Source organism: Loxodonta africana, chromosome 3 (genome assembly GCF_030014295.1).
Source record: "Loxodonta africana isolate mLoxAfr1 chromosome 3, mLoxAfr1.hap2, whole genome shotgun sequence".
Classification (NCBI taxonomy): domain Eukaryota; kingdom Metazoa; phylum Chordata; class Mammalia; order Proboscidea; family Elephantidae; genus Loxodonta; species Loxodonta africana.
Window position 1 is genome coordinate 152,138,129 of NC_087344.1, and position 72,089 is coordinate 152,210,217.

Here is a 72,089-nt window from a genome sequence, read left to right on the forward strand (position 1 = left end):
TAAAAACAAAATTGTGCTCCCAAATATATAGTGTATTGGACCTGCTTTCCAATAACACTTGCTCTCTTCCTTCGGCCCCCTCCCCCACCATGGTTTAGGGGAGAAAATGGTTTTGGACTGGGAAGAAGGAGCTTGGGCTGCAGCTCCAAGGTCCAGGACCAAGAGTTTCCGCTCCCTTCCTGCTCCTCCTGGTTGTTTGCAGCATTCATTCCCCTCCCCTCGTGCTCTATCGGTGTCTGAGTCCTCAAAACCGGGTTCTCAGAGTGTCCGGGTCCAGAAGGAATTTTCAAGAAATACTGGGGTTTCAGGACTCTCGATTCCCACGTCCGGTGAGTCCACTCGACCCTGCGTAAACTCTGTCTTTGAGCCTCAAGTTTTTCAGTGGTAACAGGTAGAGATTGCGTCCATGAAAATCTACACCGAGGGGTTACTTTCACACTGAGGAATAATTTAGACCATTGACTCAAGCCCTCTAAAGACAATGATATTTATGTAGAAAAGGAATGACTTCAGTGCCCGACTAGCTCAGTCGGTAGAGCATGAGACTCTTAATCTCAGGGTCGTGGGTTCGAGCCCCACGTTGGGCGGGTGCTTTTGCCCTCCAGCCCATTGTTAAAAAATCTTCTCTAGTCGCTGACCTACAGGATATTTAAAAAAAGAAAAACCCGTTGCCATCGAGTGAGTTACAACTTATAGTGGCGCTGCGGAACATAGTAGAACTGCCCCATAGGGTTTCCAAGAACCGCTGGTGGATTTGAACTGCGGACCTTTTGATTAGACGCGGAGGTCGTAACCACTTAACGACCTCAGCTCCACCAACGGAATTAAAAAAAAAATTTTTTTTTTTACGGAATTAGGAGCTTCTAAATTGCTCGTTGCTGCCACTGAGACTTCCTCTCACTTATTTTGGAAATGTTATTAGGGGTGACCACTCCCTGGAGACGGACATCATGCTGGTTGTGGGTCTGTGAAGAAGAAAAAGATCCTCAACGATGTGGACTGATCTAGTGGCTACAAGAATGGACTCAAACATAGCAACGATTGTGAGCATGCTGCAGGACCTGGCAGTGTTTCATTCCGTTGTACATTCTGTGACCAAGAGTCGGAACCCACTCGAGGGCACCTAACAACAGCAACAGTATATTTTCAACACATCAGGAAAAAAAAAAATAGAGAGAGAGAGAAGAAAAATGTATTTTAGTGCGTGTGGTGAAAACACACATAACAAAACCTATGCCTATTCAAGGATTTTTACAACTCGGTGACATTGATTACAATCTTCAAGCTGTGCAACCATTCTCACCATCCTTTTCCCAATCATTTTGCTGGGAAATGATTTATCCTTAAACATAAAAAGTGATTCTCCCAGAACAAGAGATCTTGGAGGCATGTAAAGAAGAGCCCTGAGGCTTGTGAAGAACTACCCTGAGACCATCTCTCCACTTGCCTCCCTATCTTCCCAGGGAGGCAGTCATGGGACAGTTTCTCATTGCGTTCCAGGTTCTGATGAGATTCGAGGTTTTATGTTCTGTTCACCCTCAGGCTATAGCTGCAAACTATAAAACTGCTTAGCTGCTGTCTAAAATTGGCATATCACCAACAGGTATCCCACAGCTCTTGTTGGAGTCATCAGGCCCCTTTTGTTCCCAAGTCTTCCTTTTTGGTGTGTGGGATTAGAACCAAGGCACCTTTGGCTACATCTCCTTTTGTTGTTTATATAAGTAATAAATTGTCTGAATCTAAACCACCCAGGCCTTGGCCTTGTTTGGTGTGATGGATCACTTTTGTGTGGCCTTTCTAGACATGATCTTTTAACTCCCAGCCAAGTGACTGGGCGGGACTGGGTAATAAGGTAATTGTGGCCAACCAAGGGGATTGGTTTGTTTTGCCATCTTGGGGGACTGAAATGAGCCACCCCAGAGATAGGAAAGAGAGAATACCACTACCGATAAGGGAGAACAGCCAGGAGCCCGCATGACTTTTGGACCTGGCATCCTTGCTCTTAGTAGCTCCTGGAAGCAGGAATCTAATCTGTTACTTCCCTAATAAACCTCATAATCATGAGTATGGTCTATGAGTTCTGTGTGGCCACTGCAATGAATTATTGACCCAACAAAGAAGTAGAGAGCACCATAGGAGGGACTGTTTGTGACAAAATTGGTAAAGATGCAAAGAGAGGAGATGTCAGATCTCTGTCTCATAGGAATCAACCTTGGGCTGTTAATCTTGATTCTCCTTTCCCCTTGTGAAGTTAGAGGAGGTCAGACACCACCCCCACACCATTCTTACACTTTGCTGCTGTGGGCTTGACAAATTTGTTTATGATTTTTTTTATTGCCATATGAATTTTTAAAATTTTTGTGTACTTAAATGTATCAATCTTCCCCTTAAGAATTCTGAGTTTTCTGTCAGGCTTAGAAAGGCTTTTCAAGTATTTTACCAGTTTCTTGTCTTTTGACTTCTGTATGGGAATGGCTTTGCCTATGAGACTATGAAATTTTCACTGGAGGTAGTTTTGAAGGAAGAAGGGTGTACTTATTCTTCTGCTAATGAGTTGACTAGAGGCACAATTAGCTCCCAGATAATTCTGTGGCACATTCCCTGAGGTTCTCTGAAAGCCTTACCTGCTGAGAGTTGAGGGAATTTCCTGGGACCTCCAGCTCAAGATGACTGGACTCTGTCTAAGAGGGGAATGCAGTCACCAAAAGATGGTGCAACATCCCAGGACTAACAACAGTGAAGAGTCATTACAATCCCTAGACCTGGTGGGGCAAGGAAAGAGAGATACTTCTGGAACCTGGAAGAAGTTGTAGTTGTAGCTGAGTCTGCAGCTGTCATAGAGTGTCCCTGGACAAAAGCTGTGGACTTCATGGAGGGAACACAACCTCTGCCAGCCTGCAGGGAATAAGTACTCCCTACATCATATTCTTGCCACCCTTCTATCTCCAATTAATGCATCCCATTGGCTGCATCCATGAAGAATGAAATGGGCAAGGGAAACTTCTTATGCAGGGGTCAGCCTCCTGGGACATAAAATGGAGTGGATAATGGTGAGAATGGATCTAGAAGGACAGATGCAGAATACCCAGCACACACCACTTTTTCATTCTTAAGACTTTGTTGTGATTAATTCTGTCATTGGCTGAATCTGGCTGTCAAATAAGCTTTTTTTTTTTTCTTGAAAGTCTTTATTTCCACAATGGGTTTGCTGTCTTTGGGCCCGTATCACATCGTGACTGGAAAGCTATCTATCTGTATGTACTCATTTGATTCACTCTTTCTTTCACTCAGATCATTATAAGCACTGAGATAAATTTTCCACCAATCTAAACCAGAGACTGCACCAGCCGGAGACCAGGAGCACTAGACGGTGCCCAGCTACCACTAATGACTGCCCTATCAGGGAGCACAACAGAGAGTTTCCTGGACACAGCAGGAGAAAATATAGACCAGAATGCTAATTTACATAAAAAGACCAGACTTAATGGTCTGACAGAGACTGGAGGAACCCCTGAAACTACTGCCCCTGGACACTCTGTTAACCCAGAACTAAAACCATTCCTGAAGCCCACTCCTCAGAGAAAGATTAGACACGAGTATAAAACAAAAGGTAATACATGTGAGGAGCATGTTTCCTAGTTCAATCAGATACACGAGACCAAAGGGGCGGCTCCTGTCTAGAGGAAGGATGAGAAGGCAGGAAGAGACAGAAACTGGTCCAGTGGACACAGCGAACCCAGGGGCAGAAAGGGGGAGTGTGTGGTCACATTGTGGGGATTGCAACAAATGTCACAAAACAATACATGTATAAATTTTTGAATGAGAAATTAACTTGAGCTGTAAACTTCACCTAAAGCACAGTAAAAATAAATGAATAAATAAGTAAATAAAGGGAAACAGCTAAACAACAACAAAAATTTCCACAGATCATTGTCAGAACCTTTATATTTTTGTCAGAGTCTTCCTCTTTCATTAAAATAAAGTTCTGTAGCCAATGTATGTTTCGAATAGCATAACTGGATTCTCTTTTTCACAAAAAAACTAATGGTAGTGCTTCTAGAAATGCGAATGCTGGATTTTTTTTTAAATTAGCATCTCTGGGCCTCTAGCTCAGAGAAGACTGGAAAAACCTAGGGAAGAGGAAACGAAAGAAAATCCTGTGGAACTTCTCTGCATTATGAGGTGTTAAGAAGTCCTTAAAGAATGTGGCTTCCCCAGGCTCTCAGAGGACAGGCTATGATTGTGGGTCAATGGCCTGCCTTGTGGCTCCAGCATCCTGTGGTCAGCTTTGAGTCACAGCAGGTCAGTATGGTCTGGTTTGTCTGAGGATTCTAATATATACTTTTAAGTCAGTCATTTATTTTTTAATAAAAGTAATAAAATCATGCTTGCAGTAAAACAAACAACTCCGTAATATGTAAAGAAGGAATGAAATTTCCCGTTTCTCAATACCAATCTTAAGAGGTAATTCTCGTTACTATTTTGCTACATGGCCTTTATCAATTATATGGTTGAAGCGGTGATTGAGCGAGGTGCTAGTAGATGCTGTTGAGCCAAGAGACCGCAGGAAACCCTCAGTCTTACCGTGACAATAATCTGTCCGCCCTGATCGACGGAATAAGGAATGGTAACATTTTTATGGGGTTTTCATCCCACTCAGAGAATTCTTATAAACTGAGGGAGAGCACGTGGCTTAGGCTAAAGTCCTAATGTGTTCTTTCTTTCTTTCTTTCTTTCTCCTAAGCCTTAACTGGATATTATCTTGTTATTTCAGAAATACTTGGATGATAGGAGTCAAACAAAAAGAGGTGGGAGGGAGAAAGCAAGACAGGCGTGAGGGACTCCTCCTCTTCATGAGTCAGCCTCACCAGTGATGTATCATTTGTGAAACAGAGATTAGAGAGAGCCTCACTCCTGTGCTTTTGCTCCACTCTCCTAAACACTTTTTGGACTTCATCACATAGTCTGTATTTCAGACAATGAGGTTACTATTTGTTCAGTCCCTGGGAACTAGCAGCTTAAGTAGAGACACTGAAAATGTTCTCACCACATGTGCCTTTCTATATACTCCCTGGATTTTCTACTGTCAACCATATGACAATCCCTCTGGGAGGAAAAGATCACAGAAGTACAAAAAAAAAAAAAAAAAAGTCCTACACCCACCTCTGTGACTCTTCCTAAGAACTTGCAACCTGGTCACTATGTAAGCATTTTAGACATTCGAGGGATGTCTCTTTAATATTATCACCCAATCTTCTAAATGTATCAAAGTAGGAATTAGCTCTAGGTAAAATTGTATGAGAATCTACCTTCATATTTCCTATGACAATTATTGTTAGCTACTTGTCCACCCTAGCTCACCAGACAAGATTTTATAGCAAGCACCACATACCAGCACGGACCAAACAAGTCCCCAGGCACAGTAGAACACCCTCTAGCATTAAGTTCCCCCAAATAAAGTCTCAAGGATGCAATTGCTCCTCTACTTGCCACAGAAAATAAGAAAAAAATCTATTATTCGAAGTCCTGATCTGATGAAAAATTAAACTTAAAAGTCTTCCGTTTCCTATTTGTATTTGCCTCTGTTCCAAACGCGAAGGTCCCACTCACTATAGAGGCTGGATGTGTTCTGGGTTCCTCAGCATCTGCAGCCTGGGCTCTCTGTCACGGGATCGATGGGAACAGGGTTACCTCTGTCCACACCTCTGCAGTCAGGCCAATGCAAGCTCAAACCCCTCCTGGGAACCACTTTTCCAGAATCCCAGGGGTCAGGAGAATACAGAAGAACAACACAGAGCCAGCCTGTCATCCACAAAATTCCTAATGTGTGAAACCAGCAAGCAATAGCATTCTCCAAGCAAAAGTGATGGGTTTCCGCTGCTATTAAAATGCCAGATACTGTGTTGCCCAGAAAAGAGCTTTCTCTCAGAATGTGGGGATATGACTAGGTACAGCCCCTTTGGAGGGCAATTTGACACGAACTAGCAAAATCAGAAATGCACAAATACCTTGATCAGGCAACACCACATCTGGGAATCCATTTGAGAGAAATTCTTGCACACCTGATTAAAAATATCCCTATAAGCTGTCCTCTGAACAATTATTTATGACAATAAACATTAGAACCAATGGCATGTCCATCAATTAAGAAATACTTAAATATACAATGGTCTATCTGTACTATGAAAGGATATGCAGTTGTGAAAAGGGCGGGGTGGATAACAATGGTCATGATCATGTCACTGAGAACAATTATAATAGCTGACGTCACTGACCATTTATTAAGCGCTCAAATGCTTTATGGGCCTCTCATCAAAATCTAGGTTTGCCCCTTTTTATATGTGAAGAAATAGACACCCCCAAAACATTCGATAACTTTTTCAAGGCCCCACCGTGGCAGAACCAAGCATTTCCTCACAGAGCTTGCAACTGCACCACAGATGTGGGGTTTTCTTATTCTCCATTATCGGGATTTTTCAGGTTTCGGGATGCGTAGTATAAAACCTCAGCGTCAGGAAGTGAGAGAATCCGTGCAGTGGCTCTGGAATAAGTAAACTCCAAAGCTGACTTCGCGGGCTTTGTGGAAATATATTTTTTTGCAGAAAAATTCCTCCTTTAGTCAGTTTTATGGGACTTGAATCTTGGCGCAGAAAATTTTGGCGTCTGATTCAAAGTTGATAAAGGTCCAGGGCACTTTGAGAATAAAAGTTGCGAAAAGCCTAAGGCTGCTAATAAGCAACTAAGAAGAGTGTAAAGTAAAGCACAGCCTCACTGAGTGGGCTCGAACCACCAGCCTTTCGGTTAACAGCTGAACGCGCTGACCCACTGCGCCACAGAGACCCAGGGGGCCCGTTTTTCAAACTTACTATCTGATGTCAGGAATTGCCCTTTAACCTCAGGCTGGGGACATCTTAACATTGTTCTGGCCTGTCCAACCGCGCGCGCTCCAGAACTTGTAGCATCCTAAGAGACACTTAGGCCGAGTCTTGCCATTGGACAAGTTTGGGAGACTCGGACACCTGTGGCCTAGAGCAGCGGGAGACGCACACTGGCTGCTCACCTCCAGTAGGGGAGGAAGTGCGATAAACCACTGCCCAGCAGGACTCTGCGTTTTGAGGCCACGGAGATCAGCCCCAGCCTCCTCGCCCCGGGTCCACACCCCACCGCACCCCGCCTTGCGCCCTGGACTTTGGGAGGAATGCTGAGAAAGTAACCAAGTGCAATGTGAAGTGTATTATTGTCAGGGGCAACCTTAGGGGTACTGATAAGGAATTAGGAAGAACGGAGCGTCAGAGTAAGCTTCATACCAGTTTAAATTGAGTAAAGCTCATTGTTTACTAAGAGCGGGGCAATGTACAGCTGTAACTTTAATTCCATGTGGAATTGCAAAACCAGTATAGCTTTGTAGCCCTTTGTTTGCTACTTCCACACTTGCATTCTCTCTCTCTTTTTTTTTTGGCTCGATAATAAACTTCAGTTATGTTTATTAATAAGCGTATTCCTTTTACTTTTGGTTTCGTATTTCCCCCAGAGCCTTCGGAGAGGAAGTGAAGAACTCGCAGCTCCAGACCACGCAGTGAAGAAGGGGAGGCAGAGAAACAGTAGGTGCACTTGGAGTCGCGGGAGATTTCTCCTGTGCCTAAAGAACTGGGAGAAAAGGACCCACGATCGTCTTGCAAAGCTCGCAAACTCCAGTAGCAGCACTAAGAGGGTGCATCCGTGGTAAGTCTAGGTATCACTTCATGGGGTGGGTTGAAAGAGACCCTTAGATCCTGGTCGTCCTTTCTTTCCAGGGACGCCTGGAGGAAAAGGACACAGGTGAAGGCCATTCTCAGAGGCCAAGGGAGGGTGGAGTGGCTACCACAGTCAGATGCCTGCTCCCTGCAGCAGTTTCTATCTACTGCCCAGCTCCCCTCTTGTGCTCTGAAGCAAGACGTTCAGGGGCCTGGACAGTGACTTAGTCCCTGCCAACCCAGGAACCGAGGAAATCCACTAAACTCCCGGCAAACCTCACTTTGCTCATCAGCAACGCTCCAAGGTTGACTGTGGTCTTTGCCCAGGTATCTTACATTTCGGCAACTGATCTCAGGCTGCTAGCTAGGGAGAAGAGAAGCTCGCAGCTTTTCATCATCCTGCTTGTTGGGTCTGCATCACTCAGGCCTTCTAATTTCCAACTCTTTAGTACCGCCCAGCTTCCAGCCAGTGTCTTTTATTTGGATAGGGGTATGGCTGCTCCTGGGGCCATGTGAATCCCTGTGGTGGCCATGAGGAGTCCTGAGGTCCTTCCTTTTGGAACTCTGCTCCTGGGAACTACTGCTTTTTTTTTTTTGGCCAGTGAAGAAAAATGATGTCTGAAACTTGCAATTTCCCTGAGACCGACTGAACTTAAGATTTCTTATTTTGGACTACCCCAATTCTGGGGTCTTGGGTCTATGGTGCTTCCTATGCTCGGGGGGTTGGTGCTATCTCAGTCTCCTATCGGACTTGGAAGACTCACAAAGATAACTAGATTTGAAAGTCGCTTCTTTTGGTCATTCTAAATATTCTATTCTATGCATTAAAAGCCATTATTCCAAGAAAGTTGTACAGGCTTCAACAGGCCCCTAAAACGGGTCCCCACGGAAGAAAGTTTACCTTGTATGGGAGAGAAGATGCAGTGGGGCCAGGCCTCGGCTCCGCCCTGCCTAGACAGCGATGGAGAAGATTATCCAGAGGGAGGTTCAGAGGGAAGAGGGACAGGATTGTGAGAATGAAAAGAAAGATGATAAAGATCCCACCTATTCACTGTGCCTATTCACTGGCCCAAGTAAAGACAGCTTGTCTGTCTGGGCCTCTCCTCCCCACCTTGGCCCCTCATTCCTCCACCTATCTCTCCATTCTGGGAATGCCATCATTTTCTACTGCACCTGCCCAGCCTAGGCCCAGACCTCTCTAACAGGACCAGTGTTGGTTCCTTACAGGTCTCCTTTTGCCAGTCATCTCTTTTGTGGTCCTAGCAGAGTCAGAAGTATTGAATTGTCCCCAGAGAATGGGATATTCAGCCTGGGTATTGTGAGACCATCGTGCTGAAAGTAAACCCAGCAGTCCCAGGTCATTTTTTATTGTACTCATTAAGAAAACAAAAACCCTTGGTCCAGTTCATTTGTAAATGTGGAAAATGATCTTCAAGTTATTTTGAAATCAGTAACACATGTGATTAAACCCTCCTTTGAAAAGGCACTGACAAGAATCAGTAGTTGGTGTGGAAAAGCCCCGTTTTAAAGGTGGTCTGCTATAGCCTTCTGTTCACCTGCAGCTATGACATGGTAACTGCTCCCAGATTAGTCTTCTTCCTTTAAACCACCATAACAGTGACAAAATATGTGAGGCACCAGTTTACAGACGTTGGACAGAAGCAGTGCAAGACTGTGATCCCTGAGAGATGGTTCAGAAGAACTCCTGATGGTCATACAGCAAGCTGAAATCCCAGCAGAGCATGCTGTTCACATGGGGAGGAAGAGATCAGAGTTAGGACAGATTAGAGCACCAGAAGGGAGAAAACTATTTAGAGGTCAATTTTCAGAATTCCATACGGGGGCCCTCTGCAGGTTATTTGCTGAGTGCTGGGCTGCTCATGTGCAAGAAGGTACTACCCAAGGCTTGCCAGAGGACAGATGCTACAGGATGGAGAACAGAACAGAGGTCCTAGAGGTCATACCAGGCAATGTTGGAATTCAAGCTTTGTTAACAACTCTTTACCACTCTGAGCATCCAGCTGAGACTCTCTCCAGAAAGACTGTACTTTACGAGCACAACCCATACCCTAATGTAAGGTCTACTGTTGACAGGCCCTAACAAAGCTGCAAACCAAGCCCTGATAAGAGCTGCATGAGGGACAGTGTTTGGAGGCTGAGTTCCAACAAGTTAGAGGGTTTTGGTAAACACCTTGAGCTTTCCACAGATTGGCCTTAAAGCCTAAATCCAGTCCTACACAAGTTCAAGGTAATCAGCCAGTAATCAAAATTGCCGCCAAATCAATTCCAATGCATAGCGACCCTATATGACAGAGTAGAACTGCCCCACAAGGTCTCCTAGAACAAAAACTGATACTCTGGAGAAAGATATCATAATACATATCAGAATACACTACAGTGTATCATTCAAAGTGTCTAGTAATTAAAAAATACTAAACATTCAAAGAAACATGTGACCCATATTCAAAGGGAAAAATAAGTCAATAGAAACCAACTCTTAACTCAAAGATGTTCCAGATGCTAGATTTAGCAGACTTGGAAATAGCTATTGCACACACACACAGAAAACGTGATGTCAATGAGTGATCTGATAGACAATCTCAACGGAGCTGTGAAAACAATCAAAAGAAACCAAATGGAAATTCTAGGACTGCCCAAAGGGCTCATAAACAAAGTGGCCTTGCAGCAGGGATAGAAATTATGCATGGGCTCAGTGACATGGGCTTCCACTCACCAAGGCTAGTCTAGCTACAGCCACTACTGAGTGCCCAAAACCAACAGTGGAAAACAATTCTGAGTCCCTGATACGACATCTGTCTCCAGTGGAGGAGGGGGGGCGCTATGAGCCAGCCACATGATGGCGCGTTGAGCACACAGGATCCATGATGGATAATGTTTTGTATCAACTTGGTTAGGTTATGATTCTCAGTGGTTTGGCAGACTTTGGACATACTGCTTTTTCATAATGTAATATAGTGTAATCACTTCCATGATGTGATCTCATGTGATCAGCCAATCAGTTGTAAGAGGACTTTTCTCAGAGGTGTGGCCTGTATCCACTATATATGGATTTTCCCTCACAAAACTTATCCAACTCCCCCCAGATTGCCTGATAATAGGAGGTGGTCTTTCTAGCCTGGCCAGGGCCCATCTGAGTCACTTTATTAGCATAAACCTTCAGGTGTGGTCTGGAGACCTATAGTAAACAAATCCATTGTCCATTCCAACTCATAGTGACCCCAGAGGGCAGAGTAGAACTGCCCCATAGAGTTTCCAAGGAGAGCCTGGTGGATTCAAACTGCCACAAGGCCACCAGGGTTAACTAGTAAACAAAGGAATCTCAATTACTTAGCAAATTCCCAGGGTTTAGAGTTATCTCAAGGACCTCTGGTGGGGCAGGGGTTAAGTGCTGGGTTGCTAACCCAAAGGTCAGTAGTCAATCCACCAGCCACTCCAATGGAGAAAGTTGTGTCAATCTGCTTCCACAAGGATTTACAACCTTGGAAACTCTATTGGGCCGGTCTACCCTGTACTACATAAATGTATTTATGAGTTGGAATCGACTTGACAGCAATGGTTTGTTTTTTGTTTTTGTTTTGGTGTTGGTTTTTCATTTAGAGTTCTCTCTCAGAAAACAAGGACAAAGATCAAATTCCTTGAATGAAGTTAAATTCTTTACCCTACAGTATACTATAGAAAACACCTGCAAATCAGTGAATGATATATTGAGAAATTGGAATGTAATGCAGGTGGTCAAGCTCTTAGAAAACAGACTGTGGCTGTATAAGTATCGGACCTCTGTCTTGTAGCTTCAAGAGCGTGTGGTCAATTTTGAGTTACAACAGATGAAGTTAGTCCGATTTGTCTAGGTGTGTAAATGTTAAACATGGTTAATTGTTTTACTGTAAATCTGACAAATATTTGCTTGTTGTAAGAAAAGCTTACAAAAAAAAAAAAGGGTATTAGAAGAAAATGAAAGTGATCCTGCCTCCTGAACCCACTCCCCACATAAACCACTGCTGACATACCTTTATATATTACACATAGGAAGCTGTGGGGACTTTGGAGTATAATAGGTGGAGTTCGGCCAAGGGACCCAGGAAGTCCCAAGTCCTGTCCTGACAATCGTCTGCCCTCCCTGGGAATGAGAAGTGGGTGAAGGCAAAGAAAAGGAAATAAAACTATCGTTTGCAGAAATTTCACCTTGGGACAGGAAAGTCTGGTAAATAAGGCAGAGTTGGTGGTTTATGACGGAGCTTAAAGAGCTGTGCTGTTGCTCTAAACCCAAAGTGAATTTTACCTCATTTCCTGAGGTGTGAATGAAATGATTATTTATTTTTATTTTTTTATTTTTTTGCCATGGAGTTCAACTGAAAGCAACCCTATATTACAGAGTAGAACTGCCCCCATAGGGTTTCCAAGGAGCGGCTAGTGAATTTGAACTTCCAACCTTTTGGGTTACCAGCCAAACTCTTAAACACTGGCCACCAGGGCTCCAAATAAAATGATAGAAGTCAATAAAATAGAGGGGCAGAGAGGGACAAGACCGGTGAGTCCACTCACACAAGTCAACCATACTCAGGTCCTGTCTGAGGAGGGCCATGAGATTAGTCCGTGGAAAATAGGGATGCTAAGTGAGTATTTACACACCTCTGTTGAGATGAGTTGGAATCGACTCAACGGCAATGGGTTTGGTTTTTTGTTTTTTATTGAGATAGTCATATATATGAGTTGGAATCAACTCAACAGCAGTGGCATTGGGTTTGGTTTTTCATTGAGATACTCATAGATACAAGTCAAAAGGGACCCGACAGTAATGGATTTGAGGCTTGGCATGGCATGCAGTCAGCAGCTTCTGAGGGGGTTCCATGGTGTAATGGTGAGCACGCTGGACTCTGAATCTGCAACCGAGTTCAAATCTCAATGGGACCTTAGTGTTTAAGACAAATCAATAATGTTTTTTAAAAACTCTTTGAAGAGTGAATGAAACTTGCTACGCCCCCTCCCGTGTCCCCCTCCTGATGGTCATTTAGGAGTGAGAAAGATTTCAGGCTGGGAGCGAAAAAGCAGGATGGGAACCCCAGGCTCCACGGAGCGAGAGCTGCTTCAGATCCCCTCCTGCTCCCCGCGGCCTTCTGTGCCTCACAGCTGTGTCCCCTCCTCCGCTTGTCTCCGCCTCAGAAACTGAGCTTCCAGAAACCCTCAGAAAACAGCTGAGGAAGGAGGAGAGACAGGAAAGAACAGAGGGAGAATAGGAAAGATAAAGGGAGAAAGTAGGGAATGGCAGGCAGAGGAAAAGGTCGTTCACCGCAGCAGCGGTTTCTTCAGTTGCTGGACGTGGACCACCACAGCTCCTCCCTCATGAACGTTCGCATCCCTTCCTGTCCGACCCCAGAATCGGGTTCCACCGATAAACCTCAAAGCTGCTTGCCTGGCATTTGTTCTTGCAAAGTTTCCTTTCACTGTATGGAGGGGTGAGGTGGGTTAAGTTGGTTGGCAAGTGAGTGGAAGCCGAGTGGAGCGCCTTGTGGGTTCCCTTGGTGTTGACTAGCAGGTGGTGCATCCACCCACCCAAAGGCACACCGTTTTTCCCCTTGAGGGTTGTCTGCAGGGCCTGGAGTGGAAAACTGGAAAATCAAGGTGTAACAATGTTTCTTCAGAGTTACGGAGAGAAATAGCCAGATAATTGATTATGTGAGTTGAAAGTGATTATCTCTGGAAAACAAGAAATCATGGGAAGGAATCAGGGGAGTACTGTTTTTCATAACAAAAATAAAAGGGTCAGCGAAAAAGAGGAAGACCCTCAACAAGACGGATTGACACAGTGGCTGCCACACTGGACACAAGAATAACAACAGTTGTGACGACGGTGCATAACATGCTGTTGTACATAGGGTCGCTATGAGTCCAAACTGACAACGACAACAAATAAAAATAATTTATCTTTTGGTAGAATGTTTTTAAAGCTCATCGTTTGTTATTTGAATGGAAATTTCGATGTAGTCATATGTATCACTCTAAAGATGCTGGAGTTTGTCACATTCTACAGTCCTTTCACTGTAAGATTATAAAAACTTTATTGGGGACAATTCGGAAGCAAACTACCAATCATCATTCCCCTTTTCATGAGCTGGGAAGATGGACTAATAAACTCAAAGATCCTGCCACATATAACTGTCTCAGTAGCTCATGCTCTGAAGCATCAACAACTGAGAGGACTGGACGTGATCTAGTGTAAACAGTCCTGAGACCAAGGAAATCCATTAACCTCTGCAAATCTCAGCTTCCTCATCAGCAACTCGCTAAAGCTTGCCTTCAGTGTTGGCTCAGATATAACTGGGCAATATTCCTTGCTAAGGAGAAGAGAAGCCCTCAGTTCTTACTTATCAACGTAGCTCAGTCCATAGGCCACACAATTTCTCATTTTAAGGTCCTGCACATTGCCTAGTTTTCATTGTATCTACCCTTGATGGACCTCTTTGGTATCCTCTTTGGTATCCAGTGGCTCCTCGGGTTGTACAGATAGATCCCTATGTGCTGTCTCCACAGCGGCCACAAGGAGGGACCAGGACCCTTCCCCTTGGAACTATTGCTATCTATTCAAGTGTTTTTTTTTTTTTTTTCTGTCTCTCCAGCTGCTCTGTTGGGAGGACTCCAATTACATGGATATTAGGCCACTTGATGTTTTCTCACAGGTCAATCATGCTCTGTTGTTTTCATTTTTAGTTCTCTTTTCCCTCTAGGTTTCATTTTGGATAATTTATGTTGCTATGTCTCCTACAGTGTCCAATTAACTGATAATATCGGCCAGCGTATTTTTCAATTCTAGAAGTTCTGTTTGAGTCACATATATATATGTATATACATATGTCTTTCATATCTCTCCTCATCAAGCTCGTGCTTTCATTCATTTTTCTGAACATACGCAGTGTGTTTATAATAGCTGTTTTAATATTTTGTCTACCGAGTCTATCATCTTAAGTTATGTCTGTGTCTGTTTCTATTGATTGGTTTTTCTCATGGTTATGAATCATATTTTCCTGCACCAGGAATCCACTTCTTTGCATAGCCAATAATTGTTACTAGATGTCAGCTATTATGAGTTTCATGTTAAGTATTTAAAAATATATATCCTTTATATAATTCTTTAAATATTTTTGGAATTTGCTCTGGGATGCCGTTAAGTTGCTTGGAAACAGTTTGATGCTTTCCAGGCTGCCTTTTAAGCTTTGGTAGGTTTGGAGGTGGGTTTAGAACATCCTTAGTCTAAGGCTAATGTGGACACAGTGTTGAGGTATTACCCTCCTGAAGACTCTCCTTCATGCCACATGTATTAGTTGCTCTTTCCATTCAGGCTGGTGTGAGCGCACACTCACAGGGGCTCAGTCTGAGCTCTGTCCTATACTTCCTGTGGTTCAGTGCCTCCAAAGAGCTGTTTCACATATATTTTGTCTTGTCTTCTAGTAGTTTAAGGTAGAAAAGTAAATACCATCTCTGTTACTCCATCATGGCCCAGAGAAGAAACCTGTACACTTCTGTTAGAGTTCACAATTAAGGGGAAAAAAACTTATCTTCAACGTTATTTCATATCTTCCATTTTATACCTAATAGGCAAACTGTGGTGGCGCAGCGGTTAAGTGCTAAGGCTCCTCACCAAAAGGTCTGCAGTTCAAATCCACCAGGTGCTCCCTGGAAACTTTATGCGGCAGTCCTACTCTGTCCTAGGGGGTCGCTATGAGTTGGAACTAACTCGACGGCAATAGGTTTGGCTTTTCTTGGGTATACCTAATATGTGCCACACACTATGCTCTGTGGATTATTATATCATCCCATTAACCTATACAATAACTGTACGAGACAGTTAATACTATTATTTTCAATATGAGACTTGAAAATTGAAGGAGCTGGCCAGAGGTCAAACAGAAGTCAAGTAGTGGTGCCAGGACTAGAAGGGAGGCCTTCCCAGAGGTAGTGCCCCTAGCTACAGACCAGACCAAAGATCTTTGTAATAACCTTGGTATATCTGATATGCCTGGAATCCAGTATCCAAGGAGATTCTAGCCACCGTGTGGATAGACTCCTTTTGGTCAGAAACTCCTCCCTCAGGGAGCCAGAGCATAGCTTAGCCCTTAAGCTCTGACTGACTAAAGCCCTTAAACTCTCTGCAAACCCATGTTTTCTCATTGCAAAGGTACTGAAAATGGACTTCGGTCTTAATTCACATATTTTATATTTGGGCAAGGGAACCTCCTGCTGCTGGGGAGAAAGTTCAGAGCTCTTCTTCACCGAGCTGTATCAGTCTGTAGGATGCACGGCTTGTAGTTTCAACGTCTTCAACACTCACCTTGGCATCTTGCACGTTTTAGCTGGTTTTCTTTGTACCTGCCCTTGTCTTCTCCCCCTTCCCCTCCCCCCCAGCCCCCCCCCCCTTACCCTCCATAGCATCTTCTGGGGCCTTGCAGATCTCTGTGTGCTGTGCCAGCAGTAGCCACGAGGGGGCGCCATAGTCCTCCGTGCCTTTTCCCAGTTTGGCTAGTGAAGAAGGATTCGAGATTATTTCAATTTACTAAGACCCTGTGGCTCAGAAGTGAGAGCAAGGTGAGACCACACCCTGCGAAGGGTTGGCAAAATGCCCCCACCTGCCAGCACAAGACCTAGGGTTTTCTTCTAAAGTATCGTTTGATATTCAGCATTTTCACATCAGGAAACATCTGAAGTTATTTCCGACGGTGAGAAGATAATGTTCTAATTTATTTAAATTCCTGGAGGCCCTGGGAGGCCCTGGGTGGCAAAAATAGTCAAACACTCGACTACCAGACCAAAGGTTGGTGTTGCAAATCCACCCAGAGGCACCTCGGAAGACAGACCGGCAGTCTGCTTCTGAAGGACCACAGCTTTGAAAACCCTGTGGAGCAGTTCTACTCCGCACACATGTGGTCGTGATGAATAGGAATCAACTTGACAGCAACTAGCAACAACGACATCTACAATTTCCACCATCACTGAAAGAGAGGGCATCTTATAGGGAGTTCCTAATTTTCCAATCTCCTGATGCGTGTGAGGTGCAAATCTGAGGCAGAGAGAGAGCTAATGCTGTCTGCCTACAAAGGAGGTACGAGAGGGCTTGAGCAGAGGGGTGGTGGAAGAGGAACCTGGAGCCAGAAAAATAAAGAGGCTGCTTTTGAGGTGAGGGGTGCTGTAAAAAAGTGGGGACAGCGGTATCAGCATCAGCGTCTGTCAAAATTCAAGGGGGTTTTGGGAATGACCAGGATCAGCCCAAAGCTCATTTCCATGAGGTGGCAGTCAGACAAACCTCTATCCTCCAACCGTTTTACCAATTCTGACAGCAGCCATCCCTCCCGCAGCACTCTGTACTTCTCTCTGGGTTCGATGATCCATTTCAACGGCCACACAGAACTCACAGACCACACTTACAGTTTAGTGGTTTATTAAGGAAGTAACAGGGTACAACTCAGGATCAGGATCTGGAAGCACGTAAGCAAAGTCTCCCTTCTTCAGGGCAGGATATCTCTCTCAGCTCCTCTCAGCCATTCAGGGCTTCTCTTGGCTCTGCTGTCTGTCACCACCGATTCTGCCACTGGGCCCCTCCCGGGCCGGTCGCCATCTTCAGCGGTATACCCCTTGACCTGTGTTACACCTCTTTTAAGAGGTTCTTTACCTGTTCTCTCTCTCTCTCTCTGCTGTTTCTCTCTTCTTTCTTCCTGTCTGAAAGACCTCTGTGGGGTTAACTGTATATATATACAAGTTCCTCATCAATTTCAAGGCATGGCCCTCCCACCGGGGCCATGAATTCAACAAGCCCCTCTCAGTAGGCCACAGACACTTCATTTGCATAGTAGACTACAGATGCTCTATTTGCAAAGCCTATAGTCATTGTATTTGCATGGTACATTGACCAATCCTGCAAGGTGCATACTAATTACAGGGCAGGCTGCATGCAGCTCAGGGCCAGACAAAAAGTATCAAACCTCAAGTTGTTTACAGCTTACTCAGGAAATGTCAAGCAACCTGAACAAAAGTAACAAACCCTGGGGGTAGAAAACTAGGGCAAAAGTTAACGCCTGAGGCCTTCGTGGGGGTGGGGGGGTGGGGAGGAGGAATCTCTCAAGCTCTTTTACCAAAGAAGCAAGGCAAAAGGTCACATAAAGGATCTCGTGTCACCACAGGTGTGTTGGCATGTTATCTGGAGAGAGCTGTCTGCCAGTAGATGTAGGACTTGGGAGCAAGACCTCAAGCAGGGCAGCTGTCACCCAAGGAAAGAAGTCTGAGGGAAGTTTAGATATTTAAAGGGCATTTGATGAAGTGTTGCCACCTGGTTTGTGATACCAGTGCTCTTTCTCATCTCTACAAAAAAGGCATCAAAGTGGGCTTGATGCGCTTCTTATGCATGGTGGGTATGAATATGGAATTAGATACATAAATTTTTTTTTTTTTTTAGTCATATTAAAATACTCATCCTTGTACCACCTAAAATTATCTCAAGTACTACCAGTGCTACCCATACCACATACAGGGAAACTGGCTATTTAAAAGAAGAAAAAAAAAAGAGCCCCACCTGGGGGTACAAAGTTACTTGCTGTGATGGAATCTCCTAATGCGACCTCTCCGGCCAAGGGCACAAAAACCACTAAGTACCAAGGAAAAGTAGCCCATCATAATTCTTCCGAGAAGAATTAGAGAGCTAGACGGATCTCCAAAAACTATTGCAGGCACCCTCTTTCTCATTTACAGACAGAGAAGCTGGTTCTGAGTTGAGGTCCGTGACTTCCCCAAGGTATGTGGCAAGGCTGGTGCTGATGGAGCAAGTTCTTGGTCCCCCTGAGTCTGGGAAGATGTAGCTAGGATGCAGGTGGATTCACTCAGGACAAGGCCCCAGCACAAGAGCCTACTGGTGGGACATTTGAGACTGAGACCCAGGATCTTAGGGCTGTATATTTTCAGAGCGATCCTACCAGAAAGCCCATTCTTATACTCTCAGGTCAATGAGGAATTTCAAGTCTCTGTCCTTTTACTAAGATTGATGTTCCAGTCTCCAAACCCTGGGCACTTTTTTCTACCTTACACCTTTTTTCTTAGATTTTTAAGCAGATTTTGGTACCTGAAATTCTCAGGAGTAAAGGGATTACAGCTAATTTCTTTCAACATCGATTGAATTCACCTGACGTCTTCACGGGCTGGTTGGAATCCACATTCTTTCCTCCTTTCTTTTTTTGCTTCACTGTAAACTATAACGCCACGGCAATCTCAGTATCAATTTCTCTGTGGAAAAGAATCTAGCTAAGCAATCAAGAAATGCACATAAATTGCAGGCATTTATTGTAATAGAATAGAAGTCTGACAAGCAAACAAAATGCTTTGACTGTTCAGCAACTGACCACCAATCTCTGGGTGTCTTCATGTGACTTGAGGGTCTGAAATTTAGGTCAACAGGAGCTGGAGCTTCTTGAAGCTGGAAATCATTTATGAGGAGGAACATGTCTTTGCTACTGAGGACTGTGGGTTCTGGGTAAACCTAAAAATACAAACCCCAAAGTCATTGACTGAGTCTGGATTGAGATAATGGATAAAGTCAGAGACCACAATTAGTAGCTAATGAAGAACTTTCAAAGAAAGGGAAAGCTATATGCAAAGGTACTCTCCACCTGTCATCTCCTATAGGTTCTGGTTCTTCTCTGCATAGAGAAGAGTATTTGAATTCTTAGTGACACCTGGCCGTGGACCTCCCTCCACGCAGGGCCAGCCTCATCATGGGCACGTGACCTGTACAGTCACCGAGGGCCCCACACTCAGAAGGATCCTCATGCTTGGTTTAATGTTCTGCTGTCATCATCTTGGAATTATTTATAAGTTTATCTTTGAACTTGTGTTTTGTAAGTGAAATTCAGTTAGACAAGGAAGCGGGCACGTGAGTAGAGGAAATGCGCACAATACATCTGTCTGCCGCAGTTCCTCGCTGGCTCATTTACACACAGCAATCTTGATAACCCCATGAGCACAGAATTAAGGTGCACCGACAATGCGTGGAGGTTCAGCGAGACTGAAAGTCACTTCTAGGTGTCAAGCACAAGACAAGGCAGAGTACCAAGGCATGACAGATCCAGACGGAAAAGAAAAAAAAAAAAAAGATCCTTTTTTACATTCAGATAGTTTATTACTTACACGGGCAGTGAAAGGAAAAGCTGTAAAAGGTGCCAGCTCCTCATGGCCCTCTCCTAAGTCGACACTCAAAAAAGATGGCCAGATCACTGCAACAGAAGTAACTGGAAGCTCTGTTGCTGAGGAGTCAATGCCTCGCTGCAGCTGAGCAGTTTTATGTCCTATGGCTGTGCCCTAAGGAGGGCTAGGTGAAAAGTCCCACTCCTCACTGGAAGCAGGGAGGTGGACGGGAAAACTGTCTAGCGGCGGCCTCCCACAAGAAAGAGAGGCAGATGAGAAGAGGGTCAAGCTCCTCACAAGACTGTCTGTCCTATGTTCCTGGGCGGAGGACTTGGTGTCTTGGTCATCTAGTGCTGCCGTAACAGAAATACCCCAAGTGGATGGCTTTAACAAAGAGAAGTTTATTCTCTCACGGTCTCGTAGGTTTCAAGTCCAAATTCAGGGTGTCACCTTCAGGGGACGGTTTTCTCTCTCTGTCGGCTCTGGAGGAAGATTCCTTCTCACCAATCTTCCCCTGGGTGGGGAGCCTCTCAGGCGCAGGGACCCTAGGGTCCAAAGGACACGTTCTGCTCCTGCTGCTGCCTTCTTGGTGATATGAGGTCCCCATTCTCTGCTTCTTTCCATTTGCTTTTATCTCTTTATATCTTCTCCCTCCCACACCCCAGGAAAACTCCCTTTACCTTGGATCAGGGATGTGACCTGGGTAAGGGTGGTGTTAAGATCCCACCCTAATCCTCTTTTGACATAAAATTACAATCACATAATGGGGGACAACCACAGAATACTGGGAATCATGGCCTAACCAAGATGACACCTGTTTCGGGGGGGGGGGGGACACAATTCAATCCATGACACTTGGGTTCTGGCCTATGTGGACATGTACAAGGTGGGCAGAACACCATGGCAGAGCTGCTCCCCTCCCTCCAGGGGTGTGTCTAAAACTGATGGGAGCACTAAGAGCCCTGGGGAGAAATGCTTTCTTGTCAACCAGAACTTGTTTCAGGATCTTCAGGCTGTGAAAACAGATAGGATTTTTTTTACTGATATTAAGAAGAACGTCAGCCACGGAATTCTCCCTCCCTCTAGTGTTAGGGATTGAATTGTGTCCCCCAAAGAGATATCTTGGAAGTTCTAACCCCTGTACCTGTGAACGTGACCTTTTTGGGGGTAATAAGGTCTTTGTTTGAAGACAAACCCACTGCGGTGGAGTCAATTGCCGACTCATAGCGACTGTATAGGACCGAGAAGAAAACTGCCCCGTAGGGTTTCCGAGGCTGTAAATCTTTTTTTTTTTAATTGCTTTTTAGGTGAAAGTTTACCGCACAAATTAGTTTCTCGTTCAAAAATTTATACACAAATTGTTTTGTGACATTGGTTGCAATCCTCACAACGTGTCAGCATTCTCCCCCTTTCCCTTTAGGCCCCGGGTTCCCCGTGTCTTTTCCTCCAGGTTTCCTGTCCCTTCCTGCCTTCTCGTCTTTGCTCTGGGGCAGGTGTTGTCCATTAGGTCTCCTATACTTGATTGAACTAAAGCTCAGTCCTCACATATGTTATTGTTTGTTTTCTAGGCGTGTCTACTCTTTTTGTTGTTGTTTGTTCTTTTAAAAAAAAATTGTACTTTAGATGAACGTTTACAGAGCAAACTAGCTTCTCCTTAAAAAATTAATACACATATTGTCTTGTGACATTGGTTGCCAACCCCACAACACATCAGCGCTCTCCCCTTCTCCACCGTGGGTTCTCCATGACCAGCTTTCCTGTCCCCTCTTGCCTTCTTGTCCTTGACTTAGTGTTTCTCCAGTCTCTGTCAGACCAGTAAGTTTGGTCTTTTTTTTTCTGAGTTAGAATTTTGTTCTACATTTTTCTCCGGCTCTGTCTGGGACCCCCTGTTGTGATTCCTGTCAGAGCAGGTGGTGGTGGTAGCCCGGCACCATCTACTTGTGCTAGACTCAGGCTGTGGTACTTGTGATCCCTTAGGCTTTTGGACTAACCTTTCCCTTGTGTCTTTGGTTTTCTCCATCCTCAAGGCTGTAAATCTTTACCAGAAGCCGACTGCCACTTCTTGCTCCCACTGTTTGAAGACAGTTACCAGTAAAGTAATACCAGAGAAGGGTGAGTCCTAGTCCTAATCCTTTCCGAGTGCTGTTTCATAAAACAGAAGAGATGCGCAGTGAGGGTCAGGCACAGAAGGAAGATACCATGTGAGCAAGATCTCTCACAGACCAAGGAAGGCCAAGAAATCGAACTCCCGGGCACCACCGACAAGGAAGGCTCTTTCCCCCAGGAGCCCACAGGTAGGATAGCCCCGCCGACTCTCTAAATTGGGACGGACTTCTCTTCTAGTCCCTAGAGCACTGAGGTAAACAAACACGCGCTCTGAAAACCAGAAACTTAGCTGCACTTTCATTGTAGCAGGCCTCCGTGAGAAACTTGGAGCAATGCTACCAATGACCCAGTAAAGAACCTCAGCCTTCTTTTGAGCGGGTCTCTCGGTAACTAAGGAGCAAAGTGGTTTTGTCACACATGGGCAGATTCCAACTAAGGAGCACTTCGCGGTTTCGTCACACGTAAGTCATACATAAAGAGACTGCTCCATCTGTGCTGATGAGGCGCAACTGGACAACTTGGGCAGAGACAAAAGCTGGAAAAAAAGGAAAACACGTAGCTCCGCGAAATACTCAGTTGTTAACAAGCAAATGCAGAATGGAACCACAGCAGATCTACTTTTGAGAAACAACAAAGATCAGGGGAAAGCGCGAACGCAGTCCCCCACTACCACAAACTATGCAGTCGAGTTTCCCACATTTGGGGAAATCGCAGGGGTCAGCACATCCCGAGTGCAATGGATAAGCCTCGCCCTGGGAAAACCACCTTCGTGATCATGGTATCTCCCCTGCCAGGTAAGTATGAGTTGTTCCTCTGCCGCCCCCACGCAGCCTCGCACTCCTTACACTTTACGCAGACGGTCATTTCGCTAGCCTCACTCCCGACCCCTCAGAGCCCTTCTACGCTCCCACAGCACACAATTTCATGGACAGACCTGGACTCCTTCCCACACCACCAACAGTCATAACGTCTTTAAGCAGCACACGCCGATCCAGCAGCCACTGCGCTGCCACTGTCTACATAAGACAGTGCCCCGTCAGTGACATCACCGACCGCGCTCTTCCCGCCTACCCACGGCCCGCCCCCTCCCCGCGTTTTCCTCCTCCCGTCCCTCCCAGACGGCCAATGAGCGGGCCGGCAGTCGGAGGAAGAAGTGACGTCTACCTTCCCCCGCCCCAACGGCCACCGTTTACGCGGTGAGCGGAGCCGGGGGCCTGGCCCAGCCGCGTCTCTCCCGGACTGCGCGGCTTCTTCACGTCTCCTTCCCACACCTCTTGGGCGTTCGGCTGGAGCCTGTGCAACCTTCTCGGAATAATGAGTGGCTCTTAACACGTAGAATAGAGCAGAAATTGATATTAGCCCTGCCTCAAAATCATTTTTTTCCATGGCATAAAAGGTATCCTTTTTTTTTTCGAAGGCACCTTAAGGAGACCAAGACAAGTGTGTTACCGAGAGAATTTGCAGCCATCCACGGATCACAAAAAGATGTTTAAACACGTTTTGTGTGGAATACACCCGTGCATGTATGAACTGGAATCCTAGCAGCAGTACTTTTTGACTTACCCTCCTGTCGCTCAGGGACATGGGTTACACTTTTCACGATGTGTCAGCCTTCTCGTTATTTCCTTTGTGATGGTTCTGTTTCCATCGCTTCCCTGCCCCTCCTTACCTTCTCATCATCGGCCTGGGGTAAATTTTGACCGTTAGGTCTCATTATTTAGAGGAGCACGGTAGTCGCAGGTGATATTATTTATTTTATGAGCCACTCTGTCTCTTGGCTGGTAAGGGAACACCAGGAGTGGTTTGAGATCCAAGTATAAGGGCTATCCCAGGGCGATAGTCTCAGGCGTTCCTCTAGTCTCTACCGGTCCAGTAAGTGTTGACTTTTTTTTAGGAATTTGAGTTTTGTTTTACGTTTTCGTTCCATTCTATCCTGGACCATCTATTATATCCCTGGTCAGAATGGTCGGTAATTGTAGCCGAGCACCATCTCGGTATTCTGCTCTCAAGGTAGATGAGGCTGTGCTTCGCTTAGACTATGAGTCCTGTAGACTAGTGTCTTCTTTGAGTCTTCGGTTTCCTTTTTCTCTTTTGCTCCTCTTTATTTATTCTTAAGATAAAAATCCTCTGGGACAACTTCTTGGCATTCCGACCAAACGGAGTCAAAAAACCTGTCATCACCCTACAGTGAAGCTCAAAGTTGGCAAATTCCACTCACTCAGGGCTTTCTATCTGCTTTTTAGGTCTCTGCTCTCAACTAGAGATGACCAGATTTACCTGAGAAAATCATCTCATATCAGTCACGGCTCTGACAGGAAACAGAAGCTACATTCAAACTGAGTGATTTAAAGGGAGTCAACATGTAACATGGGGAAAAGACAGTGTGTTTAACAAATGCTGCCGGCATTCCTGGATATCCATCTGCAAAAAAAGGAAACAAGACCTGGACATCCATCTGGGACAAAATTAAACAAGACCTGGATGTCCATCTGCAAAAAAAATGAAACAAGGTATCCATGTACAAAAACTAACTCAAAATGGACTAAAGGCCTAAATATAAAATCTAGAACGACAAAGATCATGGAAGAACAAATAGCGACTAGGAGCTAGGAGCTCTAATGCATGGCATAAACAGAATACAAATCATAACTAACAATGCATAAACACCAGAAGAGAAACTAGATAACTGGCAGCTCCTAAAAATTAAACGCTTATGCTCATCAAAAGACACCACCAAAAGAGCAAGAAGCTAGCCTACAGACTGGGAAAAATTTTTTGGCTATGACATATCCTATCAGGGTCTAATCTCTAAAATCTACAAGACACTGCAAAACCTCAACAACAAAAAGACAAATAGCCCAATTAAAAAATGGGCAAAGGATATGAACAGACACTTCACCAAAGAAGACATTCAGGCGGCTAACAGATACATGAGGAAATGCTCGCGATCATTAGCCCTTAAAAAAAAAATTTTTTTTTGAGAAATGCAAATGAAAACTGCAATGAGATACCATCTCTCCCCAACAAGGCTAGCACTAATCCAAAAAACACAAAATAATAAATGTAGGAGAGGTTGTGGAGAGACTAGGACACTTATACGCTGCTGGTGGGAAGTAAAATGGTACAACCAATTTGGAAATCAGTATGGCGCTTACTTAAAAAGCTAGAAATAGACGTATCATACGATCCAGCAATCCCACTCCTTGGAATACATCCTGCAGAAATAAGAGCTGTCACATGAATAGATATATGCACATCCATGCGACTCGACGGCACTGGGTGGTGGGTTCATTGCAGCACTGTTCACAACAGCAAAAAGAGGGAACCAATCCAGGTGCCCATCAACAGATGAATGGATAAACAAATTATGGTATATACACACAGTGGAATACTACGCAACAATAAAGAGCAATGAGGAATCTGAGAAACATCTCACAACGTGGATGAATTGGGAAGGCATTATGCTGAGTGAAATTAGTCAGTCACGAAAGGAGAAATATTGCGTGAGACCACAATTATAAGAACTCAGGAAAAGGTTTAAACACAGGAGAAGACATTCTTTGATGGCTATGAATGTGGGGAGGAAGGGAGACAGGAATTCACTAACTAGATAGTAGACAAAAACTATCCGAGGTGAAGAGAAGGACAACACACAATACAGGGGAAGTCAGCACAACTGGAGCAAACCAAAAGCTAAGAAGTTTCCTGAATACAACCAAACATTTTGAGGGACAGAGTAGCAGGGGCTGGGGGCTGGGGACCATGGTTTCGGGGGACATCTAGGGTCAACTGGCATAACAAAGTTTATTAAGAAAATGTTCTGTACTTTGGCGTGTGGCATCTGGGGTCTTAAAAGCTTGTGAGGGGCCATCTAAGATGCACCAATTTGTCCCATCCCACCTGGAACAAAGCAGAATGAAGAACACCAAAGACGCAAGGAAAATATTAGCCCGAGAGACCAAAGGGCCACATAAACCAGAGACTCCACCAGCTTAAGACCAGAAGAACTAGATGGTGCCCAGCTACCACCAATGACCGCCCTGACAGGGAACATAACAGAGAGTCCCTGAGGGAGCGGGAGAAAAGTGTGGCGCAGAACTCAGATTCACTTCAAAAGACCAGACTCGACGGTCTGACCGAGACTGGAAGCACCTTCGAGGACATGCCCCGGAAGCTCTGTTAGCCCAGAACTGGAGCCATTCCTGAGGCTAACTCTTGGCGTAATCAAACGAGGATTCTTGTCCTGTCCTATTAGCCGATTGAGATAAAGCGGATACCACACCACCAGCTGCAAGGGAAACAGAAAGTGGAAACTTATTGTCTGCGAAAACAAGGACCAAGGCTCGTGGGGCCCAGCAGCGGAAAAAAGCACAGCACTCCCAGCCCCAGGGGAGCTTGGAGCTTTTATGCCCTCCAGTCCCCAGGGGGGCAGGACTGGCGCACAAAATCCAATACCCCATCCCTCCCATGTCCACATTTGGAGATCCAGGTTCTGAGTCAAGTCTGTAAGGGAAAGAAACTTTCGCTTTGCAAATTGGCTCAGGTGCAGCTGTGTGCAGGAGAACATCTTCCTTTCCAGGGACGTTCAGGTCCGGAGTCACGTTTGGAGCCACTGCTGCTCTTGGTTTGCGCATGCTCCGGATTTTGGCGCCAAATTCAAACCGCGGTTATGGCCGGTGGAGCGGTCGGGCCAAGCCTCAGGTAGAAACTGGGGCTTGGCGGGCTACGAGGAGTGAAGGAAACTGCGGAGGAGCAGGGGAAGCCTGGGCGGTGGCTTCATTAGAACTGGACTATAAATCGTAAAATGATACTCCTGAGGAGTGTGCTGCTTGATTCAAGCAGATACATGAGACTGAATGGGTGGCTTCTGTCCACAGGCTGAATGGGAACTCAGAAAGCGAGGGGGCTGGTTAAATGGACACAGGAAACCCGGGGTGGAGGAGCGGAGTGTGCTGTCACATTGTGGGAATGGCAACTAGTGTCACATAACAATGTATGTATAAATCTTTGTATGAGGAATTAACTTGAGCTGTAAACGTTCACCGAAAGCGTGATAAAAAATAAAAAAAGAGAAAGGAGCATTCAGCGAAAAAATACCTTGGAAATTAAAACCGTAATAATGGGAGTAGAGTTGTAGGAACAACGTCAAAAATATTTCTAAGGAAAAAAAGCAGAAAGAGCAAGGAAGGAACAACTAAATCTGATCTCCACAGGCAGCGTCTCTTGGACTTCCTTGCCCTCATGGTTCCTGTTGGTTGTAGCCAAGGGGAGGTAGAGGAAGGTAATCAATGGGTAGGAACAGAGAGAATTCCTGGTATTTTTAAATCCCCTAGGGGTCCCTACCTGCCAGGGCTAGGTCTGGGGGTCACTTGCTGATTCCTCTTCCAGAGACTACAGTCCTGTCCTGTGATCCTCCCCAAGGCTCCGGGTCTCCCAGGGTCTAGTAAAGACTCCTCCAACTTCCCTCCTCCCCCACACCCAGGCCTGGAGGTGTTAATGGCCATCCTACTGTTTCCAGACCCCAGATGCTTCACTGTCCTATACTGAATTATTTTAATCCTGCCGGCACTTCTCACAGGATTAAATATTCCCTTTTTTTCATAAGACTTCCTTTAAATCACTCAGTTTGAATGTAGCTTCTGTTTCCTGTCAGAGCCGTGACTGATATGAGATGATTTTCTCAGGTAAATCTGGTCATCTCTAGTTGAGAGCAGAGACCTAAAAAGCAGATAGAAAGCCCTGAGTGAGTGGAATTTGCCAACTTTGAGCTTCACTGTAGGGTGATGACAGGTTTTTTGACTCCGTTTGGTCGGAATGCCAAGAAGTTGTCCCAGAGGATTTTTATCTTAAGAATAAATAAAGAGGAGCAAAAGAGAAAAAGGAAACCGAAGACTCAAAGAAGACACTAGTCTACAGGACTCATAGTCTAAGCGAAGCACAGCCTCATCTACCTTGAGAGCAGAATACCGAGATGGTGCTCGGCTACAATTACCGACCATTCTGACCAGGGATATAATAGATGGTCCAGGATAGAATGGAACGAAAACGTAAAACAAAACTCAAATTCCTAAAAAAAAGTCAACACTTACTGGACCGGTAGAGACTAGAGGAACGCCTGAGACTATCGCCCTGGGATAGCCCTTATACTTGGATCTCAAACCACTCCTGGTGTTCCCTTACCAGCCAAGAGACAGAGTGGCTCATAAAATAAATAATATCACCTGCGACTACCGTGCTCCTCTAAATAATGAGACCTAACGGTCAAAATTTACCCCAGGCCGATGATGAGAAGGTAAGGAGGGGCAGGGAAGCGATGGAAACAGAACCATCACAAAGGAAATAACGAGAAGGCTGACACATCGTGAAAAGTGTAACCCATGTCCCTGAGCGACAGGAGGGTAAGTCAAAAAGTACTGCTGCTAGGATTCCAGTTCATACATGCACGGGTGTATTCCACACAAAACGTGTTTAAACATCTTTTTGTGATCCGTGGATGGCTGCAAATTCTCTCGGTAACACACTTGTCTTGGTCTCCTTAAGGTGCCTTCGAAAAAAAAAAGGATACCTTTTATGCCATGGAAAAAAATGATTTTGAGGCAGGGCTAATATCAATTTCTGCTCTATTCTACGTGTTAAGAGCCACTCATTATTCCGAGAAGGTTGCACAGGCTCCAGCCGAACGCCCAAGAGGTGTGGGAAGGAGACGTGAAGAAGCCGCGCAGTCCGGGAGAGACGCGGCTGGGCCAGGCCCCCGGCTCCGCTCACCGCGTAAACGGTGGCCGTTGGGGCGGGGGAAGGTAGACGTCACTTCTTCCTCCGACTGCCGGCCCGCTCATTGGCCGTCTGGGAGGGACGGGAGGAGGAAAACGCGGGGAGGGGGCGGGCCGTGGGTAGGCGGGAAGAGCGCGGTCGGTGATGTCACTGACGGGGCACTGTCTTATGTAGACAGTGGCAGCGCAGTGGCTGCTGGATCGGCGTGTGCTGCTTAAAGACGTTATGACTGTTGGTGGTGTGGGAAGGAGTCCAGGTCTGTCCATGAAATTGTGTGCTGTGGGAGCGTAGAAGGGCTCTGAGGGGTCGGGAGTGAGGCTAGCGAAATGACCGTCTGCGTAAAGTGTAAGGAGTGCGAGGCTGCGTGGGGGCGGCAGAGGAACAACTCATACTTACCTGGCAGGGGAGATACCATGATCACGAAGGTGGTTTTCCCAGGGCGAGGCTTATCCATTGCACTCGGGATGTGCTGACCCCTGCGATTTCCCCAAATGTGGGAAACTCGACTGCATAGTTTGTGGTAGTGGGGGACTGCGTTCGCGCTTTCCCCTGATCTTTGTTGTTTCTCAAAAGTAGATCTGCTGTGGTTCCATTCTGCATTTGCTTGTTAACAACTGAGTATTTCGCGGACCATGATCACGAAGGTGGTTTTCCCAGGGCGAGGCTTATCCGTTGCACTCCGGATGTGCTGACTCCTGCGATTTCCCCAAATGTGGGAAACTCGACTGCATAATTTGTGGTAGTGGGGGACTGCGTTCGCGCTTTCCCCTGATCTTTGTTGTTTCTCAAAAGTAGATCTGCTGTGGTTCCATTCTGCATTTGCTTGTTAACAACTGAGTATTTCGCGGAGCTACGTGTTTTCCTTTTTTTCCAGCTTTTGTCTCTGCCCAAGTTGTCCAATTGCGCCTCATCAGCACAGATGGAGCAGTCTCTTTATGTATGACTTACGTGTGACGAAACCGCGAAGTGCTCCTTAGTTGGAATCTGCCCATGTGTGACAAAACCACTTTGCTCCTTAGTTACCGAGAGACCCGCTCAAAAGAAGGCTGAGGTTCTTTACTGGGTCATTGGTAGCATTGCTCCAAGTTTCTCACGGAGGCCTGCTACAATGAAAGTGCAGCTAAGTTTCTGGTTTTCAGAGCGCGTGTTTGTTTACCTCAGTGCTCTAGGGACTAGAAGAGAAGTCCGTCCCAATTTAGAGAGTCGGCGGGGCTATCCTACCTGTGGGCTCCTGGGGGAAAGAGCCTTCCTTGTCGGTGGTGCCCGGGAGTTCGATTTCTTGGCCTTCCTTGGTCTGTGAGAGATCTTGCTCACATGGTATCTTCCTTCTGTGCCTGACCCTCACTGCGCATCTCTTCTGTTTTATGAAACAGCACTCGGAAAGGATTAGGACTAGGACTCACCCTTCTCTGGTATTACTTTACTGGTAACTGTCTTCAAACAGTGGGAGCAAGAAGTGGCAGTCGGCTTCTGGTAAAGATTTACAGCCTTGAGGATGGAGAAAACCAAAGACACAAGGGAAAGGTTAGTCCAAAAGCCTAAGGGATCACAAGTACCACAGCCTGAGTCTAGCACAAGTAGATGGTGCCGGGCTACCACCACCACCTGCTCTGACAGGAATCACAACAGGGGGTCCCAGACAGAGCCGGAGAAAAATGTAGAACAAAATTCTAACTCAGAAAAAAAAAGACCAAACTTACTGGTCTGACAGAGACTGGAGAAACACTAAGTCAAGGACAAGAAGGCAAGAGGGGACAGGAAAGCTGGTCATGGAGAACCCACGGTGGAGAAGGGGAGAGCGCTGATGTGTTGTGGGGTTGGCAACCAATGTCACAAGACAATATGTGTATTAATTTTTTAAGGAGAAGCTAGTTTGCTCTGTAAACGTTCATCTAAAGTACAATTTTTTTTTAAAAGAACAAACAACAACAAAAAGAGTAGACACGCCTAGAAAACAAACAATAACATATGTGAGGACTGAGCTTTAGTTCAATCAAGTATAGGAGACCTAATGGACAACACCTGCCCCAGAGCAAAGACGAGAAGGCAGGAAGGGACAGGAAACCTGGAGGAAAAGACACGGGGAACCCGGGGCCTAAAGGGAAAGGGGGAGAATGCTGACACGTTGTGAGGATTGCAACCAATGTCACAAAACAATTTGTGTATAAATTTTTGAACGAGAAACTAATTTGTGCGGTAAACTTTCACCTAAAAAGCAATTAAAAAAAAAAAGATTTACAGCCTCGGAAACCCTACGGGGCAGTTTTCTTCTCGGTCCTATACAGTCGCTATGAGTCGGCAATTGACTCCACCGCAGTGGGTTTGTCTTCAAACAAAGACCTTATTACCCCCAAAAAGGTCACGTTCACAGGTACAGGGGTTAGAACTTCCAAGATATCTCTTTGGGGGACACAATTCAATCCCTAACACTAGAGGGAGGGAGAATTCCGTGGCTGACGTTCTTCTTAATATCAGTAAAAAAAATCCTATCTGTTTTCACAGCCTGAAGATCCTGAAACAAGTTCTGGTTGACAAGAAAGCATTTCTCCCCAGGGCTCTTAGTGCTCCCATCAGTTTTAGACACACCCCTGGAGGGAGGGGAGCAGCTCTGCCATGGTGTTCTGCCCACCTTGTACATGTCCACATAGGCCAGAACCCAAGTGTCATGGATTGAATTGTGTCCCCCCCCCCCCCGAAACAGGTGTCATCTTGGTTAGGCCATGATTCCCAGTATTCTGTGGTTGTCCCCCATTATGTGATTGTAATTTTATGTCAAAAGAGGATTAGGGTGGGATCTTAACACCACCCTTACCCAGGTCACATCCCTGATCCAAGGTAAAGGGAGTTTTCCTGGGGTGTGGGAGGGAGAAGATATAAAGAGATAAAAGCAAATGGAAAGAAGCAGAGAATGGGGACCTCATATCACCAAGAAGGCAGCAGCAGGAGCAGAACGTGTCCTTTGGACCCTAGGGTCCCTGCGCCTGAGAGGCTCCCCACCCAGGGGAAGATTGGTGAGAAGGAATCTTCCTCCAGAGCCGACAGAGAGAGAAAACCGTCCCCTGAAGGTGACACCCTGAATTTGGACTTGAAACCTACGAGACCGTGAGAGAATAAACTTCTCTTTGTTAAAGCCATCCACTTGGGGTATTTCTGTTACGGCAGCACTAGATGACCAAGACACCAAGTCCTCCGCCCAGGAACATAGGACAGACAGTCTTGTGAGGAGCTTGACCCTCTTCTCATCTGCCTCTCTTTCTTGTGGGAGGCCGCCGCTAGACAGTTTTCCCGTCCACCTCCCTGCTTCCAGTGAGGAGTGGGACTTTTCACCTAGCCCTCCTTAGGGCACAGCCATAGGACATAAAACTGCTCAGCTGCAGCGAGGCATTGACTCCTCAGCAACAGAGCTTCCAGTTACTTCTGTTGCAGTGATCTGGCCATCTTTTTTGAGTGTCGACTTAGGAGAGGGCCATGAGGAGCTGGCACCTTTTACAGCTTTTCCTTTCACTGCCCGTGTAAGTAATAAACTATCTGAATGTAAAAAAGGATCTTTTTTTTTTTTTTCTTTTCCGTCTGGATCTGTCATGCCTTGGTACTCTGCCTTGTCTTGTGCTTGACACCTAGAAGTGACTTTCAGTCTCGCTGAACCTCCACGCATTGTCGGTGCACCTTAATTCTGTGCTCATGGGGTTATCAAGATTGCTGTGTGTAAATGAGCCAGCGAGGAACTGCGGCAGACAGATGTATTGTGCGCATTTCCTCTACTCACGTGCCCGCTTCCTTGTCTAACTGAATTTCACTTACAAAACACAAGTTCAAAGATAAACTTATAAATAATTCCAAGATGATGACAGCAGAACATTAAACCAAGCATGAGGATCCTTCTGAGTGTGGGGCCCTCGGTGACTGTACAGGTCACGTGCCCATGATGAGGCTGGCCCTGCGTGGAGGGAGGTCCACGGCCAGGTGTCACTAAGAATTCAAATACTCTTCTCTATGCAGAGAAGAACCAGAACCTATAGGAGATGACAGGTGGAGAGTACCTTTGCATATAGCTTTCCCTTTCTTTGAAAGTTCTTCATTAGCTACTAATTGTGGTCTCTGACTTTATCCATTATCTCAATCCAGACTCAGTCAATGACTTTGGGGTTTGTATTTTTAGGTTTACCCAGAACCCACAGTCCTCAGTAGCAAAGACATGTTCCTCCTCATAAATGATTTCCAGCTTCAAGAAGCTCCAGCTCCTGTTGACCTAAATTTCAGACCCTCAAGTCACATGAAGACACCCAGAGATTGGTGGTCAGTTGCTGAACAGTCAAAGCATTTTGTTTGCTTGTCAGACTTCTATTCTATTACAATAAATGCCTGCAATTTATGTGCATTTCTTGATTGCTTAGCTAGATTCTTTTCCACAGAGAAATTGATACTGAGATTGCCGTGGCGTTATAGTTTACAGTGAAGCAAAAAAAGAAAGGAGGAAAGAATGTGGATTCCAACCAGCCCGTGAAGACGTCAGGTGAATTCAATCGATGTTGAAAGAAATTAGCTGTAATCCCTTTACTCCTGAGAATTTCAGGTACCAAAATCTGCTTAAAAATCTAAGAAAAAAGGTGTAAGGTAGAAAAAAGTGCCCAGGGTTTGGAGACTGGAACATCAATCTTAGTAAAAGGACAGAGACTTGAAATTCCTCATTGACCTGAGAGTATAAGAATGGGCTTTCTGGTAGGATCGCTCTGAAAATATACAGCCCTAAGATCCTGGGTCTCAGTCTCAAATGTCCCACCAGTAGGCTCTTGTGCTGGGGCCTTGTCCTGAGTGAATCCACCTGCATCCTAGCTACATCTTCCCAGACTCAGGGGGACCAAGAACTTGCTCCATCAGCACCAGCCTTGCCACATACCTTGGGGAAGTCACGGACCTCAACTCAGAACCAGCTTCTCTGTCTGTAAATGAGAAAGAGGGTGCCTGCAATAGTTTTTGGAGATCCGTCTAGCTCTCTAATTCTTCTCGGAAGAATTATGATGGGCTACTTTTCCTTGGTACTTAGTGGTTTTTGTGCCCTTGGCCGGAGAGGTCGCATTAGGAGATTCCATCACAGCAAGTAACTTTGTACCCCCAGGTGGGGCTCTTTTTTTTTTCTTCTTTTAAATAGCCAGTTTCCCTGTATGTGGTATGGGTAGCACTGGTAGTACTTGAGATAATTTTAGGTGGTACAAGGATGAGTATTTTAATATGACTAAAAAAAAAAAAAAATTTATGTATCTAATTCCATATTCATACCCACCATGCATAAGAAGCGCATCAAGCCCACTTTGATGCCTTTTTTGTAGAGATGAGAAAGAGCACTGGTATCACAAACCAGGTGGCAACACTTCATCAAATGCCCTTTAAATATCTAAACTTCCCTCAGACTTCTTTCCTTGGGTGACAGCTGCCCTGCTTGAGGTCTTGCTCCCAAGTCCTACATCTACTGGCAGACAGCTCTCTCCAGATAACATGCCAACACACCTGTGGTGACACGAGATCCTTTATGTGACCTTTTGCCTTGCTTCTTTGGTAAAAGAGCTTGAGAGATTCCTCCTCCCCACCCCCCCACCCCCACGAAGGCCTCAGGCGTTAACTTTTGCCCTAGTTTTCTACCCCCAGGGTTTGTTACTTTTGTTCAGGTTGCTTGACATTTCCTGAGTAAGCTGTAAACAACTTGAGGTTTGATACTTTTTGTCTGGCCCTGAGCTGCATGCAGCCTGCCCTGTAATTAGTATGCACCTTGCAGGATTGGTCAATGTACCATGCAAATACAATGACTATAGGCTTTGCAAATAGAGCATCTGTAGTCTACTATGCAAATGAAGTGTCTGTGGCCTACTGAGAGGGGCTTGTTGAATTCATGGCCCCGGTGGGAGGGCCATGCCTTGAAATTGATGAGGAACTTGTATATATATACAGTTAACCCCACAGAGGTCTTTCAGACAGGAAGAAAGAAGAGAGAAACAGCAGAGAGAGAGAGAGAGAACAGGTAAAGAACCTCTTAAAAGAGGTGTAACACAGGTCAAGGGGTATACCGCTGAAGATGGCGACCGGCCCGGGAGGGGCCCAGTGGCAGAATCGGTGGTGACAGACAGCAGAGCCAAGAGAAGCCCTGAATGGCTGAGAGGAGCTGAGAGAGATATCCTGCCCTGAAGAAGGGAGACTTTGCTTACGTGCTTCCAGATCCTGATCCTGAGTTGTACCCTGTTACTTCCTTAATAAACCACTAAACTGTAAGTGTGGTCTGTGAGTTCTGTGTGGCCGTTGAAATGGATCATCGAACCCAGAGAGAAGTACAGAGTGCTGCGGGAGGGATGGCTGCTGTCAGAATTGGTAAAACGGTTGGAGGATAGAGGTTTGTCTGACTGCCACCTCATGGAAATGAGCTTTGGGCTGATCCTGGTCATTCCCAAAACCCCCTTGAATTTTGACAGACGCTGATGCTGATACCGCTGTCCCCACTTTTTTACAGCACCCCTCACCTCAAAAGCAGCCTCTTTATTTTTCTGGCTCCAGGTTCCTCTTCCACCACCCCTCTGCTCAAGCCCTCTCGTACCTCCTTTGTAGGCAGACAGCATTAGCTCTCTCTCTGCCTCAGATTTGCACCTCACACGCATCAGGAGATTGGAAAATTAGGAACTCCCTATAAGATGCCCTCTCTTTCAGTGATGGTGGAAATTGTAGATGTCGTTGTTGCTAGTTGCTGTCAAGTTGATTCCTATTCATCACGACCACATGTGTGCGGAGTAGAACTGCTCCACAGGGTTTTCAAAGCTGTGGTCCTTCAGAAGCAGACTGCCGGTCTGTCTTCCGAGGTGCCTCTGGGTGGATTTGCAACACCAACCTTTGGTCTGGTAGTCGAGTGTTTGACTATTTTTGCCACCCAGGGCCTCCCAGGGCCTCCAGGAATTTAAATAAATTAGAACATTATCTTCTCACCGTCGGAAATAACTTCAGATGTTTCCTGATGTGAAAATGCTGAATATCAAACGATACTTTAGAAGAAAACCCTAGGTCTTGTGCTGGCAGGTGGGGGCATTTTGCCAACCCTTCGCAGGGTGTGGTCTCACCTTGCTCTCACTTCTGAGCCACAGGGTCTTAGTAAATTGAAATAATCTCGAATCCTTCTTCACTAGCCAAACTGGGAAAAGGCACGGAGGACTATGGCGCCCCCTCGTGGCTACTGCTGGCACAGCACACAGAGATCTGCAAGGCCCCAGAAGATGCTATGGAGGGTAAGGGGGGGGGGGCTGGGGGGGAGGGGAAGGGGGAGAAGACAAGGGCAGGTACAAAGAAAACCAGCTAAAACGTGCAAGATGCCAAGGTGAGTGTTGAAGACGTTGAAACTACAAGCCGTGCATCCTACAGACTGATACAGCTCGGTGAAGAAGAGCTCTGAACTTTCTCCCCAGCAGCAGGAGGTTCCCTTGCCCAAATATAAAATATGTGAATTAAGACCGAAGTCCATTTTCAGTACCTTTGCAATGAGAAAACATGGGTTTGCAGAGAGTTTAAGGGCTTTAGTCAGTCAGAGCTTAAGGGCTAAGCTATGCTCTGGCTCCCTGAGGGAGGAGTTTCTGACCAAAAGGAGTCTATCCACACGGTGGCTAGAATCTCCTTGGATACTGGATTCCAGGCATATCAGATATACCAAGGTTATTACAAAGATCTTTGGTCTGGTCTGTAGCTAGGGGCACTACCTCTGGGAAGGCCTCCCTTCTAGTCCTGGCACCACTACTTGACTTCTGTTTGACCTCTGGCCAGCTCCTTCAATTTTCAAGTCTCATATTGAAAATAATAGTATTAACTGTCTCGTACAGTTATTGTATAGGTTAATGGGATGATATAATAATCCACAGAGCATAGTGTGTGGCACATATTAGGTATACCCAAGAAAAGCCAAACCTATTGCCGTCGAGTTAGTTCCAACTCATAGCGACCCCCTAGGACAGAGTAGGACTGCCGCATAAAGTTTCCAGGGAGCACCTGGTGGATTTGAACTGCAGACCTTTTGGTGAGGAGCCTTAGCACTTAACCGCTGCGCCACCACAGTTTGCCTATTAGGTATAAAATGGAAGATATGAAATAACGTTGAAGATAAGTTTTTTTCCCCTTAATTGTGAACTCTAACAGAAGTGTACAGGTTTCTTCTCTGGGCCATGATGGAGTAACAGAGATGGTATTTACTTTTCTACCTTAAACTACTAGAAGACAAGACAAAATATATGTGAAACAGCTCTTTGGAGGCACTGAACCACAGGAAGTATAGGACAGAGCTCAGACTGAGCCCCTGTGAGTGTGCGCTCACACCAGCCTGAATGGAAAGAGCAACTAATACATGTGGCATGAAGGAGAGTCTTCAGGAGGGTAATACCTCAACACTGTGTCCACATTAGCCTTAGACTAAGGATGTTCTAAACCCACCTCCAAACCTACCAAAGCTTAAAAGGCAGCCTGGAAAGCATCAAACTGTTTCCAAGCAACTTAACGGCATCCCAGAGCAAATTCCAAAAATATTTAAAGAATTATATAAAGGATATATATTTTTAAATACTTAACATGAAACTCATAATAGCTGACATCTAGTAACAATTATTGGCTATGCAAAGAAGTGGATTCCTGGTGCAGGAAAATATGATTCATAACCATGAGAAAAACCAATCAATAGAAACAGACACAGACATAACTTAAGATGATAGACTCGGTAGACAAAATATTAAAACAGCTATTATAAACACACTGCGTATGTTCAGAAAAATGAATGAAAGCACGAGCTTGATGAGGAGAGATATGAAAGACATATGTATATACATATATATATGTGACTCAAACAGAACTTCTAGAATTGAAAAATACGCTGGCCGATATTATCAGTTAATTGGACACTGTAGGAGACATAGCAACATAAATTATCCAAAATGAAACCTAGAGGGAAAAGAGAACTAAAAATGAAAACAACAGAGCATGATTGACCTGTGAGAAAACATCAAGTGGCCTAATATCCATGTAATTGGAGTCCTCCCAACAGAGCAGCTGGAGAGACAGAAAAAAAAAAAAAAAACACTTGAATAGATAGCAATAGTTCCAAGGGGAAGGGTCCTGGTCCCTCCTTGTGGCCGCTGTGGAGACAGCACATAGGGATCTATCTGTACAACCCGAGGAGCCACTGGATACCAAAGAGGATACCAAAGAGGTCCATCAAGGGTAGATACAATGAAAACTAGGCAATGTGCAGGACCTTAAAATGAGAAATTGTGTGGCCTATGGACTGAGCTACGTTGATAAGTAAGAACTGAGGGCTTCTCTTCTCCTTAGCAAGGAATATTGCCCAGTTATATCTGAGCCAACACTGAAGGCAAGCTTTAGCGAGTTGCTGATGAGGAAGCTGAGATTTGCAGAGGTTAATGGATTTCCTTGGTCTCAGGACTGTTTACACTAGATCACGTCCAGTCCTCTCAGTTGTTGATGCTTCAGAGCATGAGCTACTGAGACAGTTATATGTGGCAGGATCTTTGAGTTTATTAGTCCATCTTCCCAGCTCATGAAAAGGGGAATGATGATTGGTAGTTTGCTTCCGAATTGTCCCCAATAAAGTTTTTATAATCTTACAGTGAAAGGACTGTAGAATGTGACAAACTCCAGCATCTTTAGAGTGATACATATGACTACATCGAAATTTCCATTCAAATAACAAACGATGAGCTTTAAAAACATTCTACCAAAAGATAAATTATTTTTATTTGTTGTCGTTGTCAGTTTGGACTCATAGCGACCCTATGTACAACAGCATGTTATGCACCGTCGTCACAACTGTTGTTATTCTTGTGTCCAGTGTGGCAGCCACTGTGTCAATCCGTCTTGTTGAGGGTCTTCCTCTTTTTCGCTGACCCTTTTATTTTTGTTATGAAAAACAGTACTCCCCTGATTCCTTCCCATGATTTCTTGTTTTCCAGAGATAATCACTTTCAACTCACATAATCAATTATCTGGCTATTTCTCTCCGTAACTCTGAAGAAACATTGTTACACCTTGATTTTCCAGTTTTCCACTCCAGGCCCTGCAGACAACCCTCAAGGGGAAAAACGGTGTGCCTTTGGGTGGGTGGATGCACCACCTGCTAGTCAACACCAAGGGAACCCACAAGGCGCTCCACTCGGCTTCCACTCACTTGCCAACCAACTTAACCCACCTCACCCCTCCATACAGTGAAAGGAAACTTTGCAAGAACAAATGCCAGGCAAGCAGCTTTGAGGTTTATCGGTGGAACCCGATTCTGGGGTCGGACAGGAAGGGATGCGAACGTTCATGAGGGAGGAGCTGTGGTGGTCCACGTCCAGCAACTGAAGAAACCGCTGCTGCGGTGAACGACCTTTTCCTCTGCCTGCCATTCCCTACTTTCTCCCTTTATCTTTCCTATTCTCCCTCTGTTCTTTCCTGTCTCTCCTCCTTCCTCAGCTGTTTTCTGAGGGTTTCTGGAAGCTCAGTTTCTGAGGCGGAGACAAGCGGAGGAGGGGACACAGCTGTGAGGCACAGAAGGCCGCGGGGAGCAGGAGGGGATCTGAAGCAGCTCTCGCTCCGTGGAGCCTGGGGTTCCCATCCTGCTTTTTCGCTCCCAGCCTGAAATCTTTCTCACTCCTAAATGACCATCAGGAGGGGGACACGGGAGGGGGCGTAGCAAGTTTCATTCACTCTTCAAAGAGTTTTTAAAAAACATTATTGATTTGTCTTAAACACTAAGGTCCCATTGAGATTTGAACTCGGTTGCAGATTCAGAGTCCAGCGTGCTCACCATTACACCATGGAACCCCCTCAGAAGCTGCTGACTGCATGCCATGCCAAGCCTCAAATCCATTACTGTCGGGTCCCTTTTGACTTGTATCTATGAGTATCTCAATGAAAAACCAAACCCAATGCCACTGCTGTTGAGTTGATTCCAACTCATATATATGACTATCTCAATAAAAAACAAAAAACCAAACCCATTGCCGTTGAGTCGATTCCAACTCATCTCAACAGAGGTGTGTAAATACTCACTTAGCATCCCTATTTTCCACGGACTAATCTCATGGCCCTCCTCAGACAGGACCTGAGTATGGTTGACTTGTGTGAGTGGACTCACCGGTCTTGTCCCTCTCTGCCCCTCTATTTTATTGACTTCTATCATTTTATTTGGAGCCCTGGTGGCCAGTGTTTAAGAGTTTGGCTGGTAACCCAAAAGGTTGGAAGTTCAAATTCACTAGCCGCTCCTTGGAAACCCTATGGGGGCAGTTCTACTCTGTAATATAGGGTTGCTTTCAGTTGAACTCCACGGCAAAAAAATAAAAAAATAAAAATAAATAATCATTTCATTCACACCTCAGGAAATGAGGTAAAATTCACTTTGGGTTTAGAGCAACAGCACAGCTCTTTAAGCTCCGTCATAAACCACCAACTCTGCCTTATTTACCAGACTTTCCTGTCCCAAGGTGAAATTTCTGCAAACGATAGTTTTATTTCCTTTTCTTTGCCTTCACCCACTTCTCATTCCCAGGGAGGGCAGACGATTGTCAGGACAGGACTTGGGACTTCCTGGGTCCCTTGGCCGAACTCCACCTATTATACTCCAAAGTCCCCACAGCTTCCTATGTGTAATATATAAAGGTATGTCAGCAGTGGTTTATGTGGGGAGTGGGTTCAGGAGGCAGGATCACTTTCATTTTCTTCTAATACCCTTTTTTTTTTTTGTAAGCTTTTCTTACAACAAGCAAATATTTGTCAGATTTACAGTAAAACAATTAACCATGTTTAACATTTACACACCTAGACAAATCGGACTAACTTCATCTGTTGTAACTCAAAATTGACCACACGCTCTTGAAGCTACAAGACAGAGGTCCGATACTTATACAGCCACAGTCTGTTTTCTAAGAGCTTGACCACCTGCATTACATTCCAATTTCTCAATATATCATTCACTGATTTGCAGGTGTTTTCTATAGTATACTGTAGGGTAAAGAATTTAACTTCATTCAAGGAATTTGATCTTTGTCCTTGTTTTCTGAGAGAGAACTCTAAATGAAAAACCAACACCAAAACAAAAACAAAAAACAAACCATTGCTGTCAAGTCGATTCCAACTCATAAATACATTTATGTAGTACAGGGTAGACCGGCCCAATAGAGTTTCCAAGGTTGTAAATCCTTGTGGAAGCAGATTGACACAACTTTCTCCATTGGAGTGGCTGGTGGATTGACTACTGACCTTTGGGTTAGCAACCCAGCACTTAACCCCTGCCCCACCAGAGGTCCTTGAGATAACTCTAAACCCTGGGAATTTGCTAAGTAATTGAGATTCCTTTGTTTACTAGTTAACCCTGGTGGCCTTGTGGCAGTTTGAATCCACCAGGCTCTCCTTGGAAACTCTATGGGGCAGTTCTACTCTGCCCTCTGGGGTCACTATGAGTTGGAATGGACAATGGATTTGTTTACTATAGGTCTCCAGACCACACCTGAAGGTTTATGCTAATAAAGTGACTCAGATGGGCCCTGGCCAGGCTAGAAAGACCACCTCCTATTATCAGGCAATCTGGGGGGAGTTGGATAAGTTTTGTGAGGGAAAATCCATATATAGTGGATACAGGCCACACCTCTGAGAAAAGTCCTCTTACAACTGATTGGCTGATCACATGAGATCACATCATGGAAGTGATTACACTATATTACATTATGAAAAAGCAGTATGTCCAAAGTCTGCCAAACCACTGAGAATCATAACCTAACCAAGTTGATACAAAACATTATCCATCATGGATCCTGTGTGCTCAACGCGCCATCATGTGGCTGGCTCATAGCGCCCCCCCTCCTCCACTGGAGACAGATGTCGTATCAGGGACTCAGAATTGTTTTCCACTGTTGGTTTTGGGCACTCAGTAGTGGCTGTAGCTAGACTAGCCTTGGTGAGTGGAAGCCCATGTCACTGAGCCCATGCATAATTTCTATCCCTGCTGCAAGGCCACTTTGTTTATGAGCCCTTTGGGCAGTCCTAGAATTTCCATTTGGTTTCTTTTGATTGTTTTCACAGCTCCGTTGAGATTGTCTATCAGATCACTCATTGACATCACGTTTTCTGTGTGTGTGTGCAATAGCTATTTCCAAGTCTGCTAAATCTAGCATCTGGAACATCTTTGAGTTAAGAGTTGGTTTCTATTGACTTATTTTTCCCTTTGAATATGGGTCACATGTTTCTTTGAATGTTTAGTATTTTTTAATTACTAGACACTTTGAATGATACACTGTAGTGTATTCTGATATGTATTATGATATCTTTCTCCAGAGTATCAGTTTTTGTTCTAGGAGACCTTGTGGGGCAGTTCTACTCTGTCATATAGGGTCGCTATGCATTGGAATTGATTTGGCGGCAATTTTGATTACTGGCTGATTACCTTGAACTTGTGTAGGACTGGATTTAGGCTTTAAGGCCAATCTGTGGAAAGCTCAAGGTGTTTACCAAAACCCTCTAACTTGTTGGAACTCAGCCTCCAAACACTGTCCCTCATGCAGCTCTTATCAGGGCTTGGTTTGCAGCTTTGTTAGGGCCTGTCAACAGTAGACCTTACATTAGGGTATGGGTTGTGCTCGTAAAGTACAGTCTTTCTGGAGAGAGTCTCAGCTGGATGCTCAGAGTGGTAAAGAGTTGTTAACAAAGCTTGAATTCCAACATTGCCTGGTATGACCTCTAGGACCTCTGTTCTGTTCTCCATCCTGTAGCATCTGTCCTCTGGCAAGCCTTGGGTAGTACCTTCTTGCACATGAGCAGCCCAGCACTCAGCAAATAACCTGCAGAGGGCCCCCGTATGGAATTCTGAAAATTGACCTCTAAATAGTTTTCTCCCTTCTGGTGCTCTAATCTGTCCTAACTCTGATCTCTTCCTCCCCATGTGAACAGCATGCTCTGCTGGGATTTCAGCTTGCTGTATGACCATCAGGAGTTCTTCTGAACCATCTCTCAGGGATCACAGTCTTGCACTGCTTCTGTCCAACGTCTGTAAACTGGTGCCTCACATATTTTGTCACTGTTATGGTGGTTTAAAGGAAGAAGACTAATCTGGGAGCAGTTACCATGTCATAGCTGCAGGTGAACAGAAGGCTATAGCAGACCACCTTTAAAACGGGGCTTTTCCACACCAACTACTGATTCTTGTCAGTGCCTTTTCAAAGGAGGGTTTAATCACATGTGTTACTGATTTCAAAATAACTTGAAGATCATTTTCCACATTTACAAATGAACTGGACCAAGGGTTTTTGTTTTCTTAATGAGTACAATAAAAAATGACCTGGGACTGCTGGGTTTACTTTCAGCACGATGGTCTCACAATACCCAGGCTGAATATCCCATTCTCTGGGGACAATTCAATACTTCTGACTCTGCTAGGACCACAAAAGAGATGACTGGCAAAAGGAGACCTGTAAGGAACCAACACTGGTCCTGTTAGAGAGGTCTGGGCCTAGGCTGGGCAGGTGCAGTAGAAAATGATGGCATTCCCAGAATGGAGAGATAGGTGGAGGAATGAGGGGCCAAGGTGGGGAGGAGAGGCCCAGACAGACAAGCTGTCTTTACTTGGGCCAGTGAATAGGCACAGTGAATAGGTGGGATCTTTATCATCTTTCTTTTCATTCTCACAATCCTGTCCCTCTTCCCTCTGAACCTCCCTCTGGATAATCTTCTCCATCGCTGTCTAGGCAGGGCGGAGCCGAGGCCTGGCCCCACTGCATCTTCTCTCCCATACAAGGTAAACTTTCTTCCGTGGGGACCCGTTTTAGGGGCCTGTTGAAGCCTGTACAACTTTCTTGGAATAATGGCTTTTAATGCATAGAATAGAATATTTAGAATGACCAAAAGAAGCGACTTTCAAATCTAGTTATCTTTGTGAGTCTTCCAAGTCCGATAGGAGACTGAGATAGCACCAACCCCCCGAGCATAGGAAGCACCATAGACCCAAGACCCCAGAATTGGGGTAGTCCAAAATAAGAAATCTTAAGTTCAGTCGGTCTCAGGGAAATTGCAAGTTTCAGACATCATTTTTCTTCACTGGCCAAAAAAAAAAAAGCAGTAGTTCCCAGGAGCAGAGTTCCAAAAGGAAGGACCTCAGGACTCCTCATGGCCACCACAGGGATTCACATGGCCCCAGGAGCAGCCATACCCCTATCCAAATAAAAGACACTGGCTGGAAGCTGGGCGGTACTAAAGAGTTGGAAATTAGAAGCCCTGAGTGATGCAGACCCAACAAGCAGGATGATGAAAAGCTGCGAGCTTCTCTTCTCCCTAGCTAGCAGCCTGAGATCAGTTGCCGAAATGTAAGATACCTGGGCAAAGACCACAGTCAACCTTGGAGCGTTGCTGATGAGCAAAGTGAGGTTTGCCGGGAGTTTAGTGGATTTCCTCGGTTCCTGGGTTGGCAGGGACTAAGTCACTGTCCAGGCCCCTGAACGTCTTGCTTCAGAGCACAAGAGGGGAGCTGGGCAGTAGATAGAAACTGCTGCAGGGAGCAGGCATCTGACTGTGGTAGCCACTCCACCCTCCCTTGGCCTCTGAGAATGGCCTTCACCTGTGTCCTTTTCCTCCAGGCGTCCCTGGAAAGAAAGGACGACCAGGATCTAAGGGTCTCTTTCAACCCACCCCATGAAGTGATACCTAGACTTACCACGGATGCACCCTCTTAGTGCTGCTACTGGAGTTTGCGAGCTTTGCAAGACGATCGTGGGTCCTTTTCTCCCAGTTCTTTAGGCACAGGAGAAATCTCCCGCGACTCCAAGTGCACCTACTGTTTCTCTGCCTCCCCTTCTTCACTGCGTGGTCTGGAGCTGCGAGTTCTTCACTTCCTCTCCGAAGGCTCTGGGGGAAATACGAAACCAAAAGTAAAAGGAATACGCTTATTAATAAACATAACTGAAGTTTATTATCGAGCCAAAAAAAAAAGAGAGAGAGAATGCAAGTGTGGAAGTAGCAAACAAAGGGCTACAAAGCTATACTGGTTTTGCAATTCCACATGGAATTAAAGTTACAGCTGTACATTGCCCCGCTCTTAGTAAACAATGAGCTTTACTCAATTTAAACTGGTATGAAGCTTACTCTGACGCTCCGTTCTTCCTAATTCCTTATCAGTACCCCTAAGGTTGCCCCTGACAATAATACACTTCACATTGCACTTGGTTACTTTCTCAGCATTCCTCCCAAAGTCCAGGGCGCAAGGCGGGGTGCGGTGGGGTGTGGACCCGGGGCGAGGAGGCTGGGGCTGATCTCCGTGGCCTCAAAACGCAGAGTCCTGCTGGGCAGTGGTTTATCGCACTTCCTCCCCTACTGGAGGTGAGCAGCCAGTGTGCGTCTCCCGCTGCTCTAGGCCACAGGTGTCCGAGTCTCCCAAACTTGTCCAATGGCAAGACTCGGCCTAAGTGTCTCTTAGGATGCTACAAGTTCTGGAGCGCGCGCGGTTGGACAGGCCAGAACAATGTTAAGATGTCCCCAGCCTGAGGTTAAAGGGCAATTCCTGACATCAGATAGTAAGTTTGAAAAACGGGCCCCCTGGGTCTCTGTGGCGCAGTGGGTCAGCGCGTTCAGCTGTTAACCGAAAGGCTGGTGGTTCGAGCCCACTCAGTGAGGCTGTGCTTTACTTTACACTCTTCTTAGTTGCTTATTAGCAGCCTTAGGCTTTTCGCAACTTTTATTCTCAAAGTGCCCTGGACCTTTATCAACTTTGAATCAGACGCCAAAATTTTCTGCGCCAAGATTCAAGTCCCATAAAACTGACTAAAGGAGGAATTTTTCTGCAAAAAAATATATTTCCACAAAGCCCGCGAAGTCAGCTTTGGAGTTTACTTATTCCAGAGCCACTGCACGGATTCTCTCACTTCCTGACGCTGAGGTTTTATACTACGCATCCCGAAACCTGAAAAATCCCGATAATGGAGAATAAGAAAACCCCACATCTGTGGTGCAGTTGCAAGCTCTGTGAGGAAATGCTTGGTTCTGCCACGGTGGGGCCTTGAAAAAGTTATCGAATGTTTTGGGGGTGTCTATTTCTTCACATATAAAAAGGGGCAAACCTAGATTTTGATGAGAGGCCCATAAAGCATTTGAGCGCTTAATAAATGGTCAGTGACGTCAGCTATTATAATTGTTCTCAGTGACATGATCATGACCATTGTTATCCACCCCGCCCTTTTCACAACTGCATATCCTTTCATAGTACAGATAGACCATTGTATATTTAAGTATTTCTTAATTGATGGACATGCCATTGGTTCTAATGTTTATTGTCATAAATAATTGTTCAGAGGACAGCTTATAGGGATATTTTTAATCAGGTGTGCAAGAATTTCTCTCAAATGGATTCCCAGATGTGGTGTTGCCTGATCAAGGTATTTGTGCATTTCTGATTTTGCTAGTTCGTGTCAAATTGCCCTCCAAAGGGGCTGTACCTAGTCATATCCCCACATTCTGAGAGAAAGCTCTTTTCTGGGCAACACAGTATCTGGCATTTTAATAGCAGCGGAAACCCATCACTTTTGCTTGGAGAATGCTATTGCTTGCTGGTTTCACACATTAGGAATTTTGTGGATGACAGGCTGGCTCTGTGTTGTTCTTCTGTATTCTCCTGACCCCTGGGATTCTGGAAAAGTGGTTCCCAGGAGGGGTTTGAGCTTGCATTGGCCTGACTGCAGAGGTGTGGACAGAGGTAACCCTGTTCCCATCGATCCCGTGACAGAGAGCCCAGGCTGCAGATGCTGAGGAACCCAGAACACATCCAGCCTCTATAGTGAGTGGGACCTTCGCGTTTGGAACAGAGGCAAATACAAATAGGAAACGGAAGACTTTTAAGTTTAATTTTTCATCAGATCAGGACTTCGAATAATAGATTTTTTTCTTATTTTCTGTGGCAAGTAGAGGAGCAATTGCATCCTTGAGACTTTATTTGGGGGAACTTAATGCTAGAGGGTGTTCTACTGTGCCTGGGGACTTGTTTGGTCCGTGCTGGTATGTGGTGCTTGCTATAAAATCTTGTCTGGTGAGCTAGGGTGGACAAGTAGCTAACAATAATTGTCATAGGAAATATGAAGGTAGATTCTCATACAATTTTACCTAGAGCTAATTCCTACTTTGATACATTTAGAAGATTGGGTGATAATATTAAAGAGACATCCCTCGAATGTCTAAAATGCTTACATAGTGACCAGGTTGCAAGTTCTTAGGAAGAGTCACAGAGGTGGGTGTAGGACTTTTTTTTTTTTTTTTTTGTACTTCTGTGATCTTTTCCTCCCAGAGGGATTGTCATATGGTTGACAGTAGAAAATCCAGGGAGTATATAGAAAGGCACATGTGGTGAGAACATTTTCAGTGTCTCTACTTAAGCTGCTAGTTCCCAGGGACTGAACAAATAGTAACCTCATTGTCTGAAATACAGACTATGTGATGAAGTCCAAAAAGTGTTTAGGAGAGTGGAGCAAAAGCACAGGAGTGAGGCTCTCTCTAATCTCTGTTTCACAAATGATACATCACTGGTGAGGCTGACTCATGAAGAGGAGGAGTCCCTCACGCCTGTCTTGCTTTCTCCCTCCCACCTCTTTTTGTTTGACTCCTATCATCCAAGTATTTCTGAAATAACAAGATAATATCCAGTTAAGGCTTAGGAGAAAGAAAGAAAGAAAGAAAGAACACATTAGGACTTTAGCCTAAGCCACGTGCTCTCCCTCAGTTTATAAGAATTCTCTGAGTGGGATGAAAACCCCATAAAAATGTTACCATTCCTTATTCCGTCGATCAGGGCGGACAGATTATTGTCACGGTAAGACTGAGGGTTTCCTGCGGTCTCTTGGCTCAACAGCATCTACTAGCACCTCGCTCAATCACCGCTTCAACCATATAATTGATAAAGGCCATGTAGCAAAATAGTAACGAGAATTACCTCTTAAGATTGGTATTGAGAAACGGGAAATTTCATTCCTTCTTTACATATTACGGAGTTGTTTGTTTTACTGCAAGCATGATTTTATTACTTTTATTAAAAAATAAATGACTGACTTAAAAGTATATATTAGAATCCTCAGACAAACCAGACCATACTGACCTGCTGTGACTCAAAGCTGACCACAGGATGCTGGAGCCACAAGGCAGGCCATTGACCCACAATCATAGCCTGTCCTCTGAGAGCCTGGGGAAGCCACATTCTTTAAGGACTTCTTAACACCTCATAATGCAGAGAAGTTCCACAGGATTTTCTTTCGTTTCCTCTTCCCTAGGTTTTTCCAGTCTTCTCTGAGCTAGAGGCCCAGAGATGCTAATTTAAAAAAAAATCCAGCATTCGCATTTCTAGAAGCACTACCATTAGTTTTTTTGTGAAAAAGAGAATCCAGTTATGCTATTCGAAACATACATTGGCTACAGAACTTTATTTTAATGAAAGAGGAAGACTCTGACAAAAATATAAAGGTTCTGACAATGATCTGTGGAAATTTTTGTTGTTGTTTAGCTGTTTCCCTTTATTTACTTATTTATTCATTTATTTTTACTGTGCTTTAGGTGAAGTTTACAGCTCAAGTTAATTTCTCATTCAAAAATTTATACATGTATTGTTTTGTGACATTTGTTGCAATCCCCACAATGTGACCACACACTCCCCCTTTCTGCCCCTGGGTTCGCTGTGTCCACTGGACCAGTTTCTGTCTCTTCCTGCCTTCTCATCCTTCCTCTAGACAGGAGCCGCCCCTTTGGTCTCGTGTATCTGATTGAACTAGGAAACATGCTCCTCACATGTATTACCTTTTGTTTTATACTCGTGTCTAATCTTTCTCTGAGGAGTGGGCTTCAGGAATGGTTTTAGTTCTGGGTTAACAGAGTGTCCAGGGGCAGTAGTTTCAGGGGTTCCTCCAGTCTCTGTCAGACCATTAAGTCTGGTCTTTTTATGTAAATTAGCATTCTGGTCTATATTTTCTCCTGCTGTGTCCAGGAAACTCTCTGTTGTGCTCCCTGATAGGGCAGTCATTAGTGGTAGCTGGGCACCGTCTAGTGCTCCTGGTCTCCGGCTGGTGCAGTCTCTGGTTTAGATTGGTGGAAAATTTATCTCAGTGCTTATAATGATCTGAGTGAAAGAAAGAGTGAATCAAATGAGTACATACAGATAGATAGCTTTCCAGTCACGATGTGATACGGGCCCAAAGACAGCAAACCCATTGTGGAAATAAAGACTTTCAAGAAAAAAAAAAAAGCTTATTTGACAGCCAGATTCAGCCAATGACAGAATTAATCACAACAAAGTCTTAAGAATGAAAAAGTGGTGTGTGCTGGGTATTCTGCATCTGTCCTTCTAGATCCATTCTCACCATTATCCACTCCATTTTATGTCCCAGGAGGCTGACCCCTGCATAAGAAGTTTCCCTTGCCCATTTCATTCTTCATGGATGCAGCCAATGGGATGCATTAATTGGAGATAGAAGGGTGGCAAGAATATGATGTAGGGAGTACTTATTCCCTGCAGGCTGGCAGAGGTTGTGTTCCCTCCATGAAGTCCACAGCTTTTGTCCAGGGACACTCTATGACAGCTGCAGACTCAGCTACAACTACAACTTCTTCCAGGTTCCAGAAGTATCTCTCTTTCCTTGCCCCACCAGGTCTAGGGATTGTAATGACTCTTCACTGTTGTTAGTCCTGGGATGTTGCACCATCTTTTGGTGACTGCATTCCCCTCTTAGACAGAGTCCAGTCATCTTGAGCTGGAGGTCCCAGGAAATTCCCTCAACTCTCAGCAGGTAAGGCTTTCAGAGAACCTCAGGGAATGTGCCACAGAATTATCTGGGAGCTAATTGTGCCTCTAGTCAACTCATTAGCAGAAGAATAAGTACACCCTTCTTCCTTCAAAACTACCTCCAGTGAAAATTTCATAGTCTCATAGGCAAAGCCATTCCCATACAGAAGTCAAAAGACAAGAAACTGGTAAAATACTTGAAAAGCCTTTCTAAGCCTGACAGAAAACTCAGAATTCTTAAGGGAAAGATTGATACATTTAAGTACACAAAAATTTTAAAAATTCATATGGCAATAAAAAAAATCATAAACAAATTTGTCAAGCCCACAGCAGCAAAGTGTAAGAATGGTGTGGGGGTGGTGTCTGACCTCCTCTAACTTCACAAGGGGAAAGGAGAATCAAGATTAACAGCCCAAGGTTGATTGCTATGAGACAGAGATCTGACATCTCCTCTCTTTGCATCTTTACCAATTTTGTCACAAACAGTCCCTCCTATGGTGCTCTCTACTTCTTTGTTGGGTCAATAATTCATTGCAGTGGCCACACAGAACTCATAGACCATACTCATGATTATGAGGTTTATTAGGGAAGTAACAGATTAGATTCCTGCTTCCAGGAGCTACTAAGAGCAAGGATGCCAGGTCCAAAAGTCATGCGGGCTCCTGGCTGTTCTCCCTTATCGGTAGTGGTATTCTCTCTTTCCTATCTCTGGGGTGGCTCATTTCAGTCCCCCAAGATGGCAAAACAAACCAATCCCCTTGGTTGGCCACAATTACCTTATTACCCAGTCCCGCCCAGTCACTTGGCTGGGAGTTAAAAGATCATGTCTAGAAAGGCCACACAAAAGTGATCCATCACACCAAACAAGGCCAAGGCCTGGGTGGTTTAGATTCAGACAATTTATTACTTATATAAACAACAAAAGGAGATGTAGCCAAAGGTGCCTTGGTTCTAATCCCACACACCAAAAAGGAAGACTTGGGAACAAAAGGGGCCTGATGACTCCAACAAGAGCTGTGGGATACCTGTTGGTGATATGCCAATTTTAGACAGCAGCTAAGCAGTTTTATAGTTTGCAGCTATAGCCTGAGGGTGAACAGAACATAAAACCTCGAATCTCATCAGAACCTGGAACGCAATGAGAAACTGTCCCATGACTGCCTCCCTGGGAAGATAGGGAGGCAAGTGGAGAGATGGTCTCAGGGTAGTTCTTCACAAGCCTCAGGGCTCTTCTTTACATGCCTCCAAGATCTCTTGTTCTGGGAGAATCACTTTTTATGTTTAAGGATAAATCATTTCCCAGCAAAATGATTGGGAAAAGGATGGTGAGAATGGTTGCACAGCTTGAAGATTGTAATCAATGTCACCGAGTTGTAAAAATCCTTGAATAGGCATAGGTTTTGTTATGTGTGTTTTCACCACACGCACTAAAATACATTTTTCTTCTCTCTCTCTCTATTTTTTTTTTTCCTGATGTGTTGAAAATATACTGTTGCTGTTGTTAGGTGCCCTCGAGTGGGTTCCGACTCTTGGTCACAGAATGTACAACGGAATGAAACACTGCCAGGTCCTGCAGCATGCTCACAATCGTTGCTATGTTTGAGTCCATTCTTGTAGCCACTAGATCAGTCCACATCGTTGAGGATCTTTTTCTTCTTCACAGACCCACAACCAGCATGATGTCCGTCTCCAGGGAGTGGTCACCCCTAATAACATTTCCAAAATAAGTGAGAGGAAGTCTCAGTGGCAGCAACGAGCAATTTAGAAGCTCCTAATTCCGTAAAAAAAAAAATTTTTTTTTTAATTCCGTTGGTGGAGCTGAGGTCGTTAAGTGGTTACGACCTCCGCGTCTAATCAAAAGGTCCGCAGTTCAAATCCACCAGCGGTTCTTGGAAACCCTATGGGGCAGTTCTACTATGTTCCGCAGCGCCACTATAAGTTGTAACTCACTCGATGGCAACGGGTTTTTCTTTTTTTAAATATCCTGTAGGTCAGCGACTAGAGAAGATTTTTTAACAATGGGCTGGAGGGCAAAAGCACCCGCCCAACGTGGGGCTCGAACCCACGACCCTGAGATTAAGAGTCTCATGCTCTACCGACTGAGCTAGTCGGGCACTGAAGTCATTCCTTTTCTACATAAATATCATTGTCTTTAGAGGGCTTGAGTCAATGGTCTAAATTATTCCTCAGTGTGAAAGTAACCCCTCGGTGTAGATTTTCATGGACGCAATCTCTACCTGTTACCACTGAAAAACTTGAGGCTCAAAGACAGAGTTTACGCAGGGTCGAGTGGACTCACCGGACGTGGGAATCGAGAGTCCTGAAACCCCAGTATTTCTTGAAAATTCCTTCTGGACCCGGACACTCTGAGAACCCGGTTTTGAGGACTCAGACACCGATAGAGCACGAGGGGAGGGGAATGAATGCTGCAAACAACCAGGAGGAGCAGGAAGGGAGCGGAAACTCTTGGTCCTGGACCTTGGAGCTGCAGCCCAAGCTCCTTCTTCCCAGTCCAAAACCATTTTCTCCCCTAAACCATGGTGGGGGAGGGGGCCGAAGGAAGAGAGCAAGTGTTATTGGAAAGCAGGTCCAATACACTATATATTTGGGAGCACAATTTTGTTTTTAAATACTAAAATTTTGTGTGGACTGAATAAAAGAGCATATACTTTGCATATAAATGTCCCACCGAGTTTTAAACTCAGATCGGATTCAGGGCCTCGTGCGTACTTGCTCGCGGGATCCTTGGCTCCTCTCCCCAGAGCGTTCAGATCTCCAATCTCTGAAAGAAGCGGTGAGCTTTGGGGTCATCCCCTGAAAGGGTCCTCTCCGCTGCTCCCGGGAAGGCCGAAGGAGACTGTCCTTGCAGCCTTGGTTACTGCTCCCGCGGATTTTCATTTTGCCCTGAAGCGTCTCTACGTGTGGGTGGTAGAAAGTATTATTCACCAGTTCTTAGACTGGGCTTCCGAGAGGCTGCCTCCAGCAAAAGCAGAATTACAACTTTTAAAAGGTAAGTCTGCCGAAAGAAGTTGCAATTACCTGCCGTGACTGGGATTTGAACTGACGTTGTTGAGGCCACAACGCAGAGACCTAACCAGTATTCCATCAAAGCCACCGCACAGAATGACGGTACTTAAGTCCTCAAGGGAAATGGATGCACACGTCCACAAGAGACTCATCCAAAAGTAGTCATGCAGCCTTGGTCACGAGGAAACAGTAGAAATAACCCAACTGCCCATCAGTATTCGTGTATTCACACTTTGGAATAACCTGCATTAATATTGTAGAAATTAACTAGTGAAGCAGGCAGGCAACAATGTGGATCAATCTATTTCAAAACCGCGACGCTGCTTGACTGAAAAAAAAAAAAAAAGCCGGGTACTAAAAAAAAAAAAAAAACAAGATATACCTTAATTAATGTGAAATCCAAGAGAAGGCAAAACTAACTTCTGGTGATAGAAATCATAAGAGTGAATAAGTAAGCGGAGATTGATTGGCAAAGGGTTCTACAGACCTTGCTGGGATGATGGAAATTTTCTATAACTCGATCTGGGTGATGGTTACATTTTCCATTTTAATGAGCCGTCCAGTTAAGGTTTTTACATGTCACACTATGTGAGTTACATTTGATGAATTAACTGTTAAGATAAACACGGGGGATGGAGGATGGGGATAAGATTGTGTATTATGTGGATTATGATTTAAACTCCCTACAAATTCATTCTTCTTTGGTCTAAAAAAGTCATGTTGATAGCTGAAATATCTCAGTCAGAAAAATGGTTATGAGCACACTCTCATTAGACTCAGCGAGAGGCAGCATTTCACCTTCTCCTAACTCGTGGAGAACGTCTGTAGTTTCCGAATGACCAGACCCCAGGTTTGTGCACTATCGGGATTTCTTTCTCTTCTGCTGACTCGCAGCTCTGAGTGCTGCCGCTCTATGGCCTCATAGAAGGGGTGCAGACTGCTCAAGAATTGAAGGCAGACCTCAAGAGGAGTCAGTTCGCGAGGGTACTGCGGCCACGACGAAGAGTACCAACCACTCACTATCTGATCACCGCATGCCATAAACTTGGTGACAGATGATGCGTTTCCTTGAACATTTTTGAAGTAAAAGCATTCACCTGGAGGTCTCGTCTTCACCCACGCCTTCCTGCTGTCCTTCGCTCGTCTTCGCTGTTCCCCTTTCCCCTGTTATTTTCCCAGTTCCTGCCCCAACCACAGCAACCAAGTTCAGCCGGGGACGTCAGGAGGCGCGGTCCGGCTGGCGAAGGCGGAGCAGAAAACGGGAATGGACGAGCCGAAGCCCGGGGGTCTAAGCCTGTCGTGGGCCCGGCCCGGGTCAGGCGGGGGTCGCAGAGTAGGGGGTCTCCGGTGGTCGCTGGCTTCTGAGGCCGGAGAGGAGCAAGGAGGGGCGAAGGCAATTAGGCAGCTCTTCCTGCTTGAGACTCACCCAAAGCACAGGTTTCAAATGTGAAGAAGAACGCGATTTGTGGCCCCAGTTCTTCTCGTTTTTCGAGGCTGCGAAACCTGCGCAGTTGTGCCGCGGAAAGCGGGCGGCATCGTGGTTAGTGAGAAATCCCTGTTTATTCAGACCAGGAACACTGGCTACTGAAGGCTCTGTGGCGCAGCCCCTTAACGCGTCCGGATTTGAACTGAAAGGTTGGAAGTTCGAGGCCACCCCGGGAAGCAGAGAGCTCCGTTACCCTCCTGTCCTCTCAGATCCTCCCAGAAGAGTCATTGAACACAAATTAGGAATGCGCCTGGGAATCCGGAAATGCTTGAAAGAAGAAAATCATCATCATTAAAAGGGCTTTTCCCATTGTTTATTTGTACCATTATTTATTGTATGAACACTTTCATCATTCTTGTACACATAGCTTTGGCGACTTGTGCAGGTATTTCTATAGGGTACAGTCTGGAAGAGCAATTGCAGAAGAGCCACTATGCTGGGGCTATCTTAGGGCTCACCTTGTTCGCTTCCTGGTTTTCAAGGGTTGGTCAAACTTGTTGCCTGATTTCCAGTGTTTTGAAAACCAGTCTTTCATAAAATTCGTCTTTTTTTGTTCAGGAGCCCCGTTTCCACAGTGGTTAAGCGCGCTCGCCTGCTAACCCAAAGTCGGAAGTTGGAACCCACCAGTCGCTGTGCGGGAGAAAGATGTGGCAGAGGGAGAAAGATGTGAAAATCAGCTTCCGTAAAGACCACAGCATTGAAAACCCTGTGGAGCAGTTCTGTTCTGTTTTATAGGTTTGCTGGTTTTGTTTTGTTTTTTTATCAGTCGGAATCTACTCCAGGGCAACGGGTTTGTTTTTGGTTAGTCCGTCTTTGTCAAAAGTGGAAGGCATACGTTTAAATGTTTTTCACTTGAGTTCAATAGTAGTTTAAATGCATTTGCATTTCATTTTTCCAACTCAGTGAGTCTTTTCCTTCATGCATTTGCCAGCACAACAATTTTTTTATACATCTGTGGTGCAATGAGTTCCTTTATGTGGCCTTCTGCCTTGGTTCTTTGGAAAAAACAGCTTGAGAGGTTTTTTCCTAGCCTTGATGAGTTGCTACTTTTTCCCTAGTTTTTTGAAAACACTACTTGAGGGACCTCCAAGGTTGCTTTCTACCCCAGAGGGCTGTTACTCTTGCCCAGGAAAGAAGCCGGTCTCTACAGAGAATAAGACCTGATGATCTGCTCCTGTAAAGATTACAGCCTAGGAAACCTCATGGGGCACTTCTACTCTGTCAAGTGAGGTCGCTGTGAGTCAAAATCCACTTGATGGCACCTCACAACATGTTTGGTTAAAAATTGTAGATAGACATAGGAGTCTCCATGTTGCAAGCACTAATACAATTGATGCAGGCAGGGATCATCAACTAACATTAAAACTTTTCAGGATACACACGTGCACACATACAGTACATTCACACACTCTCTAAGTATTATCCCACAAACTATTTAAAAATTACAAAGTGAAAAAATGTATCTTTGCAGTAGAATCAGTAACAGTGATGAACACACTGACCACTCTTTCCTTCCTGACAGGATGCTGTTCAAAGCACACAGCATTACATATGCACTGTTCTTGACCAAAGTGTTTAGCCTGAACAGAATGTAGGGCAAGACAGTGAGTCTGTCCTCTTCAAAAATTTAATATCATCAAAAAACACACCAACAAAGGAGTAGGGAGGGGTCTAGGGAGACAGTTCAATGTAATTAGGAATAAAGAGAAACAACAATCAAGTGCCATTTAGGAGCCTTGATTGGAGGTTGGAGAAACAACAACAACACCAAAACTCTCAGTCTGCTTTCACTCTGGCTCTCTGGCTTTTGCTCTCTCAACTCTCACTCTCAGGATATGTTTATATCTATCTACAAAACAATGGAGGAAATTTGTAACCAGACACTATGTTAGGTATTATTGAATTAATGTTGATATTCTTAAGTTTGGTAATTGAATTATGGTGATATAGAATAATGTCCTTAATCTCAGGACACACATGCCGAAGTATTTAGAAGCTTTTTTTTTTTCCTTTGGTCTGAATTTACTAAAGAAAAATGTATGTTTGTGTGGGTATGTGTAGAGACAGAAAGAGCAAATGAATGTCAATTGCTGATCTTACTATAACAGTGTGAGGTGATCATTGTATTATTCTTTCAACTTTATCTATAGGTTTTTAAAGTTTTCCAAGGGATAGCTGATGGGGGTGGGGACAGGATTATTGTACAATATGGCACGCTGTGAAGCTCTAGCAGAATCCTGGACTAAAATTGGTCTTTATTTGTCTCCTACTTGCAGGAGGATGTGACAGTCCCCACTACCACTCACTGCTACAGTAAAACAAAGATCACTGATCTGCTGTAGGAACTCATCTGAAGGGATCCCTTCCTGCCACCCAGGATTTGGGAGAAGTGTCTCCTTCACCCTTCTCCCTTGAATCAGCTTACTCTAGACTGGAAGTCTGCTAAGTCTGAGGCTACTTTGCGTGTTTCAAAGTTTCTGAATAAGATGTCCTGCTTTTACACCAGATTGCAAAAGACAAGTCAATGGTTATGAAAAATTTGTTTCCAGGTTACAAACAAACAAACAACGACAAAACAGGAGAGTAAAATTATTTGCAACATCCCAGTTTCATCTAGTTATATTCTCTGTATCTCTGTGGGTCCTCAGCAGAGACCTCTAGGATGGAACTTCTGCTAGAACTGTACAGGAAGGTTTTTCATCATCATGTGGAAAAACCAAGGTGTCAGGATCCTTCCCTGGTAGAGAGTCTACTGCTATTTCTTAGGGTACCCAGGATTGGACACATGTGAGTCTACTGCCCTGGTTACAGGCGTCTCACTACAAGGATAGATGGTGTTGGCTGAGTTAGCTCTGTTCCTAGAGGCAGTAAAATAACTCAACCATTCTGGAAAACTCCAAAACCCAGCAATTCCACTAATAGGTACATAACCAAAAGAAATGAATGCACATATTCACAGAAAGACATGTACAAGAATTTTCATACCAGCCTTAGTCACAGTAGCCAAAACTAGAAATGACCCATTTGTTCATCAACTGTCCTTTATTCACACACTGAAATTACACTCATCGATAACACCAAAATAATACACATACATGCATGCAGCAACATGGATAAAAAACAAAACCAAACCCCCAGTGCTGTTGAGTCGATTCTGACTCATAGTAACCCTATAGGACAGAGTAGAACTGCCCTATAGAGTTTCCAAGGAGTGCCTGGCAGATTTGAACCACCGACTCTTTGTTTAGCAGCTGTAGCACTTAACCACTATGCCACCAGGGTTTCCACAACATAGATATATCTCAAAAACATTAGGTTGCATTAAAAACAAAAAAAAAGACAGCCACAAAAAATTATAGTCATTTAGGTAAATTTCAAGAGTCAAAACTAATCTATGGAGATAGAAAACAGAATGGTGATTGCCTAAGTGGGAGTGAGGTAGAGATTGACTGCAAAAGTGGCCAAAGGATCTTTGTGAGTTGATGGAAGCCTTCCATAACTTGATCTAGGTGATGGTTATGTTTGTCAAAATTCATCAGACTGTACATATAAAATTTCTGCATTTAACTAAGCTGATAAAAAAAATCTATCCATAATTATGCTGAATGTAAATAGATTAATGCACCAATAAAGAGAAAGAGAGTGGCAGAATGGATTAAAAAATACCATCAGTCTCTATGCTGCTTACAAGAGACACACCTTAGACTTAGAGACAAAAACAAACTAAAATTCAAAGGATGGAAAAAAATATATGAAGCAAAGAGCAATCAAAAATGACCAGATGTAGCAATATTGATTTCTGACAAAATAGACTTTAAAGTTAAATCCACCACAAAGAATGAGGAAGGACACTATATAATGATTAAAGGGATAATATACCAGGAGGATATAACCATATTAAACATTTATGCACCCAATGACAGGACTGGAAGATACACAAAACAAGCTCTAACAGCATTGAAAAGTGAGATAGGCAGCGCCACAAATATAGTAGGAGACTTCAATACACCATTTTCGGTGAATGACAGAACATCCAAAAACAAGCTCAGTAAAGATACAGAAGATTTAAATGCCACAATCAACCGACTTGATCTCCTCGGCATATACAGAACACTCCACCAAACAGCAACCAAGTATAATTTCATTTCTAATGCACATGGAACATTCTCTACAATAGACCACATATTACGTCATAAAGCAAGCCTTAGCAGAATCCAAAATACTGAAATATTACTAAGCATCTTCTCTGACCATAAGGCCATAAAAGTAGAAATCAATAACAGAAAAAGCAAGGAGAAGAAAGCAAACACTTGGAAACTGAACAATACTCTGCTTGAAATTGACTGGGTTATAGAAGATGCTAAGGATGGAATAAAGAAATTCATAGAGTCCAATGAGAGTGAAAATAGTTCCTATCAGAACCTTTGGGACACAGTGAAAGCAGTGCTCAAAGGTCAATTGATATCAGTAAATGCACACATACAAAAAGTAGAAAGGTCCAAAATAAAGAATTATCCATACAACTGGAACAAATAGAAAGAGAGAAACTAAAGAAACCCTCAGACACCAGGAGAAAGCAAATAATAAAATTAGAGCAGAATTAAACGAAATAGACAACAAAAAAAAAAAATTGAAAGAGATAACAAGATCAAAAACTGGTTCTTTGAAAAAATTAACAAAATTAGTAAACCATTGGCTGAACTGACAAAAGAAAAACAGGAGAGGAAGCAAATAACTTCAATGAGAAATGAGATGGGCGATATTACAAGAGATTCAACTGAAATTAAAAGGATCATATCAAATTACTATGAAAAATTGTACTCTAACAAATTTGAAAACCTAGAAGGAATGGATGAATTTCTGGAAATATACTACCTACCTAAACAAATACAAACAGATGTAGAACAACTAAATAAACCCAAAACAAGAGATTGAAAAGGTATTCAAAACAATCCCAACAAAAAGAAGCCCTGGCCCAGACAGCTTCACTGCACAGTTCTACCAACCCTTCAGAGAAGAGTTAACACCACTAATAGTAAAGAGCATAGAGAAGGATGGTATACATAGAAGCCAGCACATGCCTGATACCAAAACCAGGTAAAGTCAGAAGCCAGCACAAGCCTGATACCAAAACCAGGTAAAGTCAGAAAAAAAGAAAATTACAGATCTATATCCCTCATGAACTTAGATGCAGAAATCCTCAACAAAATCCTAGCTAATAGAATTCAACAACATATCAAAAAAATAATTCACCATGATCAAGTGGGATTCATAACAGGTATGCAGGGATGGTTCGACATTAGAAAAACAATTGATGTAATCCATCATAGAAATAAAACAAAAGACAGGAACCACATGATCTTATCAATTGATGCAGAAAAGGCATTTGACAAAGTCCAACAGCTATTCATGATAAAAACTCTCAGCAAAATAGGAATAGAAAGAAAATTCCTCAAGAGCATTTATACTAAAGAGCATTTATACAAAGCCAAACCCAGCATCATCCCAAATGCAGAGAGCCTGAAAGCATTCCCCTTGAGATCGGGAACCAGACAAAGGTGCTCTTTATCACCACTCTTATTCAACATTGAGCTGCAGGTCCTAGCCAGACTAATTAGGCTAGATAAAGAAATAAAGAGCATCCAGACTGGCAAGGAAGAAGTACAAGTATCTCTATTTGCAGATGACATGATCTTATACACAGAAAACTCTAAGGAATCCTCAAGGAAATTGCTGAAACTAAGAGTTCAACAGATTGTCAGGATACAAGAGAAACATACAAAAATCATTTGGATTCCGCTACACCAACAAAAAGAACATCCAAGAGGAAATCACCAAATCAATGCCATTTACAGGAGCCCCCAGGAAGATAAAATACTTAGGAATAAATCTTACCAAAGATGTAAAAGACCTATACAAAGAGAACTACAAGACGCTACTGCAAGAAACCAAAAAAAAAAAAAAAACCAAAGAGACCCACATAAGTGGAAAAAAATACCTTGCTCATGGATAGGAGGGCTTAACATTGTAAAAATGTCTATTCTACCAAACGCGATGTATACACACAACGCAATTCCAATCCAAATTTCAACATTTTTTAATGAGTTGGAGAAACAAATCACTAGTTTCATACGGAAGGGAAAGAGGCCCCAGATAAGTAAAGCATTACTGAAAAAGAAGAACAAAGTGGGAGGCCTTACTCCACCTGATTTCAGAAACTATTATACGCCACAGTAGTCAAAGCTGCCTGGTACTGATACAACAACAGATACATAGACCAATGGAACAGAATTGAGAATCCAGATATAAATCCATCCACACATGAGCAGCTGATATTTGACAAAGGCTTAAGTCAGTTAAATAGGGAAAAAACAGTCTCTTTAACAAATGGTGCTAACATAACAGGATATCCATGTGCAAAAAAATGAAACAAGACTCACACCTTACACCTTGTACAAAAACTAACTCGAACTGGATCAAAGACCTAAATGTAAAATCTGAAATGATAAAGATCATGGAAGAAAAAAATAGGCACAACGCTTGGAGTCCTAATACACGGGATAAACAGTATACGAAACATTATTAACAATGAAAACACCAGAAGAGAAACTAGATAACTGGGAGCTCCTAAAACTTAAACACCTATGCTCATCCAAAGACTTCACCAAAAGTATAAAAAGATTACCTACAGATTGGGAAAAAGTGTTTAGCTATGACATTTCTGATCAGTGTCTGATCTCTAAAATCTACATGATACTGCAAAAACTCAACTACAAAAAGATAAATAACTCGATTTAAAAATGGGCAAATGATATGAACAGGCACTTCACTAAAGAAGACATTCAGGTAGCTAACAGATACATGAGGAAATGCTCAACGATCATTAGCCATTAGAGAAATGCAAATCAAAACTACGGTGAGATTCCATCTCCCTCCCACAAGGCTGGCATTAATCCAAAAAACACACAATCATAAATGTTGGAGAGGTTGTGGGAGACTGGAACACTGCTGGTGGGAATGGAAAATGGTACAAGCACATAGGAAACTGATTTGGTGCTTCCTTTAAAACCTAGAAATAGAACTACTGTAAGATCCAGCAGTCCCACTCCTTGGAATATAGCCTAGAGAAATAAGAGCCTTTATATGAACAGATATATGCACACCCATGTTCATTGCAGCACTGATTACAATAGCAAAAAGATGGAAGCAACGAAGGTGCCCCTCAACAAATGAATGGATAAATAAATTATGGTATATTCACACAGTGGAATACTACCCATCCATGAGAACAATGATGAATCTGTGAAACATTTCATAACATGGAGGAATCTGGAAGGCATTATGCTGAGTGAAAATATTCAGTTGCAAAAAGACAAATATTGTATGAGACCACTATTATAAGAACTGAAGAAAAAGTTTAAACACAGAAGACAATATTCTTTGATGGTTATGACCGTGGGGAGGAAGAGGGGTATTCAGTAATTAGATAGTAGACAAGAACTATTTTAGGTGAAGGGAAAGACAGTACACAATACAGGAGAGGTTAGCACAACTGGATTAAAACAATAGCAAAGAAATTTCCTGAATAAACCGGACTCTTTGACGGTCATCGTAGCAGGGGCGGGGTTTTAGGGACCATGGTTTCATTGGACATCTAGGTCCATTGGCATAATAAAATCTATTAAGAAAACATTCTGCATCCCACTTTGGAGAGTGGCATCTGAGTTCTTAAACGCTAGCACGTGGCCATCAAAGATGCATCAATTGGTCTCAAACAACCTAGAGCAAAGGAGAATGAAGAACACCAAAGACACAAGGTAATTATGAGCCCCAGAGACGGAAAGGGTCACATAAACCAGAGACTACATCAGCCTGAGACCAGAAAAACTAGATGGTGCCTGACTATAACTGATGACTGCCCTGATAGGGAACAGAGCAGAGAACCCCTAAGGGGGCAGGAGAGCAGTGGCATTTAGACCTCAAATTCAAGTAAGAAGACCAGACTTAATGATCTGAGACTAGAAGGACCCCGGAGGTCATGGTCCCCAGACCTTCTGTTAGCCCAAGACAGGAACCATTCCCAAAGCCAACTCCTCAAACAGGGATTGGATTGGACTATGGGATAGAAAATGATACTGGTAAGGAGTGAGCTTCTTGGATGAAGTAGACACATGAGACTATGTGGGCAGCTCCTGTCTGGATGGAAGATGAGAGGGCAGAGGGGGTCAGAAGCTGGCTGAATGGACATGAAAAAAAGAGAGAGTGGAAAGAAGAAGTGTGCTGACTCATTAGCAGGAGAGCAACTAGGAGTATATAGGAAGATGTCTATAAATTTTTGCATGAGAGACTGACTTAAATTTGCAAACTTTCACTCACAGTACAATAAAAAAAATTTTAAAAAGCACTCCTTTTGAAAGAAGTCTCTCCCATTTATCTGATCCCTCCTCCCTCTACCCAAGCCCTAGAACCTGCTTTCAGTGGCATTCAATTTCCCTGTTAAAAGCCCATTCACTGAAATTATGTGGACTGCTCATGCATAAAAAGACTCTTCGAAGATCCTCCCCTCACTGTTCATACATATGTATGCCACTCCCTATAAAAGAAGGAAATCTGCCTTGAGTCAGGAAGCTGGCAGCCTTAGGGCAGGAGACCCTGCCTATCTCCCAGTTTGCAAGCTGTGAATAAACCTTTCTGTTCTTCCAACCCTGTGTTTGGCTGACTTCAATTCACTAGTCTGCTTCACAAGAACCTCTGAGTTGACAGCTTCAGTTTCCTCTCCCCCCAACCCCTTTCCTCAAGCCCTCTCTTACCTCCTTCATGGGCAGACACCATTAACTCTCTCTCTGCCTCAGATCTGCACCTGGCATGCATCAGGAGATTGGAAAATTAGGAAGCCCCCACAAGCTGCCCTCTCTTTCAATGATGGTGGAGATTGTAAATGCTGTTGTTGTTAGTTGCTATCAAGTCAATTCATACTCATCAGGACCCCATGTGTGCAGAGTAGAACTGCTCCGTAGGGTTTTCAAAGCTGTGATTTTTTGGAAGCAGATTGCCAGGTCTGCCTTCCAAGATGCCTCTGGGTGGATTTGAAGCACCAACCTTTGAGTTAGTAGTGCAGTGTTCAACTGTTTTTGCCATCCAGGGCCTCCAGGAATTTAATAAGTAGAATATTATCTTCTCTCTGTCAGAAATAACTTTAGAGTTTTCTGTATCTGAAAATGCTGGATATTAAGCTATGCTTTAGAAGAAAACTCTAGGTCTTGTGTTGGCAGGTGGGGGCATTTTGCCAACCCTTCCCAGGATGTGTTTTCACCTTGCTCTCACTTCTGAAGCAAAGTGTCTTAGTAAGTTGAAATAACCTCGAATCCTTCTTCACTTTCCAAACTTAGAAAAGGCATGAAGGACCCTGGCGCCCCTCGCGGGTAATGCGGGCACGGCACACAGAGATCTGCAAGGCCCCAGAAGATGCTAAGGAGGATAAGGGGTGGGAGAAGGGGGGGGGGGGAAGGCAAGGGCAGGTTCAAAAAAAACAGCTAAAACGTGTAAGATGCCTAGTGAGTTTTCAAGACACTGAAACTACAAGCCGTGCATCCTACAGACTGATACAGCTCGATGAAGAAGAGCCATGAACCTTCTCCCCAGCAGCAGGAAGTTTCCTTGCCCAAATATAAAATATCTGAATTAAGACCCGAAGTCCATTTTCAGTGCCTTTCCAATGAGAAAACATGGCTTTGGAGAGAGTTTAAGGTCTTTCCTCAGTCAGAGCTTAAGGGCTAAGTTATGCTCCAGCTCCCTGAGGAATAAGTTTATGACCCAAAGGAGCCAATCCACATGGTGGCTAGGAACTCCTTGGTTACTGGATTCCAGGCATATCAGATATCCCAAGGTTGTTACAAAGATCTTTGGTCTGGTCTGGTCTGTGGCTAGGAGTGCTACCTCTGGGAAGGCCTCCCTTCCAGTCCTGGCAGCACTACTTGCCTTCTCTTTGGCCTTAGACCAGATCCTTCAATGTTTCAAGTTTCATATGGAAACTTATTTACTGTCTCGTAGAGTTATTGTATAGATTAACGGGATAATGTAATAATACACATAACATAGTGTATGGCACATGTTAGGTATACAAAAGAAAAGCACACCTATTGCCGTCAAGTCGATTCCAACTCATAGTGACCCTCTAGGACAGAACTGCCGCATAAAGTTTCCAGGGAGCACCTGGTGGATTGGAAATGGGGACCTTTTGGTTAGGAACCTTAGTACGTAATGGCTATGCCAGCACAGTTTGCATATTAGGTATGCAAGATAGGAAATAACATCAAAGATAAGTTTTTTCCCCCCCATAATTGTGAACTCTAACAAAAGTGTACAGGTTTCTGCTTTGGGCCATGATGGAGTAACAGAGATGGTATTTACTTTTCTACCTTAAACCACTAGAAGACAAGGCAAAATATATGTGAAACAGCTCTTTGGAGGCACTGAACCACAGAAAGTGTAGGACAGAGCTCAGACTGAGCCCCTAAGAGTGTGTGCTCCCACCAGCCTGAATGGAAAGAGTATCTAACACATGTGACAGGAAGGAGTGTCTTCAGAAGGGTAATACCTCAACACTGTGTCCACATTAGTCTTAGACTAAGGATTTTCTAAACCCACCTACCAAAGCTTAAAAGCCAGCCTGGAAAGAATCAAACTGTTTCCAAGCAACTTAATGAAATCCCAGAGCAAAGTCAAAAAATATTTAAAGGATTATAGAAAAATATTTTAAAAAATACTTAACATAAAATTCATAATGTCTGGCATCTAATAAAAATTAGGTATGCAAAGAAGTGGAGCCCTGGTGCAGGAAAATATGATCTATTACCATGAGAAAAGGCAATCAACAGAAAAAGACACAGAAATAACTTAGATGATAGAATCGGTAGACAAGATATTAAGACAGCTATTATAAACAAGGAACCCGACTCGACGGCACTGAGTATTATAAACACACTGTATATGTTCAGAAGAATGAAGGAAAGCATGAGCTTGATGAGGAGAGAAATGGAAGAGACACTGGATGACTTTATCAATTAATTGGACACTGTAGGAGACATAGCAACATAAATTATCCAAAGTGAAACCCAGAGGGAAAAAAGAACAAAAAATGAAAAGAAGAGAGCATCATTGACCTGTGAGAAAACATCAAGTGGCCTAATAGCCATGTAACTGGAGTCCTCGAAACAGAGCAGGTGGACAGACAGAAAAAAAAATTTTAGATAACAACAACAGTCCCAAGGGAAAGGATCCAGGCTCCTCCTTGTGCCTGCTGTGGAGATAGCACATGGGCATCTGTCTGTAGAACCCTAGGAGACGCTGGGTAACAAAAAGGATAGCAAAGAGGTTGATCAAGGGTAGATACAAGGAAAACTAGGCAATGTGCAGACCTTAAAATGAGAAGTTGTATGGCCTATGGCCTGAGCTAGCTTGATGATTAAGAGCTGAGAGCTGCTCTTCTCCTTGGCATGGAAGATTGCCCAGTTATATCTGAGCCAACACTGAAGGCAATGTTTGGCATGTTGCTGATGAGGAAGATGAGATTTGCAGAGTTTAATGGATTTCCTTGGTCTCAGGACTGTTTACACTAAACCACGTCCAGTCCCCTCAGTTGCTGATGCTTCAGAGCGTGAGCTATAGAGATGGTTACATACGGGAGGATCTTCAAGTCTATTAGTCCATCTGCTCAGCTCATGAAAAGGAGAATAATGATTGGTTTTTCCTTCAAAATTGCCCCAATAACATTTTTATAATCTTACAGTGAAAGGACTGTAGAATGTGACAGAAACACCAGAATCTTTGATACATTGGAGTACATCAAAATTTTGATTTAAATAAAAAACATTTTACATAACAAAGAAAATTTTATTTAGTATATATTTTATCAAAGTACTATATGCCCAATACTTCTGAAAAACAGTTGTGCCCTGATCCTTTGTTACATGTCCTGTTCTCCAGAGATAACCACTTTCAACCCATATACCAAGTTATCTGGCTCTTTCTCTCTTTACCTCTAAAGAAACATTGTTATGCCTTCATTTTCCAGTTTTCCACTCCAGGCCCTGCAGACAGCCTGCAAGGGGAAAAACGCTGTGCCTATGGATGGATGGGTGCACCTCCTGCTAGTCAACACCAACTGGGCTCACAAGGTGCTTCACTTGTCTTCCACTCACTTGCCAACCAACTTAATCCACTTCACCCGTCCACACAGTGAAAGGAAACTTTGCAAGAACAAATGCCAGGCAAGCAGCTTTGAGGTTTATCGGTGGAACCGGGTTCTCGGGTAGGTCAGAAAGGGATGGGAGCGCTCCTGGGTGAGGAGCGGCAGTGGTCCACACCCAGCAACTGAAACCGCTGCTGTGAACGCCCAGTTCCTCTGCCTTCCATTCCCTACTTTCTCCCTTTTTCTTTCCAATTCTCTTCTCTGTTCTTTCCAGTCTCTCCTCCTTTCTCGGCTATTTTCTGAAGGTTTCTGGGACCTCAGTTTCTGAGGAGGAGACGAGAGGAAAATGAGACCGGGTGCGAGGCGGAAAAGGCCACTCGGAGCACGAGGAAAGCCAGGACCTGGAGCAGCTCGCGTCCCGCGGAGCCGGGGGCTCCCCTCGTTCTTCTTCCCTCCCAGCCGTAAACCTCCTGGCTCCTAAATGGTGATCAGGTACTGGACGCGAAAGGGGAGTGATGCTTCCATTCGCCATTTAAGGAGGGTTTTTTGTTTTTGTTTTTAACTCCTTCATTTAAACGGAACAGTAACGTTCCACCAAAACTTGAGCTCAGCTCCTCTGGATTCAGAGTCCAGAGCGCTCACCATTACACCATCGAACCACCGCAAAAGTTAGCAACTGTATCACCAATCCACAAATCCACTGCCCCAAGCCTATTCTGACTCATATCTGTGATCATTTGAATTAAAAAACAAAAATCTGTTGCTGCCCAATAGATTCTGACTCCTAGGGACCCTGCATGAACATCTCAATAGAGGTGTGTGAATACTCATTTAGCATCTATAGTTTCCACGACTAATCTCAAGGCAGTCCTCTATCTGATAGGACTTGATGATGGTTGACCTGTGTGAGTGGACTCATCCATCTTACTTTCTCTCTGTGCCTCCCCTTTTACTGACTTCTGTCATTTCATTTGCATCTCAGGAAATGAGGTAAAACCCACTTTGGGTTTAGGGCAATGGCACAGCTCTTTAAGCCTCTGTCATAAATCACTTACCTGGCCTTATTTACCAGAGTTTCCTGTCCCAAGGTGAAATTTCTGCAAGCAATACTGTTATTTCCTTTTCTTTGGCTTCACCCATTTCTCACTGCCCAAGGAGGGCAGATGATTGTCAGGGCAGGAATTGGGACTTGCTGGGTTCCTTCTTGAAAACCCTGGTAGTGTAGTGGTTAGGTGCTATGGCTGCTAACCAGTTTGAATCCACCAGGCACTCCTTGGAAACTCTGTGGGGGCAGTTCTACTTTGTCCTATAGGGTCCTTATGAGTCAGAATCGACTGGACGGCAGTGGGTTTGGTTTTTTTGGTCTGGGTCCCTTGCCCAAACAGCACCTGTTATACTCTGAAGTCACCACAGCTTCCTGTATGTAATATACAGAGGTGTCTCAGCAGTGGTTTATCTGGGGAGGGGGTTCGGGAGGCAGGAGAACTTTCATTTTCTTCTTTATACATTTCTTTTTTGGTAAGTTTTTCTTACGACAAACATATTTGTTAGATTTACAATAAAGAGCAATTAACCATGTTGAACATTTATACACTCAGACAAACCAGACTAACCTCATCTGCTGTGAATCAAAATCGACCAGATGCTGTTGAGACTACAAGACAGGGCTCTGACACTTACACAGCCCCAGTCTGTTTTCTGAGAGCTTGGCCAAGTCCATTACATTCCCATTTCTCATATATCATGACCCAGAAACTTCACAGTTTTTTATTTGTTTTTTGAAGTGCAGTAAAGATTTAACTTCAACAACAACAACAAAAAATTAGTCTTTGTCCTTATTTTCTGGGAGATAACTCCAAAAACAAACAAACAATCAAAAAAACTAAACTCCTTGCTGTCGAGTTGATTGTGACTCCTAGTAACCCTATAGGACAGGGTAGAGGAGCCCAATAGGGCTTCCAAGGATGTAAATCTTTATGGACATTGATTGGTACATCTTTCTCCCTCAAAGTGGCTGGTGGGTTCAAACCATCAAGCTTTCGGTTAGAAGCCCAGCACTTACCCACTGTTTCTCCAGTATTCCTTGAGATAACTCTAAATGCTTGGAATTTGCTGAGTAATTGAGGTGTCTTTGTTTTCTAAAGAAAAAAAAAATTTTTTGTTTTTGTTTTCTGTAGGCCTCCAGACCACACTTCTGGGTTTATGCCAAGAAGATGACTCAAGTTGGGGCTGGCAAGGCTAGAAAGAGGACCTCCTGATATCAGTCAACCTGGGATTGTGGGATGGGGGCGCAGAATTCATTTAATCATGCCTAAGTAATGAATCCCAGAAAAAGACTCTGGCCACAGAAGCTCCACAAACTTCCTGGTTGGTGAGAGACATCTGTGCACATGGAAAGGTAGTGCAGCCCTTTTTGGAACAAGGACTCTCCATGTTCAGAACCTTCCCAGTCCTTGCCCTCTGTGTCTCCTCATTTGGATCCTTTTTGCTATAAAACTGTAAATACAGGACTTTCTGTGAGTTCTGTGAGTTCTTCCAGTGAATTATCAAACCCAAGGGGGTTTAAGGGGGTAGTGAGAGCCAGCAGGTCAGAAGTGAGGGGAATGAGCACCTCTGAGCTTATAGCTGGTATCCTGAAGGGGTAGAGGGAGCTTCTGAGTATGAAGCCAGCTGGTCAGAAGTTAGTGGGTCACGAGGACTCCCAAGGTCGCAGCTGGTGTCTGTGCCCTTTACTTGTGAGGTCTGCTGTAGCTCCAGATGGTTAGTTAGGGTCAGAGGAAGATGCTGCATGTGCACCTGGTGTCAGGACAAAAGTGGAACAGAATTGAATTGATAGTAGGTAGATTTGGGTTGATCAATAAATATTTGGTGTTAGAGAAGTGGGAATTGATTTGGGCTTTTCCTACATGTAAATATATCAAGATATCCAGGGGAACTCATTGTTGAGTCACAGGGTAGGTGTATCCAAGTTGCCTTACAGTATTATCTCATTTATGTACATAAAACACCACAACACTAAATACGTATGTAATAGATGTAAACTTTGTATTTAAATTATACACATAGTTTAAATACCTTACAATGAGATTATTATCATGCATTACTTTGGCACTTAAAATTCCCTTTCTTCTTCCTAAGGCTAGTTTGCCCTTTGAAAAGTGGGTTTGATCACTTGGGCTACTGATTTCAAAATGGTTAGACTGCATATAAGACATTAAAGAATGACCTGGTCATGCATACACATAATGGAGTTCTACATGGCCAAAACGTGAGGGTCTCTGTGGACTGCTGCTGAGTTATTGCTAGGATAAATTGTTTATGTGAAAAAAGGCAAAGCGAGAAGTGCAAAAATGTATACAGTATTCTACCCTTTCTTTAAGAAAGGAGAGGAAAGATGTGTTTGTACTTATTATCAAAACATGCTTATTTTTCAGGAAGGATAAGCCAGAAGCCATCTAGGGAGTGTGGTTTAAGCTATAGAAATGATGGTGAAACTTTGCTAAGTATTATCATTTTTATATAGTTTTGATTTTTAAACCATGTGATGTTTTACATTTTCGAAAAAGAGAAGAAAAAGAAAACACTACAATTGATAAACAAAAATAGAACAATTTAAACTGAACTGTATAAATAATAATACAATCTTAAAGCACAATAAAAATTATTTAAAAAAATGATAATACAATCACACAGAAAATAATCAAGTAAGTTTTAAATGCAGTTCTCTGACTGTGATCCACAGTGGTGTATATTCTTATGTCAAAGAACCTGCAAATATATGTTGAACTTTACTTTGTAGATTTATTGTTCGTAGTCATAATGATGGAATAATTTGGAAAAAATTTTGTATGTATTATAGGATAGAGCACATGAGTAAATGTATTTAAAATTGTTTGGAATCAGGGTTATCAACATGAGAGAGAAGAGATAAAAGTGTGGACTAGCAGAGGCTGAGGAAGAACCTCTTGGTGCTGGACTGGGATTGAAAGTGTCAGTATAAACTCATGAACTAAACATGAATATTTGTTCCCTATGTCCACTTGCACAGCCTAGAAGCAATGCTAACTAGTGGCTACATCTTTGTTGTGAATGCCATTCTCCACCAAAAGAACTAGACTCCTTGGTGAAATGACTGATTTTGGAAATGGAAATCACAAGTTGAGCTTGAAACTTCTTGTGCCAGAAAGGAAGAATGTGCTTCTTGATTCATGGAAGCACATCAGAAGATCACAAGAACCAGCTTGAAGAGATCCAAACTGGTCCAAATTGAGACATTTTAAGCATCAAAAACAATAATAGTAATAGATAGTAACACATTAAACTAGGAAAAGAAGCCACAAGTTCATAGAATCTAAGACTGGGGAAGGAAGTGCTTTAGTAAAAGAAGAATGGGGACAGGGAGGAGGAAGCTCTAAATAAAAAGCCTTGACAAGAGAAAAACGCACTCCCACTGATGAAAGATACTCACCCATCCTCTCAGATTGTTGCAGTGTATTCTGATATTCTGGTTTGCCTGCACTAGTGTGTGAAGAAGAACCAGAGAAGGAAGTAGGAGAAGGAGCAGGAAGGAAAGAAGAAAAGAAAGAGAGAAACCAGGAAAAGTTTAAGAACTATGCAGTCAGGAGAGAGGCAGCTGGACCCACTCACTTAAAGGTTCAAGGCAGTGTTTTCATTTACATATGACAACTGAAATGTCATTCATGTCAATGTTTGAATAACTGCAAACATCCATTAATAATCGGAACCTGGAATGTACGAAGTATGAATCTAGGAGAATTAGAAATCATCGAAAATGAAATAGAACGCATAAACATCGACATCCTAGGCATTAGTGAACTGAAATGGACTGGTATTGGTCATTTTGAATCGGACCATCATATAGTCTACTATGCTGGGAATGACAACTTGAAGAGGAATGGTGTTGCATTCATCGTCAAAAAGAACATTTCAAGATCTATCCTGAAGTACAATGTTGTCAGTGATAGGATAATATCCATATACCTACAAGGAAGACCAGTCAATACGACTATTATTCAAATATACTCACCATCCACTAGGGCCAAGATGAAGAAATAGAAGATTTTTATCAGCTGTTGCAGTCTGAAATTGATCGAACATGCAACCAAGATGCATTGATAATTACTGGTGATTTTAATGTGAAAGTTGGAAACAAAGAAGAAGGATCAGTAGTTGGAAAATATGGCCTTGGTGATAGAAACAATGCTGGAGGTCAAATGATAGAATTTTGCAACACCAACGACTTCTTCATTGCAAATACCTTCTTTCACCAACAGAAACAGCGACTGTACACATGGACCTAGCCAGATGGAGCACAAAGAAATCAAATAGACTGCATCTGTGGAAAGACAATGCAAAAGCTCAATATCATCAGTCAGGACAAGGCCAGGGGCCAACTGTGGAACAGACCATCAATTGCTCATATACAAATTCAAGCTGAAACTGAAGAAAATCAGAGCAAGTCCATGAGAGCCAAAACATGACCTTGAGTATATCCCATCTGAATTTAGAGGCCATCTGAAGAATAGATTTGATGCACTGAACACTGGTGACTGAAGACTGGAGGAGTTGTGGAATGATATCAAGGACATCATCCATGAAGAAAGCAAGAGGTCATTGAAAAGACAAGAAAGAAAGAAAAGACAAAGATGGATGTCGGAGGAGACTCTGAAACTTGCTCTCGAACGTCCAGCAGCTAAAGCAAAAGGAAGAATTGATGAAGTAAAAGAACTGAACAGAAGATTTCAAAGGGCCTCTCAAGAAGACAAAGTATTATAATGACAT

At 44.0% G+C, this 72,089-nt stretch overlaps 2 long non-coding RNA genes, 4 other non-coding genes and 1 pseudogene across 7 annotated transcripts; 4 read left to right on the forward strand and 3 right to left on the reverse strand.

Annotated features, from left to right (window-relative positions):
* Positions 1-514: 514 nt before the first annotated feature.
* On the forward strand, positions 515-587 carry TRNAK-CUU (transfer RNA lysine (anticodon CUU)). Its single transcript has one exon. It is a non-coding gene; the product is annotated as a tRNA-Lys (tRNA).
* A 6,494-nt stretch (positions 588-7,081) lies between these two features.
* On the forward strand, positions 7,082-25,797 carry LOC135230775 (uncharacterized). The gene is made up of 3 exons (XR_010321482.1): positions 7,082-7,209; positions 7,532-7,722; positions 21,938-25,797. It is a non-coding gene; the product is annotated as an uncharacterized LOC135230775 (long non-coding RNA).
* On the reverse strand, positions 22,655-22,818 carry LOC135230914 (U1 spliceosomal RNA). Its single transcript, XR_010321639.1, has one exon. It is a non-coding gene; the product is annotated as a U1 spliceosomal RNA (small nuclear RNA).
* Positions 25,649-45,149, reverse strand: LOC135230776 (uncharacterized). Of its 2 annotated transcripts, XR_010321484.1 has the most exons (3): positions 45,004-45,129; positions 44,491-44,681; positions 25,649-30,275 (listed from the first exon to the last, which is right to left on the reverse strand). It is a non-coding gene; the product is annotated as an uncharacterized LOC135230776 (long non-coding RNA). The 2 variants fall into 2 exon arrangements; XR_010321483.1 differs by having other exon boundaries at positions 44,491-45,149.
* LOC135230915 (U1 spliceosomal RNA) lies at positions 29,176-29,339 on the forward strand. The gene has a single exon (XR_010321640.1). It is a non-coding gene; the product is annotated as a U1 spliceosomal RNA (small nuclear RNA).
* Positions 29,406-29,558, forward strand: LOC111748549 (U1 spliceosomal RNA; annotated as a pseudogene).
* A 6,476-nt stretch (positions 45,150-51,625) lies between the features above and the next one.
* On the reverse strand, positions 51,626-51,698 carry TRNAK-CUU (transfer RNA lysine (anticodon CUU)). The gene has a single exon. It is a non-coding gene; the product is annotated as a tRNA-Lys (tRNA).
* Between the last annotated feature and the right edge of the window lie 20,391 nt (positions 51,699-72,089).